The sequence below is a fragment of the Lupinus angustifolius genome, chromosome LG01 (genome assembly GCF_001865875.1).
Source record: "Lupinus angustifolius cultivar Tanjil chromosome LG01, LupAngTanjil_v1.0, whole genome shotgun sequence".
NCBI lineage: Eukaryota > Viridiplantae > Streptophyta > Magnoliopsida > Fabales > Fabaceae > Lupinus > Lupinus angustifolius.
Genome location: NC_032009.1, coordinates 2384624 through 2455096, shown reverse-complemented (window position 1 = coordinate 2455096; position 70473 = coordinate 2384624). Strand labels below are relative to the sequence as shown.

The 70473-nt window shown below is 32.7% G+C and overlaps 8 protein-coding genes across 14 annotated transcripts; 4 read left to right on the top strand and 4 right to left on the bottom strand.

Moving 5' to 3' along the window:
* LOC109346710 (protein FLX-like 4) lies at window positions 888-3716 on the bottom strand. 3 transcript variants are annotated; one of them, XM_019586436.1, is made up of 5 exons: window positions 3593-3716; window positions 3545-3558; window positions 2327-2947; window positions 1521-1660; window positions 888-1431 (listed from the first exon to the last, which is right to left on the bottom strand). In XM_019586436.1, the coding sequence occupies exons 3-5, from the start codon at window positions 2881-2883 to the stop codon at window positions 1256-1258; spliced, it is 873 nt and encodes a 290-aa protein (XP_019441981.1). In that variant the 5' UTR covers window positions 2884-2947; window positions 3545-3558; window positions 3593-3716; the 3' UTR covers window positions 888-1255. The 3 variants fall into 3 exon arrangements, with proteins under 3 accessions (XP_019441981.1, XP_019441971.1, XP_019441990.1); XM_019586426.1 differs by having other exon boundaries at window positions 2327-2941; window positions 3550-3716; XM_019586445.1 differs by having other exon boundaries at window positions 888-1398; window positions 2327-2941; window positions 3550-3716.
* LOC109346701 (glycine-rich protein DOT1-like) lies at window positions 6910-7575 on the top strand. The gene is made up of 2 exons (XM_019586414.1): window positions 6910-7460; window positions 7500-7575. Exon 1 carries the CDS (start codon window positions 6984-6986, stop codon window positions 7428-7430), a length of 447 nt encoding a protein of 148 aa, XP_019441959.1. The 5' UTR covers window positions 6910-6983; the 3' UTR covers window positions 7431-7460; window positions 7500-7575.
* LOC109346694 (UDP-glucuronate 4-epimerase 1-like) lies at window positions 20661-22261 on the top strand. Its single transcript, XM_019586401.1, has one exon. It carries the CDS (start codon window positions 20833-20835, stop codon window positions 22138-22140), a length of 1308 nt encoding a protein of 435 aa, XP_019441946.1. The 5' UTR covers window positions 20661-20832; the 3' UTR covers window positions 22141-22261.
* Window positions 32169-39136, top strand: LOC109346676 (5'-nucleotidase domain-containing protein DDB_G0275467). 3 transcript variants are annotated; one of them, XM_019586389.1, is made up of 14 exons: window positions 32169-32328; window positions 32415-32619; window positions 32706-32842; window positions 32922-32956; window positions 33008-33071; window positions 33375-33476; window positions 34406-34570; window positions 34844-34954; window positions 35752-35849; window positions 36587-36710; window positions 36867-36956; window positions 37372-37416; window positions 38229-38549; window positions 38863-39136. In XM_019586389.1, the coding sequence occupies exons 1-14, from the start codon at window positions 32278-32280 to the stop codon at window positions 38887-38889; spliced, it is 1575 nt and encodes a 524-aa protein (XP_019441934.1). In that variant the 5' UTR covers window positions 32169-32277; the 3' UTR covers window positions 38890-39136. The 3 variants fall into 3 exon arrangements, with proteins under 3 accessions (XP_019441934.1, XP_019441926.1, XP_019441918.1); XM_019586381.1 differs by having other exon boundaries at window positions 32169-32322; window positions 32922-33071; XM_019586373.1 differs by having other exon boundaries at window positions 32170-32328; window positions 32922-33071.
* Window positions 40340-45693, bottom strand: LOC109346661 (lactation elevated protein 1-like). 2 transcript variants are annotated; one of them, XM_019586361.1, is made up of 15 exons: window positions 45510-45693; window positions 44893-45180; window positions 44702-44781; window positions 44414-44508; window positions 44179-44301; window positions 43901-43970; window positions 43453-43539; window positions 43289-43354; window positions 43085-43177; window positions 42718-42774; window positions 42487-42615; window positions 42303-42393; window positions 41950-42038; window positions 41181-41374; window positions 40340-40691 (listed from the first exon to the last, which is right to left on the bottom strand). In XM_019586361.1, the coding sequence occupies exons 2-15, from the start codon at window positions 45131-45133 to the stop codon at window positions 40595-40597; spliced, it is 1512 nt and encodes a 503-aa protein (XP_019441906.1). In that variant the 5' UTR covers window positions 45134-45180; window positions 45510-45693; the 3' UTR covers window positions 40340-40594. The 2 variants fall into 2 exon arrangements, with proteins under 2 accessions (XP_019441906.1, XP_019441898.1); XM_019586353.1 differs by having other exon boundaries at window positions 40388-40691; window positions 44893-45165.
* LOC109346653 (transmembrane protein 208 homolog) lies at window positions 47944-50061 on the top strand. Its single transcript, XM_019586342.1, has 5 exons — window positions 47944-48053; window positions 48409-48602; window positions 48771-48855; window positions 49504-49572; window positions 49663-50061. The coding sequence occupies exons 1-5, from the start codon at window positions 47970-47972 to the stop codon at window positions 49753-49755; spliced, it is 525 nt and encodes a 174-aa protein (XP_019441887.1). The 5' UTR covers window positions 47944-47969; the 3' UTR covers window positions 49756-50061.
* Window positions 51602-58998, bottom strand: LOC109346645 (autophagy-related protein 18b). Of its 2 annotated transcripts, none has more exons than XM_019586329.1 (11): window positions 58794-58998; window positions 58639-58712; window positions 58485-58558; window positions 58284-58393; window positions 56337-56428; window positions 55784-55896; window positions 55342-55461; window positions 53716-53861; window positions 53098-53211; window positions 52817-52882; window positions 51602-51982 (listed from the first exon to the last, which is right to left on the bottom strand). In XM_019586329.1, the coding sequence occupies exons 1-11, from the start codon at window positions 58853-58855 to the stop codon at window positions 51841-51843; spliced, it is 1113 nt and encodes a 370-aa protein (XP_019441874.1). In that variant the 5' UTR covers window positions 58856-58998; the 3' UTR covers window positions 51602-51840. The 2 variants fall into 2 exon arrangements, with proteins under 2 accessions (XP_019441874.1, XP_019441865.1); XM_019586320.1 differs by lacking the exons at window positions 58284-58393; window positions 58485-58558; window positions 58639-58712; window positions 58794-58998 and adding exons at window positions 57236-57345; window positions 57437-57510; window positions 57591-57664; window positions 57746-57950.
* On the bottom strand, window positions 60798-65400 carry LOC109346637 (probable LRR receptor-like serine/threonine-protein kinase At2g23950). Its single transcript, XM_019586307.1, has 11 exons — window positions 65188-65400; window positions 64974-65106; window positions 64818-64889; window positions 64548-64691; window positions 64368-64439; window positions 64187-64246; window positions 63946-64046; window positions 63710-63841; window positions 63274-63618; window positions 62222-62601; window positions 60798-61637 (listed from the first exon to the last, which is right to left on the bottom strand). The coding sequence occupies exons 1-11, from the start codon at window positions 65327-65329 to the stop codon at window positions 61245-61247; spliced, it is 1974 nt and encodes a 657-aa protein (XP_019441852.1). The 5' UTR covers window positions 65330-65400; the 3' UTR covers window positions 60798-61244.

Here is a 70473-nt window from a genome sequence, read left to right as displayed (position 1 = left end):
ATATTGATAATTAAATTTCAAATTAAAAAAAAATTAATCGTTGAAAATTTATCTTGACTATAAATATTTTACATAACTAACAAATCTCACCACAGTTGATATATAGTTAAGTTTAGGGAAAATATAATTTCAAATGGCTGAGTTTAACCCATGTGCCATAATTGAAAGGATGTAATTCAATGCCGTTTTTATATAATTGTAAATGCTAAAGCATTTTTATTTTATACACTTCATTACTATTATTGTTTAAACATTCATTCAAGCTTTACTTTTGGAAAAATAATAATTGATAATATAATATAATACATATACACACGTAAGATTTGATTATAAACAAAAAAATAGAAATATCACCTTTAAGCAAATCAAAGTGTATATGCTGAAATTCTGATCCTTCTTTTCTTTGCAGGGTTTTAGTAGTTAAATTTGAACCATGATTATTAGGCTTGGATAAATTAAGGAAGGGGCGGTTTTGGAAATAAAATATTTGAGGGGTTGTTTTGCACATTTAAAAACATCAAGCATTGAAATACACCTTTTAAAAATTTGAGTCAATTTGCACATGACCCAATCTTCAGGGTGTTCAAAGCAATTTACCAAGCATGATGTGAGATATTGGATTCCATAAAACTCATCTCTTAATCTTGAAAATAATTAATCTAAAGCTATCAGTTAAGAGACACACTTGTGCAAAAAAATAAAACTTACATAATTGTTTTCGTAAAATATTCTAATTCAAAATTTGAAGGTTAATGATAACAACAAAAAATAAAGTCATGAGCTGTAATTTTAAAACCAGTGTTATTTGAAAAGCCAGGTTCCATATTCATAAAAAAAAAACTAAATTATATGCTAGCACCAATAATGATTTGCATAGTTTCATCATGTTGGGTGGAAAACACTTTCTTAGGATGTTGCTTTTGCAGGCAGAAAACGTGGCTCTCTAAACAATAAGAAAATATGAATTCACAACATAGTACATAGGCTATGCTTGCTAAGACTTTCAATTCCTCCTATCTCCTACATGACTTGTTTGAGAAAAGGATATTTTGCCTTCTTCCAAATATATACAAGTCTCTATTCAAATTTGCAGATTTGACCCATCAATTCACATTTTGTAAAATTTAAAGGAAAAGGAGCTACAGAGAAAGCCATCCAATCTGAGTCTCAGAAAAAAACCATCAATTTTTCAATGCTTTGTAACCAGCAGATGCTGAAGTCGAGCTTAATCTTATTCGTTGTCGTTGGTCTAATGTCACCTCCGAGCAACTGAGGGATCATATGGTCCTGCCCAAACGCCATTGCTTTCACCATACGGTACCATACTCTCTCCTGTTTGGCCAACACCCGCCTGACCATGAGCTGGCCCATAAGCATCAGCGAAGGGTCCACCGCTGTCTACAGGGGTACCGCCTCCAAATACATTTGGTGCTGTTTATATAGTATGGATGCATCAGAAACATGTATTATAGAAATATCACATGAAAATAATATGAATTTGCAGCAGTAAGAAAGATTACCATTTGCTTTTTTCTCAGTGTTCAATATCTCAGCTCGTAACATTTCAACTTCCCTTGCCATCGCTATTAGATTCTTCTCTTTTGCTTTCATTTCCACCACTAGCTCTACATTTTTGCTCTTTTCATATTCAAACCCGGCACTATCACCCAACCAGTTTTAAAGAATCATCAGAGAAGTTATCAGAAAACAGATAAATCATTAACAGCATCAAAATGCCCCAAAGAAAATATGTAACAAGTATTTAAGATTTTAGGCATAGAATGTTACCCATGAATAGCATACACTGACTTAAAACATGATTTGATAGATTGAAAGCCACTTCAGCACACACCCAAACTATTCAGGAGTTCTTAATACAATTTGTATCAAAGTTTTGAAAAATCTTTTTATTCCATCTCATGGCAGCCTAACCTTTAGTATGTCACGAAAATAACAGACGACCTTCAGGTCACAAAGCAAAGCAACCTTACCGTTGCGCCGATGTTCGTCCTCTTAGTGGAGTAAAATAAAATCAATAAATAGTTCGATTATTTCTTTAGTTTCCAATTTTTATGGGCGGAGAAAGGCAGGAAATATGCTGCTTTTGCTTATTTAACATACTGAACAAGTATGTGATCCTCACAATACAATAACAGCAAAAGCATTTTTTTCCAACATGGTGTTAGCTACATAGATAAATAAAATGTCATTGTGTTAGGTCAGATAACAAAAATGGATTAAATACCTTGACGTATCCAATATCAGTTCTAATCAATATGCAAGTGGAAACAGACATGCAACAAACTTAACAAACTTTAAGACTCACCGTAACCTCTGGAGCTCTTTGACTAAACTATCCAGTTCAGCCTGCAAATGTGGTAAACTCTTATCCTCACTATTATGGGCCTTCTTCAGTTCCTGAGCGGCTCGTTGAATTTGGGCACTCAATTCCTGCCTGGAAGATGCTAAGCTCCGTGCCTCAATATGGGCCTGTTGCAAGTCCTTCTTTACACTATCACCAGCTCTAATATCTACCTCCATTTTGGCAATCTTATCTAGTAAAACTCTGACCTGAATGTCACTTTCAGTCTGGATGCTTCTAATATGTGACTTTAACTTTTGCGCATCCTGAGTGGCAGCGACAAGCGCCTCTCTTAATTCCACATGTGAACTTGCCAGTCTACGGTTGTCCCTTGCAAGTCGCTCAATTTCTGCTTCCTGAGTAGCAATTTTATTCTCCAACGGATGATGAGAAGGCAAGGACTCCAGAGAACGAAGACCAGCAACAGAACTTAAACCAGGCAATGCACCATGCCGCAACATCCCAGGTGCTTGATTATTGCGACCCTCAAGCGTTAGTGGGATTCTGCCCCTAGAACCCATTTATCAGATTTTGAACCGATAGTTATGCAAACATCACTATGTGACAATGCCAAGATACCTGCAATGCAAATGGCCACTACTCTAAGTAATGCTACAAAAACTCACAACTGTATAAATAACCAAAATTTCAGAACCAAAAATGATAAACTAAACCTTCACATTCCCCTCTTAAAATAAACACACAAATACACACTAAAACTCTATAAAAATGGGTTCATTAGTACATAGCAACGAGGTTAGAGCAAGCAATGGAAATAAATATCACTAATTTTAGAGAAACATACTAAAAATCTCAAGGTTTAAAAATGCCATGGTGGGTCGCTTGCCCCATACAGAAATTGTTCATCTTTACTGGGACCTTGATTTAAAGAACAAAACTTTCAGAAGTAAATAGTGTGGAACTCAATTTTACATAAATAATAATAAGTAACAATGAAATTGGTAAAGGAATACCCAGCTGCAATAAATCATATTTGTATGTACCCATCAAAGAAGAGACTAACAATTCATGGAAACATTGGAAGAGATAAATCAATAATTAAAATTGAATGATACAAAAAGAAAATTAAGAAAATTTATGTGATTTATTAACAACCACCCATAAAAAATAAAATAAAAAAGAAAGAAAAATAAAGCGATGAATAGAGAAAGGAGAAGAAGGGTTACAGGGAAGGGAGAAGAAGCGAAAGGGCAGAGGAGAAAAACCCAGTCACCGGGACGAGACCCTCTCACTCACAGAAAGAAACGAAGAAAGAGAATGCTGCGTAACGAGTCTCCCCAATTAAGAAATTTTCATCACTATCATGGATAACAGAAATTACTCTCTATATACTTTTTTTTAACCAAGGGTATCATGTTACATATATCATTAAATCAATATTTTATTGAATAATTCCTTTGTTTCTAGGTATGAAGTACGGATTCGTCAAACACCCTCACGTGTCGGTGTCCGATACGTATCCGACAAGGATACGTTCAGATTCGCGAAAGATATGTATCCATAGAGTATCCAAAAATTAAAAAAATAAAATAAATAAATATTAAGACACGTATTTGATTCGTTTTAAAAAAAATATAGGATATATGAATTCATTTTCAGTAAAATATAGGATATATAAATTCGTTTCCAATAAAATAGGATAAGGTATATTCGTTTCCAATAAAACGGGATAAAATAGATTCGTTTCTAATAAAACATGATAAGATAGATTCGTTTTCAGTAAAATAGGATAATATATATTTGTTATGGAGGACAATAATTTTAGGATAGATTCGTTTTCATTAAAATAGGATAAAATAGATTTGTTATGGAGGGCAGTGATTTTAAATTTCCATTATATTTTTTACTTTGGATATTTTGATTTACACTTATAATTTTATCATATTTTATGTGTTTTTATTATTTTATACGCGTATCCCTGAACGTATCGTTTGCTGTATTTTGGAAAAAATGTGTATCAGCGTATCAGATACGTATCGTACCCGACACACGTATCAGTATTCATGCTTCATAGGTTTCTAGTACTAATATATTAAAAAACATGTTCCTTTTTTTAATATATTAAATTCATTTAATTAACTTTTACCTACCGAAGAAAAATGACATATTCATCAAAATACATTTTTAATACTTTAAATTCACTGAATTAAGTTTTATATCATTGAATATTTGTTAGATATTTATTCAGAAAAACTAGATTATAATTATGTGTTTTTAGTTTATAGATGTGAAGGTAATTAAAAGTTTATAGTTATGTAGATATTTTATTGAACTAAAGTTATTCAATAAAATTTACACCTAGCTAGTTGAAATTTGTTAAATGGTGATATTTATTAATTATTTACTTTCCATTTGTTTTTTCTATTAATTAAATTATAATTATTAAATAAAATAATGAAATATATAAACAATTAAAAAATATTAATAATTTGGTAAGGTTATTAGTGATTATTTCTAATAATTTTAGTAATTTAAAATTATTAGTATGTATATTATTATGTTTAATTAATATAATTTCAAATTGTAGAATTGACCCATGAATTATAGAAAGCTCTTATCTTTTTTGAAAATTTACCTTGAGTAGTTTTCTAAAAACTAAATTCCAAATGATACAAAATTATTTTTATAAAGTCACATAATTCATCCACTTTTTGTTTATTAAATGATTCTAGTAGTTTATTGACTAAATCAAAAAACTACAAGTTACTTAAAAAGCTACAAGTTCATGTTGCCTACTAATGTCTACATATCTTCTCATTGAAGTAAAATTTTATTTGTGAACATGCCTAAAATAATTCTACATCAACAATGTCACTTGCATAGATGTACTTACATGTTATTGGTAATTTTTAATTATTTTTTATTTAAAATATATATAATTTTAAACATTTTTTTAGTTTTTTTCTTTAAAAACTAATTAAAATTTATAAATAATTAAATTATTTTTATAAATATCATATTGGTATTGCATGTAAGCGAGATTATGAATGTAACTTTGTTAATGTGAAAATTGTAAGTTATGTCATTGTATAAGATTGTGTTTGGGTGGAAATACTTCTAACAAATATTTTTGAATTTCTAGGAAGATTGTTTTACTTTCTTCAAAGTGAAGAAGAGCATGAGCAAACTACTTCAATGGAATGAAACCTCGATTTCTAAAGATTTAACATATCCTTATTTCTCATAGGTAAATGTTGTGGAGTTTATTTTACAATTATGGACATCACAAATTAGACAAATTTTCTAGTGAGTTAGCTGGTTTAACTTCTTATAATTTGTTTGGGGTATCCTTGCCACACGTAATGTCTACCACTATAGTTTTCTTTTTTGTTCAGCCCTGCTTTTGCTTTTTGCATACAGCCATTAAAAGCATTGAACCTAACAGAGCAAATCCTCATTGATCATGTCACTACGAGAAGAAAATAATTCTTAAACCTTCTCCAATCAATAAGCTTGTGAGACATTCATGTGAGTAAATCCTAAAAGCTGTTACACAATAAAAAGTTAATAGCACTACAATTTAGGATAGTGGCACCATACATGTGTCTATCAAACAAAAACCCTACACAGCTACACCTAACCCATTAGCTGGATGCGTAAGAACCCGAAATTAAACAATGTTACATGTTGTTATATGTATAATAGAATTGGATAACTTCAGGGGAAGGAAACATGAATCTAATAATATAATAATTATTTGTGATAAATTATGTTCATTTGACAAATTGTTGATATTTAAATTTCTTAATCATTTAGTTTATGTATTTTATTGGTCTTCATATTCTTTTAAGAATTTCCTCCACACTCAAACTATTTGAGATACTACTCTGCCATGATTTCTACTATAAGCATGAGAAATTAAAGATTATGGTATGTTAAAAACCATTCGTTGAATGAATGAATTACAAAAAATATTAATTAATATTTATATAAAGAATATAATAGATTTAACTTTATCTTACTCCTGACTAATTAATTTATTTTGTATATGTTTTAATCATCAAAATTAAATTTATAATAATTGTTTAATATACAAAAAATAAATAAATTTAAACTATTTATTAACTCAATACAATATTAACTTAAAAGTAACCAAAAATGTTGCAATAATAAGATATATTTGAACTTTTTCTTCCATATATTCATTTATAATCTCTTTGTATTTATCATGAATAATCTTCCACTCATCCTACCCAATAAAAGCTTAGAACAAAACAACATAGTCAACAGTGAACAGTCTTTCATGCATCCTCCACTATGGTCAGTGGCCATCATATAGGTCGGTATTACAATGGCACTTATCATGAATATCATTTTGTGATTTTCAAGACGTTTCAGCAATGCCAGCCACAAGGTTTTCCCCACCAGAATCCAAGTACGACAAACCAAAAAATTCCCACTTTCCGCACCGAAAGATAAAATAATTTATCCATGATCACACCATAGTCTCCACTCTCCAACTACAACTTTATGCTAATATGTTATACCATCAACTAGAGCATCAGCAGCTATAAATACTTGATAACCCTTCAATGTCTCCTCAGAATATAAACTAATCCTCTCACATTTGTTTGGATATTTCAAAGTTCAAAACTATAGAATGGGTGTATCATCTTGGTCATGTTGTTTACTTACGCTGATTCTTTTTATGTCAGCTATTGTATCAGAGTGCAGGGTGGCTAGGAAGGACTTGGGTTTGGACCTTGGTGGGATAGGACTTGGAGTTGGTGTAGGACTAGGCCTTGGCTTAGGTGGTGGCAGTGGTTCTGGATCAGGAGCTGGAGCTGGTTCTGGTGGTTCTGGTTCTAGCTCTTCTTCAAGTTCAGCATCGTCTTCTTCCAGTTCTGGGTCTGGTGGGTCTGGAGCTGGGTCTGAAGCAGGTTCCTATGCAGGCTCTCGGGCTGGATCAGGATCCGGCAGTCGAGGACGCGGAGGTGGCGGTGGAGGTGGTGGTGGTGGTGGTGGCGGAGGTGGTGGTGGCTCTGGCCAGGGCTATGGTCATGGTGAGGGTCATGGTGAGGGCTATGGTGAGGGTGGTGGTAATTAAGGGAATGCATGCAGCCATGCAGGAATATACTATATATGTTACGGTTAATAAAAGAAAATTGCAGTCTATTAATATGTGTAACAAATAAGTACTAGATGCCTATGCTGTGTGTTGTGCACCAAAACAATAAAAGTGTAAGATGGTAGACTCCATCCTCTGTGTTTAATATAGGGGTAGAAGAATGTTGTAATTCAGTTTGATCCAGTGTACTGTTAGGTCTAATGTTCCAAGTCTATCTATGTCATGATTTCAATTTCTACTAGTAATTAATAATATATACCAAAATTTGTATGGCCGAGTTCTATAAGAATAATAATCAAGTTTTTTTCTCACTGTATATTTCTCTTTTAGTTAAATTCACATAGCTATAAATCTTATACTCTTATGCTTTGGCATTTTTTGGTTATGAACACTATCTACTATTTGTATGTCTGTGTATGATTTAAAATATAAAATTGCACCAAAGTTCCAAAACTCGAAGTTACATGTTTAAAACCACGGTGGCTGCGGCTATCTGGATTTGAATTCAGACTGAACTTGTAATTTTGCATTCAAACAAGTAACGTCTCAAAAAACATTGATCATGTTGAAAACTTAGTTATATATACATAGCTCTTGAATTTTGCTAACTGGTGCTAGGTTTTGGCCTGTTCGATATGCTCCTTCTACTCGAGTTTATCTTTGATATTCTGTCAGAATCTTGTAAACTTCAGTTGTGTAACTGAACTACTTCTGCAAGTTGATTATATGAATCTTCAGTAACTAATCAAAAAATTGTTCTATTTATATTATGATATCTTCTATAAATCCGAAAGATAAATGTTGATATCATCAGTGTTACAAAGATTCTTCTTCAAAAGCTTGATTCTTTCCTAACCATGAGTTTGCGATGAGAATGAAATTATATATATAGCTAAAACAAGGAATCTGTCTTTGCCACTTTCTAAAGAAAAATGGTCATTGCTGCGTATATTCTGGAACATGGTAATTAAAAACACATCATGTATTCTTTATGGTGCTGATGTTTGAACTCAGTGTAGCAAGAACTGGAAAGTATATATGCAGTAGTATACTCGTTTGAAAACTTATTATACTTGTGCATATATAGAAAACTTATTATACTTGTGCATATATAGAAAACTTATCTTAGGATTTAAGCATGGATAGTATATAGATTTGAGAGAATGATGAAAACATAATTCAATATCAACCTCCAAAATTAGATAAAAGGATACTCTTCAACCTCTAGATACAGTGTTCTCCAAAAATATTGTTAAGAAACCTAGATAATAACTTTTCTCGAACATTCTCCTGACATCCTTTACATTTTTGAACATCTTTTGATTAGTGGCATGCAAATAGGTAAAGATATCATATCTTTAATGGTTTTTTTTCTTGAATTTGGAGTTAGTGCCAATCACATTGCCACTGTACATATATAGTGATTGTCTGAGTAGGATATGTTGTTGGTGCTCATGGCCTCATCCCAACAATTACAATATTAATTTATATGCACCAAGTGTGACTCAAGGTAAATAGGTTTTGTCTCTATTAAGGATCTTCTGTCCCTAAAAGACCAAGTCTCCATGTACCAAGTCAATCAAACACTACCAACTAGTATAAAAAAGTTACTTTATCATTTTGTGATTTTTCTTTTTAAGTAGATGTTCATAGGGTTAGGACACAATGGGACACAAAAAAGTGAGATAGGTGATCCTCATTCCTGTACCTTTTGCAAAAGGCACCAAGTGTACCAAATTTTATATAAGAAAATACATTTGTTTTCCTACCGTTTGTGTTCACGTGTCATTAATTATGATTGGTTAAAAAAATAATTAATTATTAATTTTTAGCTTAAATATATATTTTTCAATCAATTATAAGCTAGTAGTATACAGTAATACAACTTATGAAATACCATATGTATTATACTTTACCCATGTGCTAGCCTACCTCACTAGCTATTATTCTTTATTATAAATACCATCCATACTAATATATTTCTCCTCAAGTTTCTAACGACTCTGATATACCTAAGTACTAATTAAGTTTCATATCCTTGGGTTTGGATGATTTAAAAATAAAAATAAGAACCAAGAAACACACAAACATACCAAGAAATCTGAAATGGCATGGCTTTTACTATTTACGTCCACCGCTTCATGCATGATCACACAATCTACCAATTTCAGTAAACAATTGCACTATTCTTGAGGATATCAAAAAATTCAAACTCATCTCACGAAAATAGGAAGACAAACTTTAATCCACCTCATACAACACGACCAATGGTAGAAATGGTGGCTTTCCTCCTAATAAATATTCCAAAACTTTTATGGTCATTTGTAAGTTAATTGGGTGTTAAATGGTAATAGAAGACTTTTCCTCACAGGTGTATTTTGCATTTCGTGGGTCCGAAATCTTTTTTTCCATTCTTTAAGATGCAAAACTCAATTCACAAACCCTTAAAAAAGGAAGGTGGATATAAAACTTCAAACTCTTTCTACGTGTACATGCAGCTTCACGCGTGTAGCTAAACACACGCACTCGCTCCTTTTTCTTATTTTGTACAGGGACTTATCAAACTGGGCTCGACAACTGAAAGCCACATCAATACAAACTAAACTTACCTTAAGGCCCAAAACAAAATCTCATCACGAAACATTCTGAGTTTCCTTCTTTTCAAGAGAAAAAATAATGTATACACTCACTTATTCACTATTTTGTTTTTTAATCATTGTTGATTTTTCAGAAAAAAAAGTCATAATGAATAATACACTAACTATGTATAAATTTTTACATTGTCAATGCGTAGATATTGGTAATATTTTTTTCAGTCTTAGTGTGGTACCTCTCTTTCTTATTATAAGATATAGTTTTATCCAAATTACATATGTTAACAAAAGGGTATTTTTATTTTTGTAAAATAAAAAAATTATATATACAATGATAATGATATTACAATTAATACATTCTACCCTAACTTACCGAATTCACAAGCAACAACTTAGGAGGAAATAAATCATTGTTTTTATAGAATAGACTAAGTAATAAGCGCTCCCACAATCTTTTTATTCCAATTTAGCTTGCCCGAAAAGCTTGATGTACATAATGAAATAGCTTAAATAAAAAATTTCTTCTACACTTAATGAAATAGCTTAAATAAAAATTAGAGATTTCTAGAATTAATGAAGTGAATAAGAAACACCGTTGTTCCAACGTACAGACCACAAGAGAACATGTTCCCACGATCTGCCAGCTAACACAAACCATCAACCTCAATGCCTTTTTATAAAGATGGTAGAATGAAATAATCAAACAAAAAGTTTGTCAAAGATATGTACAGACTATTTTTATTATTAGTTTAATTACACAATCATAACTATAGTGACACTACTCTTACGCTTTGTGAATAAAATACCAATACTTGTTTTAAACGTTATGTCTAATTCAAAGCTAGTTCTCTATTAATTCTTTTTACGATGATCATGTAGTTGTTGTTAAAACTTTGTTTTCATACTACAAAGCAATAAATTAACTAACACAAGATTTTTTGATGTAGTAAATTCTGTTAAGCAAGAATGGGTAACCCATAACAATCCTAGTTGAGTTGAATATGGTTGTCTATCATAGTGGATATCAATTATTCATAAATGGTGATTTTTTTAATACTGAGTGTCATTGTTGAGATACACTTAGTAACAATTGAGTAAAGAAATACGAACAGATTTATTTATATAACATACAAAAACAATTTGACATTAACACACAATCTTTACTATCCCATACACATACGTGTTCATATTTATACATTAGATGGATCAATTTTATAGAATTTTAATAATTTACATTCATTCGTTAATCAAAATACTAAATTTTTATAAAATAAATGGTTAAGATATTGAATAGTTTTTTAACTTACTCTAACTAAGTGCGTATCCCCTTTATATTTATACTAAAATCAATATGTCTATAACCACAAGGTAATGCTGCCCTCTTTCACATTCTACTGATCCATTTATGAAGTTTGGAGGGGAAATAATAATGCCCATCATGTATCTGCGAATAAATATTATTTGATAATAAGCTAAAAAACACAAATAAATTTGAAATGTTGGTTGTATACTGATTTAGTTTAATTTTAATGCATTGTTAGTTTTAACCTTTTAAACAATTATTTAAAGATATATCATTGTATATAGCTATTTTAACTAATTATTAGAATAGTTAAATATTTTTAATGGTGTGATGAACATAATTGATTAATAATATTGTTGTTGTCACATTTATAACAAATTATAAAATAAGTTTTTTATATTATTGTCATTTAATTAAAATGATTTTTTATTTTTTTATCCTTTGATATATTTATTAAAGAAATCAATAAATTGAATTATTTTCCTATATTTATATTATTAAAGAAATTAAAATAAATAGTAATATACTAAATACTTGAGTGTAATATATATAGATATTAATATTGAGTGTAATACTTAAGTAGTTGTCTCCATTCTCAATGGGTTAGGTAGAACACTTGACAGTAGATAAAAAAAATACAAGTAAATGGTAATATATTAAATAGAGTATAACAATTGAGTATAATATATTTACTTTTATTGTAAAAATTTATGAACAATCATTATATAATGGTATTTATTTATTTTGTTTTTTAAGAGTTCACGTTATATATTTTTTTCTCATAACACATGCTCCTCTTCTACCTTAGAAACCAGGGAACCTTTTGTTTCGGTGCTCAATATCCATAATGAGATTAAAATTAAGCGTTAATTATTGTGTTACTGTTTTTACTTTTTAATTAAGAGCCATTATTTTGAAATGGATTCCTCTCCTAGAGATGTGAGAATGGATAGTTTTTCAAAATTATTAATTAATAAGAAAATAAAAATATGAACTATTGAATTTTTTTATTGCCATGTGTCATAATTATATATATCATCACTCTTTCCAGTAATGGAAAGAAGCCAAACTCCATTATTTTAGTACTGTTTCCTCTTAATCTCGTCTTGGGGCATATATTTTCATATAGAAAAAAATTACTCATACTTTTTCATAGTTATTATTTTATTAATGTCTCTTGTTTTGGGGTGTACATTTTTATATGGAAAAAACGGCCCATACTTTTTTCATAGGCTGGACGAAATACGCTTATCCAACAAAAATGTACAGAATAATGTTTTTAATATTATAAATAAATAAATAAATCACCTCACTGGAAAAAGATTAATCTCATTAAAAATTAGGTATTGTACATAATTAATTGAGGAAACTTTTCATTTTATTATGGATATGAAAATATGGTTTCTTATCTTATAATCTAGAATTTGGTGAGTGATATATAGAATTAGTTGCTAGTCTATCATTTTCTTTCACCTAGTGTCTTTTTTATGACGTTAGAAACTTATGTTAAAGATAGGCAGAATATAATAAATAGTATGATATTTTTCTCTCATATTTTTTCTTATTAAAATTACCAATAGTGTATTAATTTAATAGTATAAGGTTTCGCTCAATTTCAAGAAATATAAAAAGGTAAAGAGTTTGAGTCTTATGAGTCTAACAATGTGTCACACTTGATCACATTCCATCATTATCTTAGGCGTCTAATCATCTTACGATGAATCTAAGCTATTTTCATTTTAATAGAAGTTTTTATTTGCATGGTGCACATTGACGGAAAAATTACGGTCTTGGTGTACCTTTTAGAAAAATTACCAACTTGGTATAAACTTTATACAATCGGCTTCTTAGTTGTCGATTTTCCTTTTTTTAGTTTTCTTCCTCCCAAAATTGTTAATAGAGGGAGTTTTTTCTCTCTCCCCCCTAAATCGGCAATGGGGGAGTTTTAAAAAAAAATCAGGCCCCTCTAAATCAGCAATGGGGTAGTTTTCAAAAAAAATATTATTTTTCTCTCCCACCTAAATCGGCAATGAGAGTTTATAATTTTTTTTAGGTCCCCCAAAATCAGCAATGGGGGAGTTTTTAAATTTTGTTTTATTTTTTTCTCTCCCCCTTAAATCGACAATTGGGGGAGTTTTTTTTTTTTTTCTCACCCCCTAATTTGGCAATGGGGTGGGAGTTTTTAATTTTTTAATATTTTTTATTTCGTGAACCCTAATCCTGTATATACCCCCAAACTACATTGTCTTTCCACAAAAAATTATCTCCATTCTGTAATACAGCAAGCTTTCTTTGAGTAAACTTTCTGTGTAGAGGTTAGTATATCATTTAGTTACTACATTTTATTTCATTCTTATAAGTGTATATGTTTTATCTTATTAATTGTTAAATGTAGATGGTCATTGTGAGATATATTGTTAGCAATTTTAGCGATGAAGAGGATATTGAAATGTGTAGTGATGAGGAGGAGGTTAAGTTTGACAGTGATTCATCTTGTAGTATGACATATATTACTCCATCATCATTCTTCTTGAACACAAATTCTGAAGATGATCGTGATTTTGGACATACAATCGGTTTAACAGATATTATTGATAATGATTTGTTTATTGGTATGCAATTTGAATCTAAAGAAGCCACAATAAATGCAATTAGAGATTTTCATATCAAAAATTCGTTCAACTATGTTGTTGCAGAGTCTAGACCGGACAGATACGTTGCCAAATGTAAACATTTTGGTGCAGGATGTGAGTGGCGAATTCGCGCTTCTTATAACGGTAAGCGCGATTATTGGGGATTAGGAAAATTAGTGGAACACACAGTTGTGTATCTATGTTAGTTTCCCAAGATTATAGTAAATTAAATTCATCATTCATTTCAGACCTTGTTGTTAATTTGGTATCGGCAGATTCGAGTATATCAGTTAAGGCACTGGTGAAGGATATCGTTAGTCGCTTTGGTTATACAGTCACGTATGGAAATACGTGGACTGCAAGACAAATGGCCATGGCCAAAATTTATGGTGATTGAACATGTTCATATAATGAGTTACCACGTTGGATGAATGCTCTACAATATTTTTCTCCTCGCACAATTATAAAATATGAAGCACGTAACCAAGTTGTAGATGGCATGGAAGACCCAAGTCAAATCATTCTGGATAGAATATTTTGGGCTTTCAAACCATGTTGAAGGGTTTACATATTGTTAACTGAGAAATATACTGGAATATTACTAATAGTTGCATTTGTCATGGTTGAAGGAGAGACGAAAGAAGCTTAATAATGGTTTTCTTACAATCTTAAGACTTGTTACCCCTTAACCAAACATGTGTATCATATCAGATATGGGGACAAGTTTATTAGCTGCACTCCGAAGTGAGTTGGTATGATGGTTTAGTGTAGAATCAGTTTATTGTATTCGTCATCTTGCTAGTAATTGCAATAAGGAATTCTGAGATTCTGATCTAAAAGACAAAGTTGTAGAAATGGGTATGTGTTATTTATGTTTTTGAATTTTAGAAATATTGTTATATTATGGATATTAATAGGTCTGTATTTATTTTATAGGTTATGAGTTGATGCGGCCACGGTTCGAGCGAATGTTGAATTTGTTGCGTCAAAAAAATCCAAGGGCTGAAGCATGGTTGGACCAGATTCCAAAAGAGAAATGGAGTCAGACATATGATCAAGGGAGACGATATGGCCACATGATTACTAATCTTGTAGAATGCATTAATGATATTCTGAAGTGATCTAGAGCTCTCCCTATCACTACCCTTGCTAAAGCAACATACTACAAGCTAAATGAATGGTTCAATGAACATCGAAATGAAGCCTCTAACATGATTATGACAGGGCATGTATATTGTGAAGACTTAACAAAAGTGATTAAAGAAAATCAACGTAAATCTACATGTCAATTAGTTCGTAATTTTTCACGAGAGACTGGAGTCTGTGGAGTTGAAGTTGTATCTAGATCTGATGGTCGACAAGTGAGGTTGTATACAGTGAAACTTGCTGACAATTGGTGTGACTATAAAGAATTTCAATCATTAAGATTGTCATGCTATCGTAACACGCGTTTCTTTGAATTTACTAGCCTCTATGGATATGAGTTTCAACCAATTGGTAATGAAGAATACTAGCCTCCTTATTCAAGTCAAACATTCATTCCCAATCCTATTATGCGTAAGAAAAGAAGTGGAAGACCAAAGACTTCACGCATTAACAATGAGATGGATGGAGTTGAAGGTGAACAATTTAAAAAAAGTGGATGGTGTAGAAGCAAAGAGCATAACACGAAGACATGTCCATTACGATCTAGAGAATTGGGGGAGAGCGTAGGCAACACTCCTAAGAGTAGTTTATATTTTAATCTTTACTTTTATAGTGTATTTCTATTGATCTATAACATCTTCTCTAAATTATGTGTAGTGAATACTATAAATAAATATACTATAAATATATATAATATAACTATATATTGTAACTAAATTTACTATACAATAAATTATAACTAAATATATATAATATAACTATACACTATAAATATATATAATATAACTATATAACTATAAATATATGCACTATAACTATATACTATAAATTATAACTAAATATACTATACAATATATGCACTATAAAAATGTAAATAAATATATTCTATAAATATAACTAAAAATGTAAATAAATATATACTATAAATGTAAATATTATAAATATAACTAAATATACTATAACTATATGCATTTACTATATACAATATATTAATATGCATTAACTATATACAATATATTACTATGCATTAACTATATACAATATATTACATATACATGTGGTCAAAGAGTGACATTGCATGGAGAGAGTTCAATGGTGCAGATATTCTTCATCGATTGAAGAAGTGAATGCAAACAAAGGGAAAATATTGAATGATCATACATGCATAGTATGATGCAGAGATTCTTCATTGATTGAAGAAGTGAATGCAAACAAAGAGAAAATATTGAATGATCATACATGCATAATGTGGTGCAGAGATTCTCGTATTGAATGACTATACATTTAAATTGTTTGAATGCATTTAAGGAATTGTGGTGCAGAGATTCTCCTATTGAATGACCAAACACTTAAATTGTTTGAATGCATTGAAGAGATTGTGGTGCAGAGATTCTCGTATTGAATGACCAAACATTTAAATTTTTTGAATGCATTGAAGGGATTGTGGTGCAGAGATTTTATCACTGTTTCAATGCAATTTTTGTATGAAACCATTAAAACTCATTAAAAGTCATTATACTTATTGAAACTCGGCAATTATTCATAAACAACAAAACTCATCGGAACTCAACAAAACTCGGCCATGCGGTAGCCGAGTTTGGTGTGTTAGGGCATTCAACAAAACTCGTCCATGTTGTTGACGAGTTTGGTGTATTCAAAACTTATGCCAGATATATCAAGTAATCGAGTCCACCTTATGTATATGCCTTTACTTGAGGACTTAACGGAGACATTCCAATACAGTTGGGGCTCAGCTGTATTGGTTTATCTTTATCGAGGACTATGTCATGCAACAATAATTAGTGATCAAAAAGAGATTGGAGGATGTCTACTACTCCTTCAATCATGAGCATATGATCACATTGAAAATCTTGCACCAAGACTACGCGACCCAACAATACCTTATTTTCCATTGATGAAAATGTATATATTAATTTTATGATTATATGTAAAAATTTAATTAACAAAAGTGATTCAATTTTTTTTACTAACTAACAAAGATTAATAATAGGTGGTCACAACATTTAATCACAAACAACATCCCTAGACATGCTGTTAATATCATACGTGCAATGTTTGACCGTATGCGTGTTGACCAGGTATATTTATATTTCTATATTTTATTTAAGTTTGTATATTTTAATATAGAAATAATAAGTCAAACTTTCATTCTGTTCGTATATTTGTGTTTGATTATTTATTATATTAACTTTTTAACTAACATTTTTACTAATTTCGGTGGATGTCATATTCCCAACTGCCTTTCTTGTCAAACATCTCGGAGAGAAGCCGATCACGTGTGCCACTAATCTGTTTTGCAATTGTAGAATGGCACCCTACTGATCGGGTTGTGAGGTAATTTGGTTTTGGTCAACCAATGCAGAAGATCCAATGAATTATGAAAAACTTCATAAAGTTGACTTACGTGGCAAAACTGATTGTAACTGGCCACATAAACATCGTCACTGGATTCAAATATGAATAATTGGGATAACTATGTGGTCGATGATTTACCAGCAAATACGCTGCATTTGAACCACTACTCTGAGTATATACATTGGTATTTAAAAAGGACTAGAAGATACATATATAGAGATGGAGCCACTATGATGGAATGGTAAAAAAATTTATAAATTAAACTTTGTTTTTAATTATATTATTTATTTCTAATTTTCTCCAAAATTTTCAGTACACATTTGCAAAAAGAATTTGTGACGAGAGTCGTCCTCCAACTTCACTTATAAATCTCACACCACCTTTATGTGACGTCTTCTCATATGGGCATGAAATGATGGAAGCATTGGCTGAACTGTACCCCAATGCATACTTTACCCACGTTGATGAAGCTCCTCCTATTCATCATTATGATATACCGGAAACTGACTCTCCGCAACAAACTCTATTGGATAGTCATTCTCAAGGACATACTTCATCAGTTACTCCTCAATAAACAATCGTATGAGTTCGTAAATTATAATTATTTATACAATTATTTGTCATTCACTTCTCAAATTCCACTACCAACAATGTTTGCTACTACTTCAAGTACATCATTGTCGGCATACGATTCTCAACAATATTATCGTCCTACTAAGCCGTCTACAAACATTTTTGGTATACAACATACTGATGACGAAGTTGTGGTTGAGGATGTTGATGAAGATGAAGATGAAGATGATTCAGATGAGGAGGAGCCACAATTGGCGACACGTGGTAGCGGGAGACTCTCACAGCGGAATGAACAACAATTAAGAGTTCAACTGCCAAGAAGAAGAAAATCACCTCCATGTGGCACTTCATCACACAGACGTCATTAAAGTTTTGTGGGATTTAGCCAATTCAAATTTTAATAGTGTAATATGTTGTTTTCTTAATAACTAGCGTTGGAAGAAAATATTCATTACTGTATTGTGTGTTGTTAGAGTTAGGATTTGAAATTTTTTAGTTATACAAAAAATTTAAAAAGTCCTCCATTGTCGATTTAGGAGAGAGAAAAAAAATAATTGTTTTTAAAAACTCCCCCCATTGTCGATTTAGGGGAGAGAATGAAAAAAAATAAAAAATTTAAAAACTCCCTCATTGCTGATTTAAGGGGGGGAGAGAGAAAAAATAATTTTTTTAAAAACTCCCCCTCATTGCCGATTTAGAGGGAGAAAAAAAAATATATATATAAACCCTCTATTGAGGATGGGGGGGAAGAAAAAAAAATCGGAACTAAGAAGCCGATTGTATAAAGTTTACACCAAATTTGTAATTTTTCTAAAAGGTACACCAAACCATAATTTTTTGGTTATTGTGCATCATACAAGTAAAAACTCCCATTTCAATATATCAAGGTAAACCACTAATTAATAACTGATGGAAGTTGTCTGAAGCATAACATAACTCATGCAATATCAATTTGGTGTGCTAATCTTAATCTTAATTAATTAAGGGTTTGAAGTAGTAGTACTTTTTATCGCTTTAAGTCATTAGTTTTGGCACAAGAACGAAAGTGAGGGGAAAATTGAAAAACCATGTGCTTATTTTTTAGTAAGTTAATTTGTTGAATCACTTTAGTGCTCTCTGCAGGTTCCTAGTAAGGTCATTAATGTCTCCTAGTCACATGCTTTTGATTAAGGTGGACCCTTGGATTATTGATACTTAAAATTAATGAATACTTACACGCACAAAAATTCTAAACAACCAAAAGTATTATCTAACCTTATGAGTAATAAATTAATCTGTTATAAATCTTCCAATAAATATCGTTATTTAAAATTAAATTTTTAACATTTTAGTCATTCTAGGAATTTAATAAAACTTTATGTCACTAATATCACATATTTGTTATTACTCAATTTGATCAAATAATAAAATAGTGTAGTTGAAGGAGAGGGAGGTGTAGTTTATATATCTATGAGTAAAACAATTTATATATAAGCACATGAATAAAAAGTGATTTTATTTATAAGCGGCAATTTCTCTTTACCGTGTTTTTTTTTACTTTCCCGCAGTCAATACCGCTTCTCCCGGTGGTTGGGAGCCACTCGCAACACACCTATTTCATATTTTTAGGTCAAAGATAATAATACTATTTTTAAGTTAATAGATAAGTTTGATTATACTAAAATTGGGTTTAATTAGCTCTTCTGGAAATTAGAGTAATATGAGTACACTTCATTTCATGATTATCTTTTCCTCCATAATCTAATAGTTTTTTTTATCAGCCCTTGTGGGAATTGTTTTTTATTTAAACGAAAGAGACAATGTTTATGGCTCTCCTCTCATGTTCCTGGCACAATATAATAGACTAATATCACCGACCGACCTCAACTTTGTGCTTTGAATAACATTGCTAAAGTCTATAATAAATTGAAAATAAAATGTGTACATAAATACAGAAGTTGCTATCATTTCGATGTATATAAAATTTGTACAGTTATAGTGCACAGATGAATCACGGGTAGTGCACAGATTCTCTGTCGTGAATTTTACTGTCACATGATGAATTTCAATAACCAAAAATAAAATTGGGTCATCTACAAATCTCTAAAGAAATTAATTGCTGGAAAATAAAAAGTGAAATAATAAAGGATCTACCTCCTAGCTCAGCTTTTCGAGTTATCAAAATAATTTTTAATGGAGAGAGATCTACTTGCTCAAAGAGTACTTTTCTTCCTAACCATAATTTTATAAATATATAATGATTTAGATATATTTACTAATTCAAACGATTTGATTTTCCTATAACTGATGGTCAGGATGAGGAGTAAGTTTGTAAGTGAATCCCTCCTTTTTTTTTAATAGTTCACATCCTTATTTATTTTTTGAAATAACAAATTATAAAAATATCATTTTCATAAAAATATTTGTAATAATATCTAGCACGGCATTAATAAATAACATAGTAAATAAATCATTCTCCAATAGAAAAAAATGTGAATTTCTAATTTTGTTTCATTACACAGTACACACACGTATCTGTCCTTTTTTAATGCGTTCACGCGTATACTTGTCCCTTCTCTTTTCCTCCTCCTATATATAATCATCTCTTACATTTCATCTAATAGCAGATGCAAGAAAACTAATCACCTTTCGATTTATTTTCTTTGCATCTGTGTAATCCCTCAGCATCAATCATTTCAATTCTCTCATTACTCATTCCAAAACAAAAATAATCAAAACAAACCATTCTTCCATATTCTGATTCTGATATTTTGATTATGGGGAACAAAATGCCATCATTGGAAGAAGAACTCTTCCCTTCTACGCCAGGCAAGTTCAAAATCGAACGTTCTCACCACATGAACCGCCAACTTTATCGTTGCTTCGCTTCCTCAAGCACCGTGTTCTTGTGGACCCTCTTTATCATAGCTTTAACCGCCTCCTACATCAGCTTCCAGAGCTTCATCGATTCCGGTAGCCGGTACCTGACAGCCTCATGGGGCGGGATCCAGTGGGAGAAACAGGTACGTTCCTCAGCCCAGATCCAACGCCATGGAGGCATGTCCGTCTTGGTTACCGGTGCTGCCGGTTTCGTTGGGTCCCACGTGTCTATTGCGTTAAAAAGAAGAGGAGACGGTGTCGTTGGACTCGACAACTTCAACGACTACTACGACCCTTCATTAAAAAAAGCCCGCAAGGCCCTTCTCGAAACTCACGGCGTTTTTATCGTTGAAGGTGACGTTAACGATGCTAAGCTTTTAGCTAAGTTATTTGACGTCGTTGCTTTCACGCACGTGATGCACCTCGCGGCCCAAGCTGGTGTACGTTACGCTATGGAGAACCCGCACTCTTATGTTCACAGCAACATCGCGGGCCTCGTGACTTTAATGGAAGCCTGTAAATCAGCCAACCCTCAGCCCGCGATTGTTTGGGCTTCTTCAAGCTCCGTCTACGGGCTTAACGATAAAGTTCCATTTTCTGAATCAGATCGCACCGACCAACCGGCAAGTCTCTACGCCGCCACGAAGAAAGCTGGCGAGGAAATCACTCACACCTATAACCACATTTATGGCTTATCAATCACGGGCTTGAGATTCTTCACCGTTTATGGTCCGTGGGGAAGACCCGATATGGCTTATTTCTCTTTTACCCGTAACATTCTCCAAGGAAAGCCCATCACTGTTTACCGGGGCAAGAATCGGGCCGACCTGGCCCGTGATTTTACTTACATTGATGATATAGTGAAGGGTTGTATCGGGTCATTGGATACTTCAGAGAAGAGTACCGGGTCGGGTGGTAAGAAAAGGGGACCCGCACCGTACAGAATTTTCAACCTTGGAAATACTTCACCGGTTACAGTGCCTACGTTGGTGAATATCTTGGAGCGTCATTTGAAGGTGAAAGCGAAGAGAAATGTTGTGGATATGCCTGGAAACGGTGACGTTCCATATACCCATGCGAATATAAGTTCGGCCCGAAGGGAACTCGGGTACAAGCCCACGACCGATTTACAAACCGGGTTGAAGAAGTTCGTGAAGTGGTATCTCTCTTATTATGGCTATAATAACGGCAAACTTGTAAATTAAGATTGTTTTACCCCTTAATTTTCGGAAGGGGTGTTTTGTTTTCTTCTTTTTTTAGTGTGTAGAGTTTTAATGACGAATTTGGAGGAATAGGAAAAAGGAAAGAAGCTGGTCAAGTATGAAAGAAGGAAAAGGAAAAGGAGGAACAAGAAGAGAAAAGAAGGATACCATCTTTGCTTTTAAAAACAGTTGTTCTTTGGCTGATTTCTTTTCTTTTTTGGAATATTTTATGCTTTTTCTTTTTTCTGTAAAGAAAGTTCCAAATTTATTTAGTAAATGAAGTCTCATTATTTATTCTTCATTTTCAATTTGAAATATCTATACATAAGAGTCTATGATTATTGAAATTTCCTTCAAACTTATGTTTATTAGTGCACCGTAATTTTCGTTTGGTGTTGTTCGTTCATCAATCACTGATGCCTTAGTTTTTCTTAAAGATGGTTAGCGGTCGAGCTTATATATAGTAAAAATCAATCCATTAATGATTCAAATGTCAAAGTGATAGAATATTTGATATTTAGAAGACATAAATTAGTTTATTTTATTTCCTTCCATACATTTTTATATTTGAGGTTTCACATATAATTTAACAAATTATTATGTAAAAATTTGATGCAATTTACTAAAATGACCATATTCAACTTATATATTGGAAAATCAATTAAGAATGTCAAGAAATAGGAGATGAAAAAATGGCCCATGAATAAAGTTATAATTCAAAAATATATTACAAATGTGTACGCCTGTACGTGTTTCTAAAATATCAAAAAATTAAAAATTATAACATTAAACAATATGAAACTTATTAAGTATAATATTATTTATAATATTAATTTACAATATTAAATTAAAAAATGTGAGCTGTTATTATAAAAGGTAGAATTTAATTTTTAGTGGAGTAATTAACAATCAAAATATGATGACTTTGGAGGATGAAATTGAAAGAGTGGATACAGCTAGGATGATAGTGACAAATGGTGAGATACAGTTGTAATGGGATCCACATGGTATAAGTAATAATGGTAGAGTCTACTTGGCCACATGCTGTGAAAAAAAAAAGTAAAGGTTTGGTAGATGGAATTGTTTTGGATTAAAAATTGAATTTGAAGTAATGTCACTTGAATTAAAAATTTCAAGACAGTCACAAAGGTTATTTTTATTACACACATGGAGCAAAAATCAAAGTTGGAAATAATAGCCCACACTTGTAAATTGTGAATTTGTAAATAACAAAATAACTTTAAAATTCTCCAATAGTGTGTTAGAGGTTAGTATACATAACCAAACATGAATATGTTGGTGAATTGTTCTATTCTGCCAAGGGAGAAAGAGTTGTATAAATACGTATTTATAGAAACAACTAATAAAATATTAAAAATATATTAAAAATTTAACTCTAATTAAAAGCTAATCATAAATGATTATACTAAAAGTATAAATATATTTGTCTCTAAATATGACGTATTTTATATATTTTCATACAAGTTTTTCTTATATAAATTAGGGTTATATCTCCCAACACGTGTTCTACAATTATGGTGGTGGATCCTCATTTGGATATTATTATTGAGCTTGTGGAAAACGTGTGTATAGTTAGATGATCACATTTTGGCACATTATATGGTATGTATATGGTGCTTGGGTGTAACACATATTAGTGGATTTTTATGGTTGTGATTTTCTTATTCTTGGACCTATTCATCTCTATCATCATAATATGAGGGTATGAATAGTGCAACAGTTGTGAAAGGCACATGGCCCAAAACTTCGACATTCGAAGTAACCTGGCTCAATCTGGTTTTTTTATTAGCACAAATCAACTCATTACATAACAATGACAAGTTTGAAGATTTTATAAATTAGTGATAAGCTTATTTTGTATACCTAGCTAACTCTACATGTTTTTTGGGGTTTTTTATATGGTTTTGAATAACAACTGATATTATTTTCAATCAATTTCATTGTTTTTTTTTTGTAGAGTGTACTTTATTTTAGATAAAAAGTGGAAACTTGATAATAAATGTGTCATCTCAAAACAAAATAAGAGATTTGAAGTTGTAATTAATACATGTTTTGGTGAGATAAAGACTGATGTTCATGTTATTGAGAGAAGATGAAGAAAGTCATTGGATTAATGCTATTAGATCAAATGCAATGTGCCACATAAAGAAACATCATGAACAATTGCTCCCTCAACATGCTGCTGTTATCAATCAAGCATTAATATTCACGAGCTCTTTTGTATTTGGATTGTATAGGTTGTATGCATTCTGTTTTGTATTTGGGTTGTATAGGTTGTATGCATTTTGTTGGTTATGAGTGTGTTAGGTAAGTTAGTTAATTCAGTTGGGGTGATTCTGTTTTTCTGTTTTGCTTGTGAGCCAAGCAATAGTTAGTTAATGTATGTTCTTTAAATAGGAGCTTAAGTCTCCTTCAATAATAAGATAGAAGAGGTAATTCATTGATAAGTTGTCCAAGTTATATGGTATCAGGAGCAACTCTTACCGCTGTGCAAGTCATCCTCTTCAACAAATCAACAACAAGGCAAACAATTATTGCTCTTCCTCCTTACACTAAAACGTGTGCATAATGGAGAATCTTCCCAACCCTCAGCTTGGGCAAATAATGCAATCCAACTCCAACTACAATGATATTCAGAGTCCCTATTACCTACATCCAGGAGAAAGTCCAGGGGGTACACTTATCACCCCTCCACTCGATGGGAGTAGCTATGTCTCTTGGAGCATGACAATGAAGGGCAATAAGATCCAAGAACAAATTTAAATTTGTTGATGGAACAATCAGTGAACCAAAACAGCAAGATGCAGATTATGATGCATGAGATTGATGCAACACAATGATCCTTTCTTGGATTGCAAGATGTCTTACTCCTCAAATTGGACAAAGCACCGTATACATAGATAGTGCTTATGAGCTATGGCAAGATTTGAAGGAAAGGTTCTCCAAGGGAGATCACTTTCGAATGTCTGATGCACTACAAGAATTGCATTCTATTAGGCAGGGAGGCAAAACTATCTCAACATATTTCACAGATTTGAAAACTCTGTGGGAAGAATTAGAGTCTTTGAGGCCTATGCCTTCATGCTCATGTCAACCAAGATGCAGTTGTGACATGATCAAGATTATAAAGAGTTACAGGGACAATGAATATGTTATTTGCTTCTTAAAAGGATTAAACGAGGAATTTAATACAACAAAGGCACAAATCTTGTTGATGGAGCCACTTCCTTTGATAAATAAAGCTTTCTCATTACTCCAACAACAAGAGAGGCCACAAACAGAAGACAATTCGATAAACTCGAAGGTGTTGTTCAATAGCACTGACAGGAGAATCCAACCCAACATGAACAATTCTAGGCAACAACAATGGAAGTCCAAGCCAACTATACAGAAAGGAGGATACACACAAGGAAGGAACAGGGGTGCTGGAAGAGGCTATAACAATTCAAGGACAAATGGATCAAAGCTCTGCACATATTATGGAAGAGATAACCATACGGTTGATACATGTTACTTTAAACACGGATTCCCTCCAAACTCACAAGGAAGCAGAGCAAGCCAATAAAGTGGATTGGTAAACAATGCCATCACAAATGATGTCTCAGATCTCAAATGAATCATGGAAGGACAAGAAGAGGAGCAAAGAAAAAGGACATACTTTAATTTTGGACCACAACAGTATGCACAACTGACCTCATTGCTTAAAAGTGTTGGTGAACCTAAGGCCATTAATGAAGCAGACTGCAGTCACAAGGTAAATCAGCTGAGCATGAGGCCTTTTGACACTAACAAAATTGATCAAAGCCAAGAAAGACAGGATCTCACAGGTAATACTTCACTCTGGATTTTGGACACAGGGGCAACAGATCATGTATGCCCTGATTTATCCATATTTGATGCATTCCATAAAATTAAACCTATCACTGTGAGCCTACCAAATGGTTCATCTGTGCAAGCTAATTATGCAGGGACCATCATATTCTCTGAATATTTCATACTGCATGATGTCTTACTCATACCTGAATTTGCTTTCAACTTGATATCTGTATGTAAGCTCACTAAATCTATGAAATGTAGGCTAATCTTTGATGATTTGAAATGTGAAATCCAGGATATGACTACCTCGAAGATGATTGGACATGCTAGAGTGAGGAATAGCCTATATGTGCTTAAGAGAGTAACAAATAAGAGGATTGCTTTGTGTAATAACTTGAATACTGCTCTGAATGTTTCTTTCTTTGACTTATGGCACTTTAGGTTAGGCCATCCACCATCTTCTATAATGAACACAATTTGTAAAGAATTTAGCTATGTGCACTTTAATTCAGATAAGATTTGTGATTACTGCTATATTGGTAAACAAACTAAGCTTTCTTTTCCCAATAACATGAATAGAAGCATTGATTGTTTTGATCTAATTCACATGGATATTTGGGGTCCTATTTCCAAATTTTCTATACATGGCATAAGTATTTTCTTACCGTTGTATATGATTATAGTAGGCATATTTGGATCTACCTAATGAAATCTAAGGGTGAGGCTAGATCATTAATGCAACAATTTGTTAGACTGATTCAGACCCAACACAATAAAACTGTTAGGGTGATAAGGACAGATAATGAGGTAGAATTTAACTCACCAAGCTTCTTTAAGGATCTAGGAATCATACATCAGACTTCTTGTGTTGAGACACCACAGCAGAACTCAGTAGTTGAGAGAAAACACAGGCATTTGTTAAATGTTACAAGAACTCTCATGTTTCAATCAGGATTGCCAAAGGCTTACTGGTCCTATGCTGCATCTCATGCAGCATACCTAATAAATAGAATTCCTACATCTGTCCTAAAAAATAGATCCCCCTATGAGTTACTAAAAGGGTCTAAGCCCAACTTAGATGAGTTGAGAGTCTTTGGATGCCAGTGTTATGCCTCCACCTTAACCCAAAATAGAACCAAACTTGATCCTAGAGGTAGGAAGTGTGTTTTCATAGGATACAAGAATGGTACAAAATGATATGTTGTTTTAGATCTTCAGACCAGAGAGATTTCCATATCTAGACATGTGGTCTTTCATGAAAACTTATTCCCTTACCAATCCAAGCAACAGAATGAGCATTCAATAGATAGCAGCTGCACTAGTGACTTGGGAGTTCTATTAGATCCTCAGACTTTTAGTCCTAGGCAACCTCCTTCCAATGAGATTGATATTATTAATGCTCCTATCAATTCAAACACTTATGAGGAAAATCAGGGGACAGAGGATACCACTGAGTTAAGAAGATCAAACAGGATAAGGCAACCCCCCACCTACTTGCAGGATTTTCACTGCAACTTACATGGTGCACATAACTTAATAAAAACAGACAATGTGCACCATCCTCTAGGATCTGTTCTCTCATACAAGGCCATATTTAAGTCTCATCTTCACCGTGCCCTTAGCATAATCATTCATAATGAGCCTAGACACTACAACCAGGCCATTAAGGAAACCCATTGGATACAAGCAATGCAGGAAGAGCTAAATGCTCTAGAGCTTAACAATACCTGGACAATCATGGATCTGCCATCTAATAAGACATCTATAGGGTCAAAATGGGTTTACAAGATCAAGTATAGGTCTGATGGCACTGTTGAAAGATACAAGGCTAGGCTAGTGGCAAAAGGGTATAACCAAACATAGGGTCTTGATTACTTTGACACATTTGCACCAGTGGTTAAGTTAACCACAGTAAGGCTTCTCCTATCTATAGCAGCCTCTCAAGGTTGGATAATACATCAATTAGATGTAAATAATGTCTTCTTACATGGTGATCTTAATGAGAATGTGTACATGGACATACCTCAAGGTGTCATTTGTGCTAAACCAAACCAAGTTTGTAAGCTTCATAAGTCCCTCTATGAGTTAAAACAGTCTGGAAGACAGTGGTATACAAAGCTGCCTAACTCATTGAGAAAACTAGGGTATGTCCAATCTACACATGATCATTCCTTGTTTACTAAGAAAGATAATCAATTTTTTACTGCTCTGCTCATATATGTAGATGATTTAATATTGTCTGGCAATGATATACATGAAATTATGATGGTCAAGAAACATCTTGACAAGTTGTTCAAAATAAAGGATCTTAGCAACTTAAAATACTTCCTAGGACTAGAAGTGGCAAGGTCCAAATCAGGCATAACTCTTTGCCAAAGGAAGTACGCACTTGATGTGCTTGCTGACACTAGTTTTCTAGCAACAAGACCAGTGCCAACTCCCATGGTGAAAACCACAAAGTTACACCATGACAACACTTCTCCTTTTGAAGATGTCGCTTTATATAGAAGGTTAGTTGGTAGATTACTTTATTTAACTAATACTAGATCTGATATTACTTATGTTGTGCAACAACTTAGCCAATTTATGGCACAACCCATTATTACACATTATAAATCCTTAATTCGAGTTCTCAGATACATCAAAGGGAGTCCAGGCCAAAGAATTTTCTATTCTTCTTCATTTTCTCTTCAATTAAAGGCTTTTAGTGACTCGGATTGGGCAGCTTGCATAGATTCAAGGAAGTCTGTAACAGGGTATTGTGTGTTTCTTGGTGATTCATTAGTGTCCTGGAGATCAAAGAAGCAAACAACTGTGCCCGTTCTTCTTCAGAGGCAGAATATCGTGCATTAGCTACCATCTCTTGTGAGATTCAATGTCTCACTTACTTGCTAGAAAATTTCAAAATATCCTACATCCAACCTACTCTTCTCTAATGTGACAATGAATCTGCTAGGCATATTGCAGCAAATTCGGTATTCCACGAAAGGACCAAGCATATTGATATAGACTGTCACATTGTTAGAGAAAGACTTCAATCCAAACTTTTTCATCTTCTTCCTATAGCTTATGCAGATCAGATTGCTGATATTCTTACAAAGGCATTGGATTTATCTCCTTTCAAGTTCTTATTAAGCAAGTTGAGAATAATTAACATCTATTCTTCAGCTTGTGGGGGGCTATTGAGAGAAGATGAAGAAAGTCATTGGATTAGTGCTATTAGATCAAATGCGGTATGCCACATAAAGAAACATCATGAACAATTGCTCCCTCAACATGCTGCTGTTATCAATCAAGCATTAACATTCACGAGCTCTTTTGTATTTGGATTGTATAGGTTGTATGCATTATGTTTTGTATGCATTCTGTTTTGTATGCATTCTGTTTTGTATGCATTCTGTTTTGTATTTGGGTTGTATAGGTTGTATGCATTTTGTTGGTTATGAGTGTGTTAGGTAAGTTAGTTAATTCAGTTGGGATGCTTCTGTTTTTCTGTTTTGCTTGTGAGTCAAGCAATAGTTAGTTAATGTATGTTCTTTAAATAGGAGCTTAAGTCTCCTTCAATAATAAGAAAGAAGAGGTAATTTATTGATAAGTTGTCCAAGTTATACATGTAATAACACTCGTCCTTCATACCTAAGACGTATGTTGTTTGAAGTTTTTAAAGTTGATTTATGATAGATTCAAATTGAACCTAGAAAGAATGAAAATCTTAAGGGAGTTGAAGATGGTCGTTCCAGGTTATCATAACAAGTATTTTGCAACATCCCACATTTCTAAATAGAAACCTAAACCCCTAATATTAACCACATATCAAGATATTTAAATTGTCCATTCATCAAAATGTTTTTCTCGTTTTTCTTCTCTTTAAATGCAGTTGATATTCCTTAGGCTTATGAAGGTTGTTTCTAGTTTCAAATGAAGCCGAATGAATATTTTCCTGTATAAACTAATACAACTGAAGGAAAAATCATCAAAATTTATTTATCTTATCTTTTTTTTACTATGGTCATTAAGTTGTGTTTAGCTAAATCCCTTGGTTAGGGCATAGGGTGGGATATTGGATATACATTTGTCTTGGATAGGGCAATGCTTTGTTTAGATATATGCCTTGATTATTCAAAAAGACTAAAAAATTAAAGGTTCGATTCTTATGAGAAATAATTATTGAATGGACAACCATACATTTTGAAAGAGATTAATTATTTATCTAGTTGGTAGTACAAAAAAAATATTTGCCTTGGTTGAATGGTAATTATCCTTGCACCATGCTACCTTTCCTTGACATTCACCATAAAAGATGTTCATGCACTCATAACTATGATTCATGGCATGACCACTACAGCTTCATCCCCACCCTTTTCGTCCTTTCAAGATGGAGCAACATTCTGCTTCCTATGCCATTGATTTACTCTCTATATTTCCGTGCATCAAAATGATTTTATTTGCGAGTTGAATTTTAGAAATTAAATAAAAAATAAACGGCTTGAAAAATATGAAATATATTTGTGAGATATCAAAGTCTTTATTTTCTTCCCAAACTTAACTCCAAACAGATACTTAAATTTTTATTTACTTATAAGTTTCTGAAAAATGGCGGAAAAATAAAAGGAAAAGAGGCATGGTTTATGATGTAAGGAGTTCGGTGCAAAAATTGATGTTAAAATAAGATGATGATATGTCATAAATTAGTTATTTAGTTAAAATTCCAGTACGTTTTAAACTAAGATCTGTTTCATGTAGTATTTTTGTTAGAGTTTGATGAAAGCAAAATTGCATTCAAGTTATTTTGCTTTTTTCTTCCTGCTTATATTTTGCAGTAGTTCTTTAACTTGTTTGGATTTTTTTTGTTTTTTGTGTGAAATAGACAAGGAAAATAACAAGATGGGTAAGAAGAGAAGTCAAGAATCCAGAATCTATAGTTGATCATATGTATGGAATGGGTTTGATGGCTCTGATTGCATCTGATTTCCCTGGTGTACACTGAGACAAGTTAATCCACCATCCTTTTCGTGAGATATATATGTTTATAAGTGACTTTTCATTAATTTTATATTTTTATTTCATAGTGCACCTGATAAAATACAATGTGAGGGTAGGTTTTTTGAAACTTGTTTGTCTGTTAACTTTTCAAGTGCCTAAAAATTAAGGGTTAGGAGGACAAATAATATTTAGTATCGGGTAATGGACAAATATGACTCAATCAGACTTCTTTCATGGTTACTCATCTATCATGTCTTTATTCAAATATATACTAAATAATAACAACTCTTTGATAGAAATTATCATTGATTCTTTAATTATTCATTATATGTACATGATTAACAATTTATATACCTACATCATTTCATATGTCAAATTAAATATCCATAATAATAAATAATATTGAGAATATTTTATCTAAAAATGGTATGTATTATATTTAATCGGGTATATAGTCAGATTTGGATTCATATGCTGACCCGATTAATATTTAGGGCCAGGTTAATTCCGGATCTAAGTTCGGGTTCAAAAAATGTTTCAATCAACATTTAGGGTCGGGTAAATGACAAACTTAATCCATCCCATGCTCACTCTTCCTAAAAATGACTATTATGTAGTTTTGCTGAAGATTTCCTTATTTGCACTTTCTTTCCATTCTTTAATTGGAAAATAATGCATCATTCTATCAAATTCTTCTATAAACCCTCTTAACTAGAAGAAAATGATAGATGTATTTTCAGTTTCTTGTGAGTAATAGAATGATATATTATTACTTTGTTTGTTTATTTCCGGTATCCTTTTTTGGTGCCTAAATATCAAATTGCAGAGAACATCATTTTGCAATGATTATGCCACATTTTAGTTGGAGGCTATATATATCTATGGTTGTTCTATATGCATAACAAGTTATAAATTTTACTTCATCAATTGTTATTTTAAATTGGGGTCATGATTATATTTATTTTTTATCAAAGAAAATGATAAAATATATATATTTTAAAATATTTCAACTATTAATTCGTATTTAAATGAACTGATTTTAAAAACAATTTTCTGTTACTAAAATTCTCTTACCATAACGAGTCATAGACATTTAAACTTGGAATGGAAGAAGATTCCTTTTCAGTATTGAACTCTTTAGTACTGAACTCTCCGATATTTAGAATGTGGGGGCAAAGTTGCATAAATGAGAAGGCGGGGGAAGACACTAAAATTAGTTAGGAAATAGCGTCACTTCGCCTCTATTTCCCGTCTGATTCAGTGGGCGCGTGTACTCTCTGCACATTTTCTTCTTCTCACAGTTAAAACTTGAAAATTGAAATGGCTTCCTTTCGCATTCGTAACCTTCTTCAACTACGCTTCTCCGTACATGTACGTATTACTCTCTTTCTTCCTTTATATTTATTTCTCATTACTATTAATTATTAATTCGTTCTTCTTCTTTTTACTTTATTCAGACGACGCCGTTTTCATCTCCGGGAACCTCCCGAACCTACAGTGTTCTCGAATCTTCGCAACAGAGTGTATTGAAACCCGACGCCGTTAACCACTCGCTTCACGACGAGGAGATTGCCGCGCTCCGTCGCGAATTCGAAGCCGCGAAACACAGTTTTCTCAATATTCCTGATGCTATCAAAGATATGCCCAAAATGAATCCCAAAGGTTCGTTCACTCAACATTTCTTTTTAGTTTGGTTCGTTGCTTTTGAATATTGATCTATTTTCGTTCTTTTATGTGTATTGAATTAGGCATATATGTGAACAAAAACTTGAGATTGGATAAATTGGAAGTATATGGATTCGACTACGATTACACGTTAGCACATTACTCATCACATTTGCAGACTCTGATTTATGACCTTGCCAAGGAATACATGGTTAACGAGGTTTGTTTAGTTCAAACGGTTGTATTCGTGCTCTTAACTGTTTCTTTTTCCTTAATCTTCTTGCTGCTTATTCTTTCAGCTTAGGTATCCTGAGGGTTGCATGAATTTTAAATATGATCCAACTTTCCCTATTAGAGGCCTTTACTATGACAAGTTAAAAGGGTGCCTCATGAAGCTTGATTTCTTCGGTTCGATTGAGACTGATGGGTGCTACTTTGGTCGACACAAGGTATTTGTCACTGATTCTTTTGTTTCATTAGGCACAAAGATGTGTCATGTTTGTATATACTGTTATTTCGATTTGGTTTTTTATCTGTTGTGTCTAAATGTTCTGAAAAGCAAATACAATTTGAACTCTGTTAAGAGTCTTATACATTGTATAATAAAGATATTAAATGCCTGTATTGAATCATCCTGGTTGTCTATTCTGTTTGACAAGCCATTTGTATCTTGTTTTGTCAAGTAAAACAAAAATGGAATATTGCGGTAATTTTATTTAAAACAAATTTCGTTTTTCAAAATGATTTTGCAGCTAAGCTCTATGGGAATACGCAAGATATATGGCACACGACATATTGGTCGTGATCATGCCCGGTCACTTGTTGGTTTGATGGATTTTTTCTGCTTTAGCGAGGTTAGTTCCCTGTGGTTTTCTCATTCAATGATAACTATCTGATACTTGGTTTGGGGAGCTTTGGTGCTGTAGGAAGAGTGTTGGAGCTCTGTCTAGTGAAATTTTATGGAGTGGGTTTAAAAAAAAAAGATTATCGTTCTGTTGAGTGTGTATATTGGCTGAAAGTTTTACTGACAAATAATTGACCGCCATCAACAAACTATCTTCAAAGTTCATCCAGAGTAAACCTGCAGTAGTATCTTTCACTGTTTAGGGCTGGAACATATCTAGAGAAATAGACTTGAGTTGTGGAACGAGGAGCAAAATTTGTCCCTTGTCATTACTATCTTGTAAGCAATAAGGAATAGCATGGGACCGGGATTGTATCACCTTTGCTAATGAAGAGCAGTTGCTTCAGTAACATGTAAATAGAACAGAGCTAAAAATTGGCTGGAAGTAGCCTTGTGCACTGAGCCGTTCACTTTTATTAATGGGTTTTGTTCCCCGTGCATGAATTGTTAAGTTCCTCTTACTTCTTCAATTGGCTGTTCTTTCTATTGTTTACTGTTAAGACTTAAGACACTCAAAGTTTTTGTTTTAGATATGAAGCTACCATAAAATCTCGGTTTCCTTCAGATCGAATTCTGAATACAAAATCTGGTTTGCATGGTTAAGTAGATCTCTCAAACCAATAAGGGTTAAGTTGCTTGATCACCAAGGGTGGAATAGGTTTCCCAACCTTTCATGTTCTTTAACTAAACCTATATTTTTAGGGGAAAATTCCTATAGCATAGAGTTGATCCTCTCAAAATTTGAAATTTTTCTTGAAAGTTAAAACGCCCTTGCCAATTTCATCTGCCCCTCCCTGGGTATTTTATTGACCAGCGAAGTCTCTTTCAACCACAAAATCTTAGGTTGAGAGCTGATTGTTTTGTAAATTTACTTTGTAGGCATGCCTCCTTGCAGATATAGTGCAATATTTTGTTGATGCTAAGCTGGAATTTGATGCTTCCTACATTTATGAAGATGTTTTTCGTGCAATTGAGCATGTCCATCGAAGTGGCTTGGTTCATAGAACAATTCTCTCTAATCCACACATATACTTGATGAAAAATGTAAGTTCAAACTATTATACACATATTCATTAACTGTGTTGTGGCATTGTCCCTGAACTTGTTCAACAAATGTTGCAGTTACTGGTCTACAATATGAATGAACATCCATTTCATGGTCTAGTTTCTCAATTAAGTTAAACTGTATATTTTTTACCTGTCTATTATGAAGATGGATAAACTTGTTTCTTCATATGGACTTATTATCAAATTTAGTTATTCTACTCTTTGGTTGATAGTCTGGAGTTGTTGTTCATTTGTGGGTTAATATTTCAGGTGAAGATATTACAATTTCTCAAGTTGCTAAGGGAGAGGGGGAAGAAGCTTTTCTTGTTGACTAATTCTCCTTATTACTTTGTTAATGAAGGAATGCGTTTTATGTTAGAGGTAACTGCTCCTCATGAAAGTTTTTTTTTATGACTCACTGTACCAGTTAAAGTTTATTTTTCCTTTTTAATTTTTGGAAAATTGTATCAGTTTAGGGTCAATCCATTCAAAAACCTCAAAGTTCCAACTTTAAACACTTCTGCACTTTTTCACCCTGTTGCAAATATTCTTCAAAGGGTGCCAAAGAGTAATGATGAAAAGTGCAATCAGTTATAACTAATATGACAGGGGAATTTACATTCAGATGATGAAAGTGTCTAGGATGGAGATATAATTGCACAGTTTTCACTTTTCTCACTTAAATTAGATGCACTATTTATTTTAAAACCTTGCGGGGATGGATATCCAACATTATTACAAATTTATGGAGAATAAGGAAGTTGTGGTCTTGTTATTTATTGCAAGACATACCTATCCAGACCTTAGAATAGTGCACACATGGTAAGACAAATACATAAGTGGATATACTTCAGCTTTAGGTGGGTTCCATTTTAGTTATTACTCATTCCCTGTTATTTCTTACAAGAATTTACTCTTCATCAGTGAAAAATGTGTACGCTTTTATGTTTATAAGTGGTTGCTAAGGCTGGATACATTTTTTCCTCCTGTTTTTTAATGAGAAGACCAAATTTTGCTGAAACTTGCTTGAAAATGATTTTTTAAAAGGGAGGGATAGCCATATATTACAGTTATTTGAGGCACACAACGGCACACTCACTTATATGTGATACTTGCGGTTCTCTTTTAATTGTTTGGATGCTTAGTTATCCTTGAATTTATCCTTGAATGTTGATTAGGATTCTCCGGATTATAGTGGGTCCTGGACGGAACTGTTTGATGTTGTGATTGCTAAGGCCAGAAAACCACAGTTTTATACCTCTGAGCACCCCTTCCGGTTTGTATCCTATGTTGTAATTGGTTCTTTTGATGTATTTTACATTTTCCCTCAACCCGTGTATTTGCTATGTGATATGATATTTGTTATCTATTTCTAGCTTAATGTTTCTTATTTTGAATTTGTTTTAGCAAGGATAATAATCGCCCATGATATGCTACTCCGATATTTTTTTATCATTATGAAATGAATAAAACTGACCTCAAGTCTGTGCTTTCGATGTTACCCTCTTTTAGAATTACAGTAATTAGAGGGAAATGGAAAACACACCCCTGAAACACTTAAGTGATTGTTCTATTCGGGATTGAGCTCCTATTGTAGAAAAAATGGTAAAATCGTGTCTTAGGTGGTTTGGGCATGTGTGGAGGAGACTGATAGAAGCCCCCGTAAGGAGAATAGATCAAACGAAAGCTAGTCCAACTCCTAGAGGAAGAGAGAGACCAAAAAAACCGTACGAGAAATGATAAAGAAAGAGTTAGAGCTTAATGCTTTGTCAATGAACATGATTTATGATAGAACATTGTGACGTTGTTCAATCCATGTAGCCAACACCACCTAATGAGATAAAAACTTAGTTGTTGTTGTTGGTTGTTCTACTCAGGATTGGGTATAGTGTGGGACTGTGGGTTGATACCATATACTAAAGTAAAACTTTTTTTTTTAATTTCTGTCTTCTCGGATAGATCATATTCTTGATTTGTTTGGAAAGTTCCTGAATAGTTGACTCTTCCACACAGTTGTTATGACACGGAGAAGGACACATTAACTTTTACCAAGGTTGATGCATTTCTTCCAAATAAAATTTATTACCATGGATGCCTCAAATCATTTCTCCAAATAACCAAGTGGAAAGGCCCGGAGGTATGCTTTATTTGACATTTCATAAGCTATGGCATGTAATGTTTCTATTGACTTAAATTTTACAATGTTTTAATATTGTAAATGAAACATGATATTTAACATTAAGGTTTTTTCACGTGTTGCCTTTAGAGTGCTAAAATCCACATTTTTCATCAGGTGATATATTTTGGAGATCACCTATTTAGTGATTTGAGAGGCCCCTCAAAGGCAGGTTGGCGCACTGCTGCAATCATCCATGAACTAGAGGTATATCTGCTATCTAATCCATTTCCATGTTGGTTTTTTAGCATGCTTGTAGGGAATCAAGAGGAAATGATTGAGAATCACTGATAAGGGTCATTGGGCTGAGAGTGAGGTAGGCATGTATTGAGTGAAAATTGGGAAAGTTTAGTTAGTGGAAGCTTCCTGGTGTCTGGAACCCCATAGGTTTTGCTTCTGTTTCTTCTTGTTTTCTGCATTTCCATTTCAGTTGTGCTCAGGGGGCTACCTCTGTATTTTATAGTCTCCATTATCAATATACATATATTCCAGAACGAAATTATGTCTGTGGAGTATTTTAGTTTCAACTTTTTCTTCTTGAGGCACTGATTCACATTGAACTCTGTTTCTAGTAACATCAGATACATACACGTTTAATTGGAATTTTTATTTAATAATGCAGAGTGAAATACAAATACAAAACGGAGATAGTTACCGGTATGAGCAGGTATCCTTCTCCAGATTTTGTTCATATTGAGATTATTTCTTTGCAGGTTCATGCTTTCTAAGCTTATATACAGTAGATGTTTCATGTTTACTTTTTCTAAGTGATTGTATTTAAGATCATTACTATAAACTACTTTATGGTTCCTTTTGTTTTAGATTTGTCTAAATGGTGTTTGTGTAAGGAGCAAATGGTTCATGAGAAATTTGGGAGATGTATGGAAATTGTTGTTAATTATATTGCATATGCCTATACAGTGTTTTATCTACTAGTAGAGGACACATGTTTATTGTTTTCTCAAGAGTCAGATGGTCATCTAGTTGTTTATTTTCTATTCTTAGTGAGCATTGTCAGAACCATTGTTTTTCTCATTCTTTTCTTTGTAATAACATGTTAATGATTTGTCATCTAAAAGTGAGCCAAATTCATGATTACATGCATTATATTTATTGAAAACTTGACAGAAGAACTTCACATGCATATGTGCTGACATTGTGAAATGCTAGAACTGCACATATGTGAGAGAGGGGGAGGGAAAAAGAGTAGTGTAGTGCTGACAGAGAGAGAGAGAGAGTAGTGTAGTGCTGAATGTATCCTTGCTTTCCAGTGGAAATTGGTACAACCACGCCAGTGATTCATTAGACTTGCATCATGCCTTTATTGTTGTTCAAAAGAATTTATAAATAAACAGTATTTTCTAGTTATTCTAGAAGGTCAATAATTCTCTGTTTTGATTTGCGTTGAACAGCGTAATTGCTTTCTTTAGCTGCATCTTAAAGCTGTCCTATTTTATGCACTGAATCCTGTTGTTGCAGGCAAAGTTTCATATAATACAGGATCTACTTGGTAAGTTGCATGCAACTACAGCTAATAGTCTGAGAACTGCAGCTTGTACTTCACTTCTAGAAGAACTTAATGAGGAGAGGCAAAATGCGCGCAACAAGATGAAAATGATGTTTAATAGATCTTTCGGAGCTACATTCCTGACCAGCACAGGTCAAGAATCTGCTTTTGCTTACAACATTCATCAGTATGCAGATGTTTATACCAGTAAACCAGAGAATTTTCTACTACATTCACCTGAAGCATGGCTCCATGTTCCTTTTGATATCAAGATCATGCCTCATCATGTCAAGGTAATAAATTTCTTTAGAAAAGTTATATAATTCACTAAGCAGTGTCTTCTTTTCTCTTCAAAAATTGAAAATAAAATTCCACTTATTGTTATTCCATTTCAAGCCTCTCGGTTGAGGGAGCATATTTAAGTTCTCTCGTATTTTAGCTTGACTGATACAATGATACCTCAGTTGTTTGGCAGTTCATTAGGTATTTATTTTTTTGGATGGAGATAGATGTGCATGCATGGAAAACATGAAAATTTTACATATTTCCGGCTTCCTCCCGCGCTTTCTCAATATAACTCCTTGATTTTTCATAATTCTTTTATAGGTTCCTTCAAGTTTGTTCAGAACCTGATGAAGTAGTCCTCGAAAATCATTCAAATGATTAATGGCATTCTTGATTCTAAGTTCTAAAGGAGTACTGATGTGGCGGTTCAAGTTAACAATTCATTAGAGGTGCAACTAGAAGTCACTTGTCGCAGCAGTAACCAGTAGATTCAAATTCATTCTTTTTGTTCCTGATTTCTGCACCTCATGTTGGTTTTTCAAACTTGCAACATCCTTCGATATACTTAACTGCAATTTTTAATGAAAAAAGAAATTTGGTGTTACAAACTCGCAACATTGTTCGATATACTTCACTTCCATTTTTAATGGAAAAAGAAATCAGAAAAATATTGCTTCTATACATAGAAAAAAGGTTTATTTCTTCATGTTGCGACCATTCAAGTTAACATCCCCCTGATTTGTTTATGGTTGATAAAATTTATTGCAGCACTTGCTATAAATGCATATATATCAGCAAGTTGTCACTAGCCACGAGTCTTATGTGGAAGAAACTGCTGCCTATCAACGTCAGCATGAAGTTTTGTCACATCTTACGATCATAAATGGTTCTACGGTCTTATCATGAGTTTATTTGCAATCATGACGATATTGTTGGTTGATGGTTTTCCCCCAGAAAACTGTAGGTTAATGACTTGACTGTGGGATACAAGTTAGATAAAAGTTTGTATGTTAAGAACTTGGAAATGATGGTTCTAATTCACACAATGTATTGCACTTAAATAAGGTCCAGAAACTCGATTTATTGTTCCTTACGAGTCAATATGGAACCAATTTTTTTAGAAGTATAAGGACCATTCAAAAAGTTTATAGGATTGAAGGTAGGATTCAGAATTAAATTTGACCATCCAAAGTAGAGACAATGAAATAACTGCAGCCAAATTGTTTTTGAGAATAAAGCATTAACACAAGATTTTTAGATACCAAAATCTATACTTCTGCTGGAATGTTTGTCTTAGGCTATGATTGAAATGATAGTAAGGGAGGGAGCGACAAGAAATGGAATGGCAAAATCTATGAAGAAAAACTTGCTTGAGTTATTTTAAAAAGAGTGAAATCTATTGCATTTTTTGTTCATATCATGCTTTTATACAGTAAGAGAAAAGCAACCAGAAATCCAACTAAAAAAAGATAACCAGTAGTCCAGTATGGTGGAAACCAACCACTTGTTATAGTTAAAATGAACATAGTAGACAAAGTACATGAGTTGTGTGCAGTGTGTTCGTAGAATGATTTCCTTCCAGAGTCCCCACAATAGAATTGAATGCAAACTATGTTTTGATGAACAATGAAGACAATCGTGAAATTACTACTAGTCTTACAGAGTAAGAGGATGTTTCTGAAGAAACAACCCTCACCATCCATCTTTTTTTTCCCTTCATGTTTTGTTTTGAAAAGAACGGTGCCCACAATAATGATGCAACAAGATTAAGAATCGAAGCATGAACAAAGCAACACAAGTACCAAAGGCTATTCTCAAACCTCATTCCATTAAAATTTGAGTTTTTATACTACATCATTCAGTTATACATTATTTTGGGAAATGCTAGTAACTATTTGATTGATACTAATAAAACACACCTCTCCCTGTGCAGATGCAAAATCTAATGATCTGCAGATGGGTGAATCTTGTTTTAAATTATTGGTTGTCACAAACATTGCACAAGGTATTTAAATAGAGGAACTAAACTATTATGAAGTTTTGAATCATTTCTTCAAGCTTGAACTATATTCTGAGCCACATTTAGTTTCTTTTCTTCTAACACGGCGGCATGATGCTCTAAGTACTCCTTGCTGGTGATCTCTGTAAGTCTGCACCAAATTTATGTGACAGTCAGAAACTGGAAAAACATATACATGTATGTAGGAATAATTGTGGTGCCATGAAGGATCCCTTAAATTATCTATCTTCTCTTATATTGCCTTTTAATTCTTAGTGATGTCTAACAAAGGTACTTTTATAACTTCGCCGAAAAATATGATTTTTGTGAGAAATAATGCAAGCTGACTATATGAATCAAGCCGTAATCTGCTCCGGGTACTATAGACAGACATCTAAGTTTTTCCAATTACATGAAATATTTATTACTAAAACACAAGGGTGCAATTTCTGTGGCTCTGAGAATACATAAACCACTAGAGCTTGTTCCTGAAATCTTAGATGCTCTAGATAATTTGACAACATATCAATATTGAGATAGTTTCCATGTTCCTACTCACATAAGTTGATTGAAATGGTAAAATCAAATAACATTGTTACAAAAATAAATAGATAAGAAGTTTTTTGTGTGGAGATTATACCTACTAATGGTTCGGTCTTTTGCAAACCCCAGTTCATTGTCGACGCAAAGATCTGATACATCACTTTTTCTTGACCTTGAAGAGGTTCTGGGTGCCATTAGTTTACCCTCAGATATTGTTACTATTTTTTCCATAATTTCATGAGGACTCCCCTCAGCTGTACACAATAGTCTAACCTTGTTCTCATATATCACCTGTAATCGCAATGATACAAAACATCATTTTGTTGTACTCTGACGCTTAAGGGAAATGAGAACAGAAGAGAAAAATGCATATTCACCCCCAACAACTTGTCAGTGCCCTAAGCTTCATGTTCTTAAAGAAAATTATTTTATTCCATCTTCAGGCATGAGACTTTACTCATAGGAGTTATTTATTGCTGGATATTCTGGATGAATTCTAAGCATTTAGTCTTCAGGTTTTCTAGTTCTCTATGTATTTATCTTGTAGAAGGAGATAGATGTGCAATGCATATATATATATATATATATATTCATGAATACGAATACATGTATAGCAACAGACTCAATGATTTTTAGTCCAGTTTATGAAAACTCAGCATCCTTCATAAATCAAGAAAAAATGAACACAAGAAATTCACATAACACCCGATGCAAGAGGGCAAATGACTGGCTTATTATATAGGTAGGATTTGACTTGAACAGATTGAACTCTTAAAACACTAAAGGCTAGACAAAAATTATAAATCAAACTTGCAGCAGAAAGTTTAAACACGAGCAACCCATTTTAGGCATGGAAAGGGACTTACATCGACTAAAGTGACGAATCTATAAGCAGCTGATTTATTGCTAAGCCCAAAAATTGGGATCCCTTCCAGTACTAAGGTATGAAATTTCTCTGCAAAAACAAAGAATCGAGGCATTCTGTGTAAGACTGGTTAATGGATCTATTATATATTGGAAGTTTTGAAAATGTATAAAGGATAACACATATTTAAAGGGAAAACACAAATCAATATGATGGGAGAAAACAACCAATGTTTCCACAAATGAAATCACTATCTGATTTTTATCAAAACTTCAAAACATAGCCACTTTTATCATCCTCATTTACAATTCCCAAAAAAACAACATAACCAACTCCCAAATGGATATGACTTACTGAATAATCCGAAATAATCTGCAGCCCCAAGAGGTCTGTCACATAGTTCTTCAAATGTAAAATAGGCACATCCATTAGCTCCTAGCGGAACCTGATTAATGAAAATGCAATTAGATTAAAATTGATAATAATATTAATCATGTGCTCTATACATTTCTCTTCAATTTAAAAGTTTAGTATGTACTTGCAGTGTCCTTCCCATTACTACTTCCACTTGTTGGGGAATAGCCGTGACTTCTCCAATCAACTGTTGAAAGTTTTGCTGAAGAATGACAGATAAGTTTCTGCCAACCAAATAGTATCCTTCCTCACCCTGCAATCCAAATCGGTGCGGGGATAAATCCAACAATTTGAGAACTTAATAGGAATTTATGAGAAATATTAACAGATGCAAGAGTATGTATGTATGTCATACCGAAGTCATTTTACGATAGTCAACTGATGAGCCAATTGCATGTGCTACACATCTTTCCTACATCAGTACACAACTACACATATTAGGAAAAACTCTATATATGGCTATGTGCACAGGAGTCTTTACTTTCTTCAATAAAACACACATAAAAGTATTCCTCGGAACAGGGCATTAATATTTTGTAAAGGAAACAACTGCTAAAACCCTAATTGAATTTGGTTCATGCCACTATGCCAGCATCAACTTGGCTAAATTCTCGAATCATTAATTTCATTGAGCTTCAAGCTTCGGGCTTATTAACAATATGATGAAGCTTAAGAATAGCCTATCTGACACCAATTCAACTATGAAAACATTAGATGCATACCTTCAATGTTGCAATAAAGGGTAGAAAGAGATCCCTCTGCAGTCCACCCTCATATAGATTGTCCGGAGCACGATTTGAAGTGGAAACTAGAATCTATAGTTGTGTTCAGACACATTGGGGAAATGCAAATTTTGAAATTAATTAGGCAATAATCCCATAAAATAACATCTTTTAGAGAGGTTTCTGTGTGGTTATATTACTTACAATTCCTTTGCTGAATAAATGTCCAAACAAGCGGTTAAGTATCAATGCATCGGCAACGTCAGTTACCTAAGAAAATCCAGATAACAAATCTCAAGTAATGGCATTAAAGTACAAAACATGTGAGCTATTGCTATAAAAAATAACTGTTATACTAAAGAATTTACCATAAATTCATCAAGACATAGTAAAACTGTCTCTTCAGAAATTTCTTCTGCAACAACATCAAGTGGATCTGACAACCCCTTATGCTTCTACATAGATACACAACAGGAAATTAGAGATAAGCCTCCTCTTATTCTTTGTGCAAATTATGCATACATGATGTAGAAACTACAAACAAAATTTATTAATGCTCAAAGCATTAGACCACTTTTGAATAGCTTAACGATTCTTAAACAATTTCTTACTCTAAAAGTATACAAAATATTTAGAACTTTTCCTTATGAGAAATGCAGTTCAATTATAGCTAACTTGGATCAAAGAATAGTCAACTGTGATTGAATTGATAAAACAGTACTTCAACATGCATTAAAAGTAAATATAAAGTCATGAGGGGTTTTAGTCCCCTTTTATCTACATTTCAGAGCTAATCAATGGGTTCAGCAAACTTACTTGCAATAGACTATGTACATTCAACATGAAGTCATGAAAATGGATCCTCGATTTCCTCCAATTAGAGGGCCTGGGGAAGGAAAACAACAAGCATTGAGAGACAAGATATGAAGATGATCAGATAATGAGGATATACCCTCATAAGAACACACTTCAGTAAAATACAAAAAATGCCTCATATTCTTCCTATATTGTCACTTGAAAAATATGAAATTCAATGGCAACTAAGATAGCAAGTTAAGAAAGATCAATGGAACAGAAATCCATGTCTAACTCACAATTGATCAAAAAAAAGGTCCATGAGCATAGTTTTACCAGTACCCACTCCTCCATAAAGATATAGACCTTTTACAGGTGAGTAAGAAGGATGTGACAACAGACGAGACCACAACCACCCCGTTCTGCGAAAAATAGAAGTTAAATAAAATTCAGAAGCCCTGAACATGGTCCGAGAACAAAAAAAAGACACTGCAACATTTGATTACATATATCAGCAGGAAACAGTATAAATACCTTACAAGTTTTTCGACTGTTCGATCCAATTGGCAGACATCAGCATTCTCAACAAGCTCATCATAGAGTCTCTGGAGTTCTGTCAGGGTATCTATCTGTCACCCCCAAAGAATTATAAAACATGCTTAAATGAATGAAAATAAGATTAAGTGGAATAATTACCAATACATAACATGAACAAATCCATATAATAATAGCTAATGTCATTTTATCAATAAACCAAAGTAGGAAAATCCTTTTCATTAATGATTTTATGTTCATACTTTATGGATTGAGCTACATTGTTACCTGAAAGGTATCACCTTCTACAAGTTCACCATTCGCAATTCTTCGTTCATACTCAACAAGAGGCCCTGCTCTGTTTGTTTCTGTAATCGAAACAACAAATTCGAATACAAATTAAATAAAGGGATAAGCAAGATTCAAATTCTCTCTGATCCAGCACAAAGAAAAATTAACACTAAATAATTAAATAAAACCTTCGTATGTGAGTTTTGCAGCATCAATTGAGAGAGCCCTTGTGGTTATTGTAAATGAATGATTTTTAACAAGGTTGGCTTCAGCATAATCAACAACTGTATAAGATGAACTATGAAAATGATGATAGCAATTTTCAAAGTGGTGTGGTGTTTCTGAAACATGGTCACGGATCAAAATACATCTTTGGCCATGAAAACCTGGTCGCAATTGGCGTAAGGAACGAACCACCAAGTTTCTCATCTTCAACCTCAGAAGACAAATACTAAGAATCGCTGAAATAAAATATACTGATCACAAAGAAAAGATTGAGTCAAAATATATGGGAAGTTTCTGTGACAACTGTTCAATATTTAAATGCATGCATCGTTCAAAAAAACCATAAACACATTCCTTATTCGTTGCAATATAATAGGATTTTTTTTGTTGAAGATGGAACCTTTTTGGCAAGAAAATTAAGACAATGGTTGAAAAAAAGAATAGTAAAAGAAAATGAAATGAAAGGCGCAAAATTTACAGGAAAAAAAATATTAAAAGTAATAAAAAAAGAATCTGAGTGGAGAAAAGAATAATCCCAGAAAACATGAACAAGAGAGATTATACAATATTGATATGATACCTTAGCCTTTGCCTTTTGCTAATTGCTTTTGTCTTTTTTGTTTTCGATGATGTTTGACTCTGAAACTCGCATGTTTTGCTTGTTTCACTTGATTGCACGCTAGAATAAGAAAAAAAGAAAAAAATAATGGAAAAAACACCTCAGAAGGGAAGAGAATATGCTGTTGATGGTAGAAGTTACAAATTAGCTTAACACAAAAAACATTAGATAAAGCGTACAAGATTACCGTACCTCCATTTAATAGTTTTTTTTTGAGATATAAGATAATGCGACAACTTGATCCACCTAATGTTTTTAGTTCATTAAATTCATAGGATATGGTTTAATGAGGTGGAGCCTTCATTATATCGTTGAAGTCCACATCCATTCTCTACCATCTCAATCTCTATCCGTTTCTTATCTTATTTACTATGTTGGCCCGGCAGGGACAAACATCTCAAAAAGATTATATCTTCGTATTTCTAACTAATAATATTTCTCAAATAATATAAAATATTAATTTATGTTTTTTATAATTTTTTAATTAAGTAACACATTTTGATCAGTTTGGACACTTATAGTATGGGAGATCTTTCCTATGGTAGGCCTACCTGCCCATAATCCCCCAGGGTCCTACTTCTTTCTCATCTACCCTCTTGTTGGACGGTTTAGATTCTCTTTGCCCATGCCATAATATAGCTCATCCGTACAAGAATAGAGAATCATTTAAGGAGGAGAAATAAGTGAGAATTAACATCCATGCAAAGTTAGTATAAATTTGTTTATCTCACATCTGATATATATTACTTTTATTTGAGAGTATGTAGTGGTTAATATATGAATAGTGAATGATTCATTGACAGTATAAAAATATATTTACACTATCAATATATACATATTAAATCTAATAAGTTATATCCTTCGATTACTAATCATGACATATATCCATTTAATATTTTTTATAAAAATATTAATAAAAGTACACATATTAAAATTTTAGTTCTCTGATTAGATAATTTATTTCTTAATATGAGCTAATATGAAGAGATACTTTATTCTCAAGCTAAATGATAGCATGACTTTTATTATCATGTGAGAAAAGTGAATGTTTTACATTGTTATGATATTATTTGGTTCATGATCGATTTTTTAAATATACGTAATATAAATGATTAATAGATGGTATATTAATTTTATATGAATATTTAAATTAAAGGTGTTATGAATATTGTGGATTCGGTGCACCAAAAATTGATGGGAGGGTGAAAGGTGAATATAAGCTAGTTTTAGTATATAGAATAAAAACTATCACCGCCAGTTTTAGTTGAACGAATTGAATGATTCTGTGCATTTTCTTATATAAAATGGCACTACAAAAGTATCCTTGTTTTGCTTTAAAGATAGACATTATAGTAAAGTGAGAGAAACAGAGAATACAGCAAACGCAAAACAGATAAAGAATAAGGAAAATGGCCAAGTTGAGTAAAACAAAAACCGTGTTTGAATTGTTAATTACTAAAGTTCTAGAGTGACGATAATATGTGTTGGACAAAAAACTGTGATAATATTCTCTTTAACATGCGATTGAAATTAAAAAAAAATCAATCCTTCACACTATTTTATTCGTTTACTATTTTCATTATAATAAGTTCAGGTTGGTTTTTGGGAGATCTTCATAATCATACTCCACTATTCAAAAAGTGTTCACAGATATACTTACAAACTACACCAATTTTCATGATAATTCTTCACATCCATATTAACATTCAAACTCACAAAAATGAGTCAAATTGTAAAAGGAGTGTAATATATATGCATTAAGATTTATACTTAATTAATATAGTATTTATTATTCTTTTGTAATACTTTTATTTAAAAGTCAATGATAATTAAAAATGAATAATGAATAATATATTGACTGTGTAAAAAACTCTGACACTATTGGTCCATATATATTTTTTTCTCTTCTTATAAATTAGATTTGTGTATTTTATTACTTTTCTTCTTCATGTGGGAATTGGGATGCTTTAATTGTTGTGTTTGGTCGGTCACGGGTCATTTTAATTACTTTTGAGAATAATGCAAAGTTCCTTCCCCAAATAGAGTCAACAAGTAATATAAGTCTCCACTAAATCTCAAATTCAAATGTTTGATTTTTGGGAGTAATACTTATTGAGAGAGACACCCACAAACTTTAAAAATGATTAATTTCTTATCTAGAAGGTAAGATATACATTTGTTAGTACAAAAAAAAACAGAGTCAGCAAGTAGAGAAAAGAAAAAAATGCTCCACTAAAGGTTTTGATAGCGTAAGGTGAGCCCAAGGCCCAGTGGGCTTTACAAACATGGGTAGTTAGCTATCGAGCCCAACACTACAGTATTGCTCATGGACTGGCCCATTTTCAAAGCTCTGCAGTTCCACCAAGCAGAATCAGAATCAGAATCAGAATCAAATCAGCAACAGCACCATCGCTGAAGGTGATGGCGAATCAGGGAGCTAAGAAACGAAAGGAAGAGAACGCTCGTCACATCACTAAGCTCCGCTATGTAATCATCTTCTGCAATGTAAAGTTTCTTTCTCCTTAATCACTTTCTCCTGCTCCATATTATTCTAATTTAATTTTAATTTAATTTTTGGAGTAGATTCAATAAACGAGCTCAATTTATTCTTCACAAGTTGTTAAATAATGGACTGATCTGGTTAGGGATAGGATTCGAAATTAATCCAATTCCGTGTGCGGTTGGATTTTAATTTTGAAATATATCTAGAATTGACAGACTAGTTGATTTAATAAAAATGATCAAATATATGATTATTAGTCATTGATATGAGATTTTATGCATGAATTAACGTTGTCTCAGTTAACTTACTAGTGTATTGATTATTGATGCTTGAATTCACTGGTTTTCTTTTAAACAGGTTATCTATGTATTAATAAGGATGTTGATTTTCCATTCAACGTTCACCTGGAAGAACTGGATTGGCCTGGTTGTGACTTCTTTATCATATTATGTTCCATATCAGCAACTGGCTAAGATGGCAAGCCCTAGTTATGCCGAAGATGGTGAACTTTTAGATGGCGGATTTGATATGTCTACGGGTGGAGTTTGTGGGTATGTCGTCGTCCTGTCTTGTTCATCTACTGTGCCTTTACCCCGTGACCTTCTTACTTGAAACCAAACTATAGTAAAAATTAAGTCCAGCAATTTTGGATATCTTTGCAGTATTCTACTTTTGCATATAATATGTGTTATTGGCTTACTGCCTCTCATTTTTCGCAGCTATTTACATGATGTGGTCTACATAACATGCTTTGTGCAAGTAATGTCCATCATCTCTGGAAAGTTCTGGTACACATATCTTGTGGTAAGATTCATAAACTGCTCATACGTGAGTGAGTGTTTAGTTGGCTATATTGGCACAAAAAATGTGAAATACCTTTAGAATCTAGGGCTGATAATGTTACAGTTGCACCACTTCTGAGATGCAGTCTTAGCTTCATTAAGATAGTTGTTCTAGTTTTGGCCATCATTTTCTATAGTTAGGTAAAGGCTTAGTTAACATAGGAAGGGATACTATCGTACTACTACTATCTTTAGGGGAAAACAGAAGAAAGACTTCACTTATAAGCGCACTTTTTGTTCACTCTCATATGGCATAAAGCAACCAATTTGTCATATGTGGAACCGGAACGTTAAAGAGAGGAGGCATTAGAAATGATGTGCTTTATACATTAATCCTGAGTGGCTGTTACACACACATAGCAGTTTGTTCATATTTGGTGTAGCTGTACAAATTTAGTCGTGGCTGAGAAATGCTTGAATTGCCACTTTGTTTTCCTTCCCCATTTCAATTCAAATATATGTATCTGCTATTAGAAGTTACAGTTATCATCAATAACGGAATGTGTATGGCACAAAATTAGTAAAGCCCTTTAATTTATCACTTGCTAAGTGAATATAATAAACATCGGATTTAAGTCACTGAGAATTGCTCCTTTGTTGATAATTGCAGATACCAGCTTTTGGAGCATACCAATCCTTTGGCTTCATCAAGGGATTTTTGCCTGGTGGTGGTTCAGAGGTATGGTCACCTACTCACCTTCTTTAATTTTGCATTTGGATCACAAAAGGACTATACTCACTTAATTTGCGCTCACCTTCTGTGAATTAGGAACCATATGAAGATGAAAAAACCCGCAAGAAGAGGGAAAAGATGGAGAAGAAAGCATCCAGACCTAAGTTTCTCAAGTCAAGAACTAGATAGTTTGATTGGAGTTTACACCTAGTTAGATAAGGTAAACCCAAATACTTGTTGCTGAGATTGATGGAGGTATGGTCACCAAGTTAGATAAGGCAAATTTGATGGAATTTTCAATCCCCTTTATGTATGGCCCTCCATTTAGGAAAAGGAAACAAGAACATTTATGTTTATACAGTTTGGAAAGTCTTGGAAAGAACAACCTCTATGGGATTAAGAGCCATTAGCTACAGAAAGATGTATAATGTTGTTAAATGTTTTAAAAAAAATTGGAGATTGAATGTTGTGGATAACTGCGTAAATGGAGTTTACTTTGGCATCGGAAATGTTCTGCATGGGAGTTAAAATTGAGCAGCATCATAGGCAGCCAGTAAATAGAAACCGTAGATGTAATTTTAAGTTTTAAATATGTTTATGCACTGTTCAATGGACATGGATCACCAGTCGCGTAATTTTTCTGGCCATTCCTGGACCAATCAAACTTTACGAAATAATATTAAAATGATTCCCAAAAATTGAAATATTGGTCAAACTAATCATTTTTATGTTTTATAACATCTTTTTTTTGGTGGATTTTGTTTTATAACATCTAATAGGGGCTAATTTGATTTCAAAACATCAAAGGAAGGCATTTGGCTAGGCACAAGCCGAAAACGTTTTTTAAGCATGCATGATACAACAGTTCTTTTGTGGTCGGGATTGTGAGGGCATGTTTAGTAAAGCTTAAAGATTAATATTTTAGCAGAAATTAGTCTTTTTCGTTTGATAACTTGTTTAAATTTTAAGAAACATATATTTTTTAGAAATTTAAGGTGAAGATTATTCAACATAAATAATTTATTCGAACTTTATACTCAATTTCACAATTTATATATAAAAACAAGAAAAAGGATTATAGATTATTTAATCTATTAAATTCTAATCATAATCTAATTATTCTAATCCCAACTCTTTGAAAGGACAGCCGCATCCTATCCAAGTCATAAGCCCATGTTATAATTCTGTTAAGGTTTCAGTCATAAACCCGTGTGATGAAGGTTTCCTAAAGGCAGACATGCCTAATTCAATCTCCTAAGTCTCTATAAAATATTGAAAATGATATATCCTCCTATTACATCCTTCTACTAATCCTCCTACTCACAAAAAGATGACATAACAAGAAGATGTTTTATTTATTAGTGATTGGTTTACAAGTGACATGTATCACTTTCTTGTGGGTAAGAGGATTTAGTAAGAGGACATATCATTACTCATATATCACTTAATGTGATTGGTTAAAAAATATTTAAATTAAAAGTTTAATAATTAAATGTTTTTTTTTTTTTGTATTAGCACATGAATAACACACTTTGTAAGATAAAGAATGTGCTCAATCAAAATGGAAAGGCACTCTTGACTTACCACCCCACCTTATGGATTATACTTATCTAGATTTTGTAATTTAAAACCGGGAGCACTTAAAAACTATTTTAGGAAGCAGTGTGTTGTCTACTCAAGAGTCAACTAGTTAAATACCTATGGATCAATCCTACATAAAATGAAAAAGACTATTTTCCACCCACAACTGTGGTGCCTAATATACACAAATATGATCACATCTAATGTGAGTTTTTCTATGAAGATTAAGACTATACCCACTTTTAATTTGTTATGCTTGGTGATCATAATTCACAAACAACTAATTAACCTCATGGTGAATTGTTTTCCGTTGGATATGACACGAGGTTAGACACTAATGAGCCTCCAATAAGCTTCAATCCAAATCAAATCATCAATTCTCGAGATTAAGGTGACAGTTCTTATTACTCTCTTACTGACTGATGAAGACATTCAAGTAAGGAATGATTACTAATTATGAGATGAGTTAATAAATATATAAATAAACTTTGAAGATAATTACAATTTGGGGAGGAAGGTAAATAAAATAACATTACATTGTTACCTTGCATACATCACTATCAGGTATTAGGATCATTATTCTTCCCTTCCCCGTTTGCAGCAACAGTAGTTGAAGAAGTTTCTATAAGTTGAGCGTGCAACTTCTAAATATTTACGGTTATACATGAGGCTCATGACCTATCATTTTGCCATTCATGAACTAGGAGGTTTATCCAAGGTCACAGTCAAAAGATTGAATTCACGTCCAAGTGCCCAAGATAATTCATTCTTTGCGTCAATGCTTAAGTTGTATTCCAGAAAGTAGCCGTTGTAAGTTATTACACACATAGTGGCCCTGAAAAATTGAAGGGAAAAAACGAAACTTAATACATCAGAAATTTATTGAAACAAGCACATGAGGCTCATGACCTATCGTCCAAGTGCCCAAGATAATGGGACGATCTACTTCTCTTGTTATAACTATTTTGATAATTCTACACCTTCGCCCAGTTTTAGTTGTTCCAAGAAGGAAACAAATGTAACCGGGGCTACCTATATAAATCCCAAATTGTCAAGTCCAATTAGATATATAAAATCTTTCACGTGTTCTAAACCTACAGCTCGAGGGAATTGGTTTTTGACATAGTTTGATACTTTGATCCTTGCCGTTCCCGTTATTCTAGATGAATAGGAAAATGTTAGATTTGGGGACATGGTATGATGGGTTTTGGCACCACCTTCAAACTCCAAGAGCTATTGCACGAGGAGGATATGTTAGATATATAAACTATTCATATGCCTTCACCTAATGACTTAAGCTTTTAGGAGAGTTAGTTTATAACAAGTCCTAGTTCAAAATATGAGACACACCTTAGTGTCCGCAGATAGTCCAAGTGGAAAACAAAAAAATACTTGCTCTTACCACAATGATTTCGAGTAAAATAATTTTAATGATTATATACCCAGGGGATCATGAAAAAAGAAATACCCATCTCACCTTTGACATCAGTACCATTGAAAATATATTTTTTATTTAATAAAACTATAACATAATCTACAGGAAGAAACTCAATTTAAGAAGATACAACCAAACAGTGAGTGGATGGAGGAGGCAGGGATATTAAATAAAGATATTGCAAGGTGGACCATCAAAGATTAAGACCATCGTGACAAATAATGAGGCACTCACCTACAAGCTAGAAGTTCAGATGTTGCGGTGTCAGTGACATTTTCAACCTTGCTAATTACTGCATAGCTGTATGACAAACAGCAGATTTCAAAGTTAAGTTTGAATATTCGAATATCTTACTACTATATAACGAAGAAATCATCAAAAAGGTTTAGCTGACAAGTTAAAATCTCGAACTTAAGGATCGGGATCAGATGAAATCGTTCCAAGTTTTCAATGGGCCAACATTAAAAATCTTCAATGAGTCCTGAATCTAGATACTTAGACTTAAAGAACTTCACCTTTTGACCCCTGCAGGAACAGCATTATGAAGTATGTGATGATGAGCAGGATCCAGCACATCACTCACAGCATCAGGAATTATAGATCCAAGAAAACCACTTGATCTCTTGATTCTGCAAAAGTCATCAAATATTCATCAGACAACTTCCCAAAACCATTTCAGAGGAAGAAATTCAAAAAAATAATATCAGAAAGTTTTGAAAGATCATAGGAACTAGGAATGTTGTCCAAATTATATGAAAAATTAAACACATCTGCACAGAAAGTTGTACACAATACATTGATCAATATGACCTATGCATATTCCTTTCAATATACAAATGAAAGATTCAATCCTGTGTGACCATTCTAATGTGGTCCAAAACTATATGAGAAGATCAAGACATTAAGTTGAAGTTTTCATTTCTGGCTTCTCTCGTGTTGTTTACATGCCCATTTGAATGATAGCCAAACCAAACACAGTAATCAAGGGTTTGCTTTAAACGTAAATCAGAATAACTTGACCTTTAGGGATCTAAAGCAACCCAATCCTGAACGACACACTGGCTTGTGTATGTCAATAAGGTCGTGCAATGGATATGCGAAAGGGGGAGAATAGTGTAACTTGAGATTTTCACCTTGGATGTGAAGCAAGTCCAAGATTGAAAAGATGAACAGAACCAGAAGAACTTGAGGATGCAAGAATATCTGGAATCTGCTTTGATGGCCCAAATGACAACGAAAATATAGTAGATGGATATGTTCCCCTCCGAAAGCTATATGACTGCTCAGAAAATATTTGTTAGATTCTACACAGGAAGTGAACTTGCAACAAGTACAGTACTAAAAGCATCAAACCCCATCTAGAAAAATATTCTATCGACTGTTATGAATATAATTCAACAATGAATAACATTAAATAAAAATAAGGGCAGGGGGGGGGTTCGTGTTACTGGAAAATACCTGGCCCAATGTTTCAATTTCCATATTAGAGATTAATTTTGTGCATTTACCTTTCATAACCAGGGACTCAAGGTTGAAAAATAATGCAATGCAATTAGTATTAAGGATTCCAGTTTGTGTATATGCTATGATATGTTAATTGTTTATTACCAATTTCAGGCTAAGGAAGAGCATCTGAATGAATTTGTTTTTATCAGATTTCTAAGACATGTACATCATCATCAGAGGATGTTTTTTCCTGTTCTTTTTTAGATTCTCATTCGGGATTTACATTAAGCAAAGGCAGATTCTTCTTTTAGTAGCAAACACAGGAAGATTCTTATTGAAGCAAGAAAGCAGTCAAAATATCATTAGGCTCAACACATTATGAAAATAAATGCTAATATATTATAAAGTGACTTTAGATTTTAGAAGAAATGACTTCAAGTTTAAGCAAAATAACCTTAACAAAATAAAAATTGAGTAAAACCAACATGATAAAAAAAGTGGGCCAGAAACAGAAAACATCATCTGGTAAACAGACAAACCTTCAATGTGGATAAGACCATAACACACCAACAGAAATGACTACTACTACAAAATAGGCAACAGGGGATATCCAGGACACCTAATCATTGTGGAAGATCCAAGCAGTTGATGTACGAGCATTCACATACTTGAACCAACATATTTAGGAGTGGACTCTCAAGGTCAACATTATCACTAAGGCCTTGTTTGGGAGTGAGATTTTGGAGGGGAAGGGAAGGGATGACTTTTAAAAGCCTTCCCCTTGTTTGGGAGTTGGATGAAGGAGAGGGGAAGGTTTTGGAAACCCTCCAAAATCCTCCATGTGTCTATTTTTAAAGTCCCCCCAATTTGGGGGATTTGAGATAAAATGTCAAAATAGCTAAATATTTTTAGTAATATTATACAGTTATACATTATTGTCCATTTCTCATTGTTAATTACATTTTTAAAGGAAAAATAAAAAATATTCTTACATTATCATTAGTTTTTTTCTCTCTCATCTAAATTTCATACTCCCAAACAATGGAGTGGAGAGGATTTCCTTCCTTTTCCCTTCCCTTCCTAACCCTTTGATCCCTCTTCATCCCTTTCCCTCCTAACTCCCAAACAAAACCTAAAGAGCATATAAGTAGGTATTGGTATGACTTCATTTAAAGGGGATTTTGTAACCGAAGTCATATTGCTTGTAGGTGTAGCTTCAAGAAGAAAAAACACTGAAAGGTATAAGAAATAATGGCTACTGCCATTAACACCCACTATCAGAATTCATAAAGACATCGAGTTTTATTCTTCACCTCTGTTGCATCTGACACCAAATAGACTCTGATGATGGTCCCTTGTTCAGATGCTGTAGCTATGTACATCCCATTAGAAGAAAGGACCATTGCCGCAAGTGGTGAACGATGAGCCTCAATCTGTAATTCAGGTTCAATTATAATGTGCATAACACTAAGTAAAAGTAAACAGACATATTAGTTCATATATAGAACTAGGAGAAAAAAGGACACAAACACTTCCCTAAATAGAAAATACTAATGTCAGGGGGTAATATAATGAAATAAGTCAATTACTGATGTTTATTTAAAAACCATATGAAGATTGATATTTTCATCATCTCACTATTTTGTGGCTACAAGGCAGTGAAGGCACAATAATAAGAGAGTTCATGAATTTTATGGAAACAAAGTCATGCTATTTTATTATGATACACAACTTAGGACAATTTTATGCCATAACCTCACAGTGTAAATGAAGATCCATGACATTATACAACAATGCAGATCCTTTGGTAATGCTAGCAGGGAGAGCCAAGTAGCAAGCTTCTGAAATAGGGGAAAAAGCACAGAGTCCTGCACAGAAAACTTTCTCAGAAAAGTATATGCATAATAGACCAGTCTGTTTTGCACTTTTTTCATAACTAAACGTTCAAACCACCATGCTTGTCACAATCCAATTGAATAGACCATAATAATCTAGCAACTGCAACTTAAACACATAAATAAACAAGAAACCTTTTGTACAAAACTAGTAATGTGTAAAAAAAGAAAGAAAGAAATAAATTAGATTCACAGATAATATTGTTTGACTAGATGACTTGACTCTTGAATGTCAATCTGAAACTTGAACTGGGGCGTAATTTCATAAAACACAACTGTAGGAGCATAAGATGAATGCATATCTAATGTGAGAATAAGAAATTTAGAAAATCACATGAAATACTTGGAGGATAAACAATGCTTATCACAAACCCCTGGCTGAAGAAACATGATCACATTAATCCCAGCCTTACCTTTAGTATTAGGCACCGTATCAATCGTGTCCAAGATTGTCAGACTATTTAATTCATATACATATGCTTTGTCTTGTAAAATGACAATGAGTCTGCACGAGAGAGAAACAGAGAGATATGAGATTATTCTTAATGGTCAAAGAGTTATGCTGATTGGATCATTGGACTTCACTAGTTTCCATACTAAAAAATTGTCAATATGGAAATTAAATTCATAGGAAACTTCACTGAATAACTAGCACCTTGGGTCTCTCTGGTAGTTGCTTTGATACTATATCAATTAGACCAGGTTCAAATGCTAGTAACAACCAAACAACAAACAAACCAAAAAAAAACTTCACTGGATCGTTTAGTTGTAGAATAGCCTGTACATTACCAATCCAATTATCTAATATAATAAACAAATCCAGTAATGTATGTCTGCTAGAAAGTACACACATAAATATTCAGAGGGAACCCCAATGTAGTGAGCAAGTATTATTATTATTATTATTATTATTATTATTATTATTATTATTATTATTATTATTATTATTATTATTATTATTATTATTATTATTATTATTATTATTATTATTATTATTATTATTATTATTATTATTATTATTATTATTATTATTATTATTATTATTATTATTATTATTATTATTATTATTATTATTATTATTATTATTTTAATCCCCTAGATGGCTTGCAAAAACATCTATTCGCTACTACACTGACATGAATAATTACAAGTTACATAAAAAGAAGCAATTGGCTTTTTAATGCCATAACCATATGTCCATTAACAATACGAGTTGAAGCAACAACCGGAGCAGTCAGCTTCATTGAACAATGACCTAAAGCAAGCTTCGTATATATTTAAGACCATGTAATAGTAAATGCAGGATTATTACCTTTGTCTATTCATGCGAACGGCGAGAATTGAAGTTAGAAAGTTCAATTCTCTAAGAGAAGCTCCAGTGGTTGTATTAAATAAACAGAGACGGCGTGGGGACAAAGACGGCTGCAACACTCAAAAACAATACACAATCAGAGATAAAGGTCAATGCAAAGTGCAAATTCACACAAAGCACAAAACATGGTTTAGTTAGTACTTGTTCACCAGCTCCAACAATAGCAAGAAGACTTGAACTAAACAGCATCTCAACAATACCAAAAGCCCCAATTGCTATAAGGGAAAAAAATATTTAAAAAAATGACAATACAAATATTAGAATAAAAGGCTTAATTCAATGGAATTGGATTTACTTTTTTCGTAGCAGAGCTTTCCTGTAATTGTATCAAATATTCTGAAACCATCTCTGGTGCCAATGGCGAAACAACTGCAATGGAATTGAATTGAATTAGGTTTTGAAAAAACGAATTGGAATTAGAAAATTGCAGGAAAACAAAGGGAAAGTAACCTATTGTCTTGGTTGAAAGAAGCGCATATGATAGGGCACGGAGCAGAGGATTGGTTCGCCATTGAATTTACGTTCTTCGATAATTGGGATTTCTTTCTGTGTAAAGTTTCGAATAATTTGAGGTTGCGTAACAACGAGAATCGGCAACAGCTTCTTCTTCCACTTATGACGTGGACATGGCTAAGTGAAGCAGAAGACTAGATTGTATTATGATATTATCTTACTAGGCCATTATTTATTTTTTATAAAAAAAACATATGTATATATTTAATTATTATTTATTCAAATTTTTTTTTTAGATAATTCAAATAAAATTATCCCCTAGATGGCTTGCAAAAACATCTATTCGCTACTACACTGACATGAATAATTACAAGTTACATAAAAAGAAGCAATTGGCTTTTTAATGCCATAACCATATGTCCATTAACAATACGAGTTGAAGCAACAACCGGAGCAGTCAGCTTCATTGAACAATGACCTAAAGCAAGCTTCGTATATATTTAAGACCATGTAATAGTAAATGCAGGATTATTACCTTTGTCTATTCATGCGAACGGCGAGAATTGAAGTTAGAAAGTTCAATTCTCTAAGAGAAGCTCCAGTGGTTGTATTAAATAAACAGAGACGGCGTGGGGACAAAGACGGCTGCAACACTCAAAAACAATACACAATCAGAGATAAAGGTCAATGCAAAGTGCAAATTCACACAAAGCACAAAACATGGTTTAGTTAGTACTTGTTCACCAGCTCCAACAATAGCAAGAAGACTTGAACTAAACAGCATCTCAACAATACCAAAAGCCCCAATTGCTATAAGGGAAAAAAATATTTAAAAAAATGACAATACAAATATTAGAATAAAAGGCTTAATTCAATGGAATTGGATTTACTTTTTTCGTAGCAGAGCTTTCCTGTAATTGTATCAAATATTCTGAAACCATCTCTGGTGCCAATGGCGAAACAACTGCAATGGAATTGAATTGAATTAGGTTTTGAAAAAACGAATTGGAATTAGAAAATTGCAGGAAAACAAAGGGAAAGTAACCTATTGTCTTGGTTGAAAGAAGCGCATATGATAGGGCACGGAGCAGAGGATTGGTTCGCCATTGAATTTACGTTCTTCGATAATTGGGATTTCTTTCTGTGTAAAGTTTCGAATAATTTGAGGTTGCGTAACAACGAGAATCGGCAACAGCTTCTTCTTCCACTTATGACGTGGACATGGCTAAGTGAAGCAGAAGACTAGATTGTATTATGATATTATCTTACTAGGCCATTATTTATTTTTTATAAAAAAAACATATGTATATATTTAATTATTATTTATTCAAATTTTTTTTTTAGATAATTCAAATAAAATTATTTATGAGATTATACATAAATCTTTATACTAAAGAACATTAGTCTCTCTCTTTTTTTTAGCTAAGTCCTAAATATAATTTTTTCATGCCACGGGCCTTCAGCCCAGAGAAAGAATATTACATTAAAATCAATATTTTCATCTTAGTGTCTGAAGCTAAGGACTTCCATAATTTTCTATAAGTCCTAATGCCCTTGCACAACATTATGATGTAAATTCACATTATCATACCTTCATCGTAGCACATCTAGATACAAAATCAGAAGAGTGGGTTTGGTCATATAGTAGATTGATCTTAAGATGAAAAATCTTTGATCTTTTTTTGGTCATTATGATATTCTTTCATCCTCATGCCCTTGTCTTTGTTTAAATCCCATAGTGTCATTGCATGAAACATGTTAAACATATAAACCAATCATTTGCAAGGCTGTGATAAATATATAAATCATCTATTTGCCATCATTTATTTACTAATCATCACAAAGGCATATTATTTGGTCAAAAATAAGTTACTGGTTGTGCTTAAGAAATGAGCTTATATAAATTGATGAGGTAACTTTATAAATTCACATTTAATAAGTCACTTGAATGTAACTTATGACTTCTAAGCTTATGACTAATCAACAAGCTTATAAGCTAATAGTAGCAAACAATCAACTATAACTTATAAGCTCCTTGTTGTGAGCTTCTGACTTATAAACCAGTAGCAAAACTTAGACATCATAAAATCTAATATAAAAGTGGGAAATAACAAGCAACAAAATATGTGCTTAGACAATTATAGGGGTTTGGCATATACAAATAATAACATTTCCCCGTGATCAAATTGGCTAAACTAGACCCTGAACTTAATATTTAATGGATGAGAATCACTTGTCTCAACTTAATATCCCTAACTTAATGTTGAACGGATGTGGATTTAATAAATCATTTTTGTAAAATAAAATTAAAAATATTATTTTTCATTTATTTGCAAACATTGATTGGTCTAAGACACAAAGGATAGACAATCCCCTTCAGTGTTGAATATGATCTATCCCAGACAAGACTGTGTTATGTCTAATTATGTACTGATCCTATCAAAAAATACCAATTAGTTAAAAAAAATCATAAAACTAGAAAATATTTTTTTTGGTCATTTGTTGTACTGTAATTAGCTTAAGACATGAATGACATGAAATTTTGGGAGAGGTGATCCTATTCCATGCTTTGATTTTTCTCTTCCATTGGTTTTGGCCCCTCCTTGTGCCCCTTAAAAATCTATTTTTAAAACCAAACTCAATTAAATGTTATCAATTATCATTATATTTTAGTACAGATAATGAAATAAACCATGAATCTAACGTACAGAGGAAAATAAACTAGAGGTAACGTTAAGTAATTGATCTTCAATCTCATTTTTCTGTGCGTAACACAGTATCACCAATAGTATTTTAACAAATATGTACTAAATAAAAACTAATTAAATTCTTTAAGTCAATAATGTTATAAATGGTAATACTTGATTGGTTGGAGATATGAGATATAAAGACAAAGTTATTTAGGTATAGATAAATAATTTCTGTTCATACAACTATGACATAGGATTAAGGTATTAATACTAAAAACATAAGATATCTCAGGAGTCAAAGGAAACCAAACACTGTTTAAAAACTGAAGTGAAGAAAATAAGAAAAAAGACAGAAAGCATGGTAAAAAGAACAAAGGAAAAAGTACCATATTGAGAAAAGGAGTTGCGCGTGACCCTGCAAAAGCATCACATAGAAAATGACCTCTAACAGCTAAAAACTCAGACTATGACCTTCACTTATACTTGCAAGTTTGAACATCAACAAGACCACAACCACGTCTATCATCATGTGTAAGACACCCTCTCTCTTGTCTCTGCTACACTCTTGAGAGCAAAGAATCTGATGACGTTCTCTGTCCATTTTACCTTTCTATTTTGTATCCAAATGCACAAGAACATAAGCACAATTGTACCAGCACCATACTATACTACTACACTAATTTTTACAGCAAAAACCCAAATTCATAAAATTTTGTTGAGTCTATACATTAATTATATCCTAAGAACAACAGAAGTTAATAGAACTTGTTTAAAAATTATGCTTATAAATTTATAGCCAAAAGAAATTATCTAGGCCCAGAGAGTTCCATGGCATAGGAATCCAATGAACGATCATCGTCATCATCCATTGTCATGCCGAAAATGCTTGAACGATCATGAGCAGTGTCATCATGTTTTGAAGCAGAAGAGGTAGGGTGGGATGAACTACTACTACTGTTGCTGTGACAGGGGGTGATGCTTTGACTACTATGATTATGTGATGCCGCCCACTTCTCTGCAAGGCCATCACCTTCGAGCATTCGGACCACTTCGGACATTTTGGGACGGTGGGCTGGCAAATTTTGAGTGCAAAGTAAAGCTACTTGCAGCATCTCTCCCACCTCTATTCTATCATAGTTGCTCCCAAGCTCTCTGTCCATCAAAACTTCAACCTTCTTCTCATGCTGTATTTTCCTAACCTGCCCACGGGACGAACATTAATCATAACATATAGTTACTCTAAACAAGTCTCTTGGCTTAAGCTTCAGATATTAAAAATCATAGCATGTAATTGGTTTGTAATAATAATATGAAGATACTTTTGTAGAAGTTATAGCACAAATGCAAATCACAACAAATATTATAAAAATCATGTCCAACTAAAACACACATGAGGAACTATTAATGAAGTATTAAATAGCATTAATAATTAATAAACAAATATATCATACCAACAACTTAACTATCATGTCAAATACTTGAGATCAGTGGCAGATCTTCAAGAAAATTATTGAGGGGGCCAAGAGCAAAAAAGTTTGCACTAAATTGGTTGATACTGCTTAAATTTTCTTTTCCATCTTATTATAGATAAATGCATGTGACTATTGCAAGTTGTATGTGACCAAACCTTCAAGTAATTTTTAATGTTGATCATATATTATACAGATCTTCAAGAAGTTAAGGTTGACACTAACTCCCCACCCTCTGTGAGAAGATCCGCTAGTGCTTGAGATTGAAATGCAATCAAACAGTTTGTTTTAGTAGCAGAAAAAAAAAAGCTTACCCACTCTAGCATAGCGCCTTTTTGATTCACCGTTTTTCCAAACTCCAAAGCAGTCATTCCCGTTATGAGCTCTAACAAGAGAATGCCAAATCCAAATACATCAGTTTTCTCAGATGATTGGCCAGTGGAAAGGTACTCCGGTGCAATGTGCCCAACAGTGCCACGGACGGCAGTGGTGACATGGGAGTCAGCATGGTCCAAGAGCTTTGCGAGGCCAAAATCACCAACTACAGCTTCGCAATAGTCATCCAAAAGCACATTAGCAGCCTTTACATCTCTGTGTATTATCTTTGGATCACATTGCTCGTGCAAATACAAAAGACCTCTGGCAGCTCCAATTGCAATACTCTTTCTTGTGTTCCAATCTAAAGCTGGCTTCCCTATCACGTACATGATATCAAACCATAAGGAAAGTTGAGTATTAAAATTCAATATCTACACAAAATTTTGTGATAAACAAAATATTAAAGGTAAACGACAGATATTTAACATAATTTATTATGTAACTTTGAACATTCTGTCCAACTTATAATATATACTTAGACAGAATGCATAAGGATTTAACTTCAAGTGCAAGTAGCCCTAAATGAAAACAAATAATATCAAATCTATGGTATTGACTAAATTAAATACACATTTTGAAAACCTGATGACACTTCGATCAGAACTAAAATTTAGTCAAGTGTTCAGGAATATTAGGATATTAATTATTACCAAGGTACACCCTAATAACTGGATGATTCAGAACATCTCTAGCTTATCATTCCAAGTCATAACATTTGGGCAATTCTTTTAAGTTATAGGAACACATGAAGATTATGAACCTATGATCACTTAAGACAAACTGTGAACATGAAAACATGCTTAACATTAAAATGTGTACCACTCAACCATGAAAATATTAAATCCAAAACAAGACAAGTCCAGATCAATGGATTAAAGCAGGTTTAAGTACAATATGATAAGGTTGATAATGCTAAACTTCACTAAAATCGTCTTATATGATCACATGCTTAGCACAAAAGATCACAAGCATAGATATAATCACCTACCTCTAAGCCTGGCTGCCACACTGCCATTAGACATATAAGGATAAACCAGAAGTTTTTCACAAGGAGTAGCACAATATCCAATTAAGCGAAGTAAATGACGGTGAACTGCCAAGCTGATCATCTCCAATTCTGTTTGGAACTGTGACTCACCAGCACTTCCAGTTACATCTTTCAGTCTTTTCACAGCCACCATTGTGCCATCTCCAAACTTCCCCCTATAAACATTGCCAAAACCTCCAGCACCAAGAATGCTCTTGGAGCTGAAATTATCTGTTGCATGTTGAAGCTCTCTAAAAGTGAATTTTTTTAGATTTCCCAAGTTAACAACTCCATCTTCCTTATAACCTGAAAAAATGCCAATATCATAAATACTAGCATTCCTATAATACCAATCCTTTACCACAATCTAAGAGCTACTGTTTCAGTTTTTACCTACCACTAATATACAGGGTGGCTTGATACTGTTGTTTCTTTCTATACCAAATGAGTCCAAAAAAGAGAAGCATGAGAGAAGCACAACTAAGGCTGATTCCAAGTGCAATTGCAAGTTTTTTGGACTTTTGTTTCCCTACAAATTAAAATACAATATAGGTTACAAACATTGTTTAAAGATAAGAAGTATGTACCCCAAAAAAGATAAGAAGAAAAGCCAGTGAAGGTAAAAGGACATACCTTGTGACAATGCTTGAGAAAGGGGAACAGGCATGAAGGTTACTGTTCCAGAACAATCTTTAACAGAGCTGCTTCCACAAATTAATGGGTTCCCCACAACACTACACAAATAAAAGAGAATCAAGACAAAATCACAGTTGAAACAGTAAGTATACTTTAAAATAGTAATAGAAGTATAAAATAATAGAAATAAAACACTGCCAACACTACAAACAGATAGAGAATGAAAGAGACACCATACTTGAATGACCTGGCTGGAAACTTGGGCAATGGTCCACTGAGATTGTTATAAGACAAGTCCCTGAATACATGCAGTTAACGTATCAAAAAAGGAAAATTTGAACAAGTGGCAGGTTATTTCGGTTTTCAATACACTTTAAGAGGTGACAATATATGAAGAGAACTAATATAACCATACTCACAAAAAAGCAAGTTGTGGGTTTTTGCCAAGTGACACAGGAAATGGACCAGACAAACTATTGTTGTTGAGCCTCCTAGACAAACAAAACACTGTATAAATTTACATGTTTTATACAACAAGAATGAAGCAAAACTTGTTAACAAAGGAAGAAAAGGAGATAGGAAAAAAAGAAGATACTAACAGGTATTGAAGAGTATTCAACTGACTCAAAGATGCAGGAATGACCCCAGAGAAATGATTATTAGAAAGATCCAATGTCTGAAGCTTGGGAAGGGTTCCAAGCTCCAGTGGGATTTTTCCTGAAATATTGTTATTCTGCAGTAACCTGCATTCAACCAACAAATGAAAATTACAAAACTACATTCCAATAAAACAGAGTAAAAAAGTTACAAAATTTCTGTGTAACTTTATGAGAACTGATAGAGACCAAAATACCCTTGTTGAAACTCACACTTGTTGAAGATTGGTGAGATTAGCAATGGCTGGAGATAAAGTTCCAGAGAGAGATTGACTAGGTGCTCCACTACACAAAAACAATGATTACAGTGAGCAAGTAAAAGAGTATAGTATAGGATTGAAGGAATGAAGAGAAGAAAGAAGAACTAACAATCCAATAACAAGAGAATCAGATGAACAAGTAATCATAGCCCAACTACAAGCATCAACAGAATATTCATCCCAGTTATTCAACACACCATGTGGATCACTCAAACCTTCTCTTATACTCATCAAAGCCTCCACTGCATTTCATTCATTGAAATAAACGTAAATAAATATAAATATATGGCTTTATTACACATAGAGTCGTAGAAAGTAGTTACCTTCATGATTGCGAGGCTCTGAAGAAGAAGAAGAAGAAGAAGATAGAGCAACACGTGAGAGGAAGAAGAGAATGAGAGTAACGGAATTTAGAATGAGAGCCATGGGTAGTGAAAACAACAAGCGGGTTTGAACGTATTTCATAAACGAAACCAAGTGATTGTGAAAAAAAGCTGAAAAGCAATTCTGGTATAGAAAGCCATTGAAACCAGCTTTTGCTTTGTGTTTTGTTTCACACTTATTTTGGACAAAAAGGGAAATAAATGGAGATATGGATATATAAAAAAAGAAAAAGAAAAAGAAGGGGAGGGAGAGAAAGAAAAGTGAGAAAAAGTAAAGAAGGGAGTGAATAGTGATGAGTGGGGTGTGGGTACTAATTATAAGAGTGATGTTGATGAAGGAGAGAAATGTGGAGTAGGTAAGGTGAATCAAAATGTCCATCACAACGTTAACATGGATTCCATTTGGAGGGTAGCAATAGTATTAGTACTGTACTACACTACTATAATTTTCATTTTCTATTCTGAAATGAAAAACAACTTCACTTGGGTTTAAACCATCCCAATCCTTTTTTTTATGGGATTATTTGTTTGAGCTTACATGAAAATGGTTCAATTTGACATGTTAGCATCATGAATGAATTTAAACATTGTGTACTGGACTCTGAAATAAGTATGGAATTAAAATTGAAGTATATTTTACCATATATATACTCTAAAGTAAATAATATCAATGCATGGTATATATAATCTTAGCTACTTAAGTCAAAAAAACTTGTTAGTTGTTACTAATAATTGTAAAAGAAAATATACAATTTAAAAGAATATTAAACATTATAATAGAATTGGATGACTCCAACAATAAATTAAATCATCTTAAAAACACATCTATACTAGTATACTAGTTTCTTATACCCAAAAGATAATATTAACCCAAAAAACATTTAGAATAATTTGGATTCTATAAACAAACATTTTAGAAAAGAGTTTAAAATCTATATATTAAATAAGTTTTTATACTATCGACATATTATTTATCATTCATTTGTGTTATTAAGGAATGAGCAGGAGAAGATTATGAAAATTGATATGGTGTGAGGTGGGATGGGTTGAGAGACAAGAGAGAGATACTGATACAGATATGATTTGACAGAGACCTCCCCTCCTCTGCGCAGCCAATTCTTCCGTATCTTACTCATAACCAAAACTGCCTGGGTCCCTCTTTCTCTTCTCTTTTCGGTTTTACACTTTTACCCTTCACCTCATCATTCTTCTTCTTCAACTTTAGGACTAGGAGGGCCCTTCTTCTTTATTTTCATCTTATCCTAAAATCAACCATCCATGACACACACTAATAAAATAGTTATAATTGTTGAAGCGGAAGACACATGGAGAAAATATAATAGAGAAAATGACACCGAGAAATTTGCTACGTCCACGGTTGAAGAGCAACAATGATATTATCACTATGATAAAAGAGAATTATAAGTTCACTCAAATGTTTCAGTCACTTCCCAAACTCAAGTACACTCAATATCACTCTCACTTAAGTATATCTTAAACACTAAAATATTCCTCACAATATTAGAACAAGAGAAGAAGAGAGAATATGCACCAAGGCTAGAATATTGGTGTGTCTTACAATGGCTTGGAACATTCCTATTTATAGTCAAAGCTTTGATGATTGTATGGCCAAAAACAAAGATGTTTCACCACAACCTCTTCTTCTCATTGACTACAAAAAAGGGTTACACTATAGCCACTCATTTTACTTGGCCAATCAAATTTTCAATTTTGGGAGATGAAATTTTAAAAAAAAAAGAAAATTGAGAGCAAATAAAAATAATTAAGTCAATGGGTATTAGTCCAAGTGAAATGGGATGGGTCACTCAAATTAGAACAGAAAATGAATTCAATTAATTCGATATTTATATGAAATTTGGACTCGTTATTTAACTTAATAAATATGATTTGTAAATTAAATAAGTTGAACTTGAACAAAAAGTTGAACCAATTAAATAAAAGAGCCAAACTTAAATTGGATACACCTGAAGGCTCATATATTGACATATACACATATACAAACTGTTTTTTATGATTATTGTTATTATATCATGACCCTTAAATTATTTTTTGTTTATTATTATTATATATAAATAAAATTATATTTATATATGTGCAATATTTTTTAAAGTTTAATTCTTTCATATGTCCAAATGAATCAATTCGAATTAAATTGAATAAATCATGAATTTTAAATGAGTCAAACTCAAACTAAAAAAGTAAGTTGCATCAAACTTAAATTGAGTTTCGAGGTAAACAAATCTTTATCAAACTTAACTGAGTTAAACTCTAATTTGACTCATTCATGCAATCCAAACTCAAATATAAATTCTCAAGTCATATTATTGAATTTATGTGTCTCTAAAAAAAAATACTAGTATAAGGGCAATATCCCACAACATTAATTAGCCCTTTGCTTATTTAGAATGAATATTGTGGGAGGGAAATTAAAAAAAAAACATATATCCAACATACATAGTATTAACTAATAAAAATACAAGATTTATTCTAATCATTTTTCTCATTAGATGGGCATCTATTGTCATTTCTAATTATTTAAATATATATAAGAAAGAATATGAGTAAAATTGAAATCTTTCACATGAAAATTATGTCATACAATTATTTTTATGTCCATTTTTTGCTAATGCATAAACAATAAATAAAAAAAACTTTCTAAATAAGTTGATATAAATTTTCCTACGTGTAGATTTTAAATAAATGAGAGTATTGCTGAAGGACATGGACCGCTGCATATTGGGTTCACTATTTTCACATTTTCCAATGACATATCGTTTGGGACTATTATGTGTGAGACAATTATTCAGATGATGTAGCTTTATCCTCTACATTATCAAGGCATAAGCATGAAATAGTCATATAAAATTTATAAGGTCAATATAACACTATTATAATTAGACTCTTTAAAAATAATTATATTAGATTGCCTTGTCGGGTAAAAGAACAGTAAAGCAAAAATTAGTTAGAGTTGTGACCACAATCCTAAAAATGCAATATCAATTATGGATCATAAATCATTATCAACTATTCTTATGAAAAAGCATGTGCCACTCCACTGTTAATCAATTTGAACACAATGTATTGCTTTTCTATCAAATTTCTATTTACTGTAATTATGCAACCAATTAATACATATAGTACTTTCTTATATATATTATGACCATGTCAATTGGGGATGTTATTAGTTCTATCACGTGACATGAAATTGATTTGGTTACATCACCTAGTACATGGAATTATCAGATATAGCGGGGTAGAGAGGGGAAGATGGCTGCATTTTCTCCTTAACTAATGGGTCCAAGGAAGGTTATGAATTGTAACTAAATGGTTGCATAAAGTCTAGAAAGAAACTTGACAATGTGTTAAAGGGACCAAGGAATGAACTAATTCCATTAGTAAATGCTTAGCTAAGTGAAACACCACCTTCCCTCTTACATAATATAAGTACAATGTGAATGTAAAGATTTATACACAATTAACGTATTATTCATCATTTATCATTTATTTGTATTAAGTTTTGAAGACTCAATAATGAAAATGTATGAATGTTGATTAGTTATCAAAATTAAACTATTTTAATTGACTAGTTATTACAATTTTATTAATATCAGCTAACAATTACTATTAAAATGCCCAACTATTGCTAAGATGTTTTGCCAAAGAAGAAATCCTTACATAGAAAGCATTTTGATAGCCATTAACTTTTGATGTATAGTAGTGCAATAGTGGTGGTGCAGTAGTGATATAATATGGAAGTGATAAATGGTAACGTGGGAATCCCAACTGAAACAGAGACAAAATCTTCATTGGAGTGTGTTTATTCTTCCATTTCACGTTGTTTGGTGTTGGAATTTGATTCACTTTACCTTCCATCCTCAGACAACATGACCATGCCTGTTTTTGCTTCAAGCCCTCTTTTCTTTGTTCAAAGCTTTACCAAAGCACTTTGAATTGGGAAAAGCAAAAGGTAAAACACCCGTGCCATGCTCTTTTCCTTAGCTTTAGTACCTTAGGGTCATGGAAATATAATAGAGTTGAGTCTCTTATATGTTTCTATTGCATCCATTTATTGGGCCAATAAAACCAGTGACCTTCGGTGGGCCTATCTTCAACATAATTTTATCCGTCAAACAGTGAAACTCGGTTCATTGATTTTGAACAAAAAAATATGATTCTATGTACAATTATTTCAAATTCAGATATTAAAATTTATGAGAATGGACTATAATATATGTACTTAATCATAAAATAAGTAACTAATATTGCAATAACAATCAAGTATTGATTCAACCATATGGACATATCTCTAAATTTTTCCCTTTTTCCGCTGAAACAGGAGTATCTATATATCTTTCCTAATCACTAAGTAAATGAGTATTTAATTAAGCTAAATTTGAACATATGCAAAAAGAAAGTGTTGTTTATGATTAAAGAATCAAATAATACTTTTTAAAATATATTATGAGTTTGTAGTAATTTCTTAACTGCATTTTTTAATTACAATCCATTTTTTAGTATTACCAAGGATATCTCTTACTATTTTGGTTAAGAAATTAATCTTCTTCGGAGTATGTGGTTGTTCCTCTCAACAAGTGTCGTTCACAGAAATTATTAGTCAAATCATATCAAAATTCCACATTATTTAATGATTTACTAAATTATATGTATAACTTTAAATATTAAAATATATAAAATAAGCAAAATATTTTATAGAGTTTTGTTAACTACTTGAAGCAAGAGCAAGTTGAGTTTTTTTTTGTTCGCTTCAAAATATAATGTGGAAGTTATTAGCATTATATAAAGGCGTGGAGGTTAACAATCTCATTAATTTATTATGAATTGGTTAAAGGATTATCCAAAGTTCACCAGTATCCTAATTTCATACCACGTATCAAGTAACTATGAGAGTTCTGCTCTCATGTTTTAGAATCTCAAGTTAAATCTTGGAATAAGATAATAGAACTAAACAAATTTATATTTTGATAATGTACAGGATTGCTGAGGGGATTACCTATCCTAATTTGGTGTCCTCAATCTTGTTTCAACCATTTATATTTAGACACCTGCATTTAATAAATTATTTTTATAAAATAAGATTAAATTGAAGGATTATTTTTCATTTGTTTGCAAATAATGACTGGGGACACCAAAACAGGAAAAGTAAGAGACAGATGATACCTGTTCCAGGTTTTCTAGTTAGCTTTC

Bases quoted from the DNA above. Each gene is read 5' to 3' on its own strand.
- LOC109346710 (XM_019586426.1), bottom strand. From the start codon at position 2,883: ATGGGTTCTAGGGGCAGAATCCCACTAACGCTTGAGGGTCGCAATAAT. The intron at 1,661-2,326 runs GTGAGTCTTAAA...GTTGGGTGATAG, and splicing joins AAAGAGCTCCAGAGGTTACG to TGCCGGGTTTGAATATGAAA. The intron at 1,432-1,520 runs GTAATCTTTCTT...CTATATAAACAG, and splicing joins CACTGAGAAAAAAGCAAATG to CACCAAATGTATTTGGAGGC.
- LOC109346701 (XM_019586414.1), top strand. From the start codon at position 6,984: ATGGGTGTATCATCTTGGTCATGTTGTTTACTTACGCTGATTCTTTTT.
- LOC109346694 (XM_019586401.1), top strand. From the start codon at position 20,833: ATGGGGAACAAAATGCCATCATTGGAAGAAGAACTCTTCCCTTCTACG.
- LOC109346676 (XM_019586373.1), top strand. From the start codon at position 32,278: ATGGCTTCCTTTCGCATTCGTAACCTTCTTCAACTACGCTTCTCCGTA. The intron at 36,711-36,866 runs GTATGCTTTATT...ATTTTTCATCAG, and splicing joins CCAAGTGGAAAGGCCCGGAG to GTGATATATTTTGGAGATCA. The intron at 36,957-37,371 runs GTATATCTGCTA...TTAATAATGCAG, and splicing joins CAATCATCCATGAACTAGAG to AGTGAAATACAAATACAAAA.
- LOC109346661 (XM_019586361.1), bottom strand. From the start codon at position 45,133: ATGAGAAACTTGGTGGTTCGTTCCTTACGCCAATTGCGACCAGGTTTT. The intron at 43,971-44,178 runs GTGAGTTAGACA...TTCCTTCCCCAG, and splicing joins GACCTTTTTTTTGATCAATT to GCCCTCTAATTGGAGGAAAT. The intron at 42,775-43,084 runs GTATGCATCTAA...GTACTGATGTAG, and splicing joins CCTTTATTGCAACATTGAAG to GAAAGATGTGTAGCACATGC.
- LOC109346653 (XM_019586342.1), top strand. From the start codon at position 47,970: ATGGCGAATCAGGGAGCTAAGAAACGAAAGGAAGAGAACGCTCGTCAC. The intron at 48,054-48,408 runs GTAAAGTTTCTT...TCTTTTAAACAG, and splicing joins ATGTAATCATCTTCTGCAAT to GTTATCTATGTATTAATAAG. The intron at 49,573-49,662 runs GTATGGTCACCT...TCTGTGAATTAG, and splicing joins TGCCTGGTGGTGGTTCAGAG to GAACCATATGAAGATGAAAA.
- LOC109346645 (XM_019586329.1), bottom strand. From the start codon at position 58,855: ATGGCGAACCAATCCTCTGCTCCGTGCCCTATCATATGCGCTTCTTTC. The intron at 58,713-58,793 runs GTTACTTTCCCT...ATTCCATTGCAG, and splicing joins TCTTTCAACCAAGACAATAG to TTGTTTCGCCATTGGCACCA. The intron at 56,429-58,283 runs GTAATAATCCTG...TCTCTCGTGCAG, and splicing joins GTTCGCATGAATAGACAAAG to ACTCATTGTCATTTTACAAG.
- LOC109346637 (XM_019586307.1), bottom strand. From the start codon at position 65,329: ATGAAATACGTTCAAACCCGCTTGTTGTTTTCACTACCCATGGCTCTC. The intron at 63,842-63,945 runs GTATGTCCTTTT...TTTAATTTGTAG, and splicing joins TTCTCAAGCATTGTCACAAG to GGAAACAAAAGTCCAAAAAA. The intron at 63,619-63,709 runs GTAGGTAAAAAC...GCATTTTTTCAG, and splicing joins AGCCACCCTGTATATTAGTG to GTTATAAGGAAGATGGAGTT.